At 43.7% G+C, this 72,089-nt stretch overlaps 2 protein-coding genes across 5 annotated transcripts in view; both read left to right on the top strand.

Moving 5' to 3' along the window:
• mamdc2a (MAM domain containing 2a) overlaps positions 1–7,292 on the top strand; it is a 58,954-nt gene extending 51,662 nt beyond the window's left edge. The window contains exons 11-14 of the mRNA XM_042331300.1: positions 1–27; positions 208–467; positions 1,361–1,448; positions 6,454–7,292. The exon at positions 1–27 is cut by the window's left edge and continues 129 nt beyond it. Coding sequence (XP_042187234.1) covers positions 1–27; positions 208–467; positions 1,361–1,448; positions 6,454–6,515 — 437 coding nt within the window. The 3' untranslated portion in view covers positions 6,516–7,292. The remainder of the gene's footprint in view (positions 28–207; positions 468–1,360; positions 1,449–6,453) is intronic.
• A 6,974-nt stretch (positions 7,293–14,266) lies between these two features.
• Positions 14,267–65,265, top strand: slc39a14 (solute carrier family 39 member 14). 4 transcript variants are annotated; one of them, XM_024438159.2, is made up of 10 exons: positions 14,267–14,490; positions 35,114–35,243; positions 35,860–36,184; positions 37,383–37,560; positions 43,902–44,071; positions 46,949–47,071; positions 53,619–53,768; positions 58,490–58,712; positions 60,472–60,656; positions 60,844–65,265. In XM_024438159.2, exons 3-10 carry the CDS (start codon positions 35,897–35,899, stop codon positions 60,994–60,996), a joined length of 1,470 nt encoding a protein of 489 aa, XP_024293927.1. In that variant the 5' UTR covers positions 14,267–14,490; positions 35,114–35,243; positions 35,860–35,896; the 3' UTR covers positions 60,997–65,265. The 4 variants fall into 4 exon arrangements, with proteins under 4 accessions (XP_024293927.1, XP_024293926.1, XP_024293928.1 ...); XM_024438158.2 differs by lacking the exon at positions 43,902–44,071 and adding an exon at positions 45,353–45,522 and having other exon boundaries at positions 14,268–14,490; XM_024438160.2 differs by lacking the exon at positions 43,902–44,071 and adding an exon at positions 45,353–45,522 and having other exon boundaries at positions 14,268–14,494.
• The last annotated feature ends 6,824 nt before the right edge of the window (positions 65,266–72,089 follow it).

The following is a 72,089-nucleotide window of genomic DNA, read 5'->3' as shown; positions in this document are numbered from 1 at the left end:
CCCGAGGAGACCACACTACAGGGGTGGGTGAGTCACCAGTTCATTCATTCATCCATTCACCCAGCATCAGTTATACACACACACACGTAATGCCGATGATATGCTGTACTGTATGTCAGCAACGTGTTTGTATGACCCCTGATATCTTCCTCCTCCTGACTGTTTACATTCCACCACTAACCTGTCATATCTCATATCTCTCTTCAGGGTACTTCATGTATGTCGAGGCTTCTCTGATGCGTCCTGGTCACACAGCCCGTCTGCTGTCTTCTGACCTGAGGGGCTCCGCGGGGCCACAGTGTCTGGTCTTCTACTACCACATGTACGGCTCTGGCACCGGCTTGCTGAGCGTACTCCTGCGCCGCGGCGATAGCGAGCAGGACACGTTGCTATGGAGACGTCGCGGCGAGCAGAGCATCTCCTGGATGAGGGCAACGGTGGACTACGAGTGTGACCGCAGACACCAGGTAGAGAGACACACAGTGACAGAGAGACACACAGAGTGACAGAGAGACACACAGAGACAGAGAGACACAGAGTGACGGAGAGACACACAGAGTGACGGAGAGACACACAGAGTGACGGAGAGACACACAGAGTGACGGAGAGACACACAGAGTGACGGAGAGACACACAGAGTGACGGAGAGACACACAGAGTGACGGAGAGACACACAGAGTGACGGAGAGACACACAGAGTGACGGAGAGACACAGAGAGTGACAGAGAGACGCACACAGTGACAGAGAGACACACACAGTGACAGAAAGACACACAGAGAGACACACACAGAGACAGAGAGACACACAGAAACAGAGAGACACACAGAGACAGAGAGACAGAGAGACACAGAGAGACAGAGAGACACAGAGAGACAGAGAGACACACAGAGACAGAGAGACACACAGAGACAGAGAGACAGAGAGACACACAGAGACAGAGAGACACACAGAGACAGAGAGACACACAGAGACAGAGAGACACACAGAGACAGAGAGACACACAGAGACAGAGACACACAGAGTGACTGAGAGACACACACAGAGACAGAGAGACGCACACAGAGACAGAGAGACACACAGAGAGACACACAGAGACACACAGAGACACAGAGACACACAGACAGAGAGACAGAGAGACACACAGAGAGAGAGAGACACACAGAGACAGAGAGACACACAGAGACAGAGAGACACAGAGAGACGGAGAGACAGACTGTGGATGGAAACGGGGTTTAAACTGGATGGAAACTGGGTTTAAACTGTGGATGGAAACTGGGTTTAAACTGTGGATGGAAACTGGGTTTAAACTGTGGACAAAACAGGGTTTGTGATGATGGTTTTCTTTGCCTTTCTTTCCAGATTATATTCGAAGCGATCCGAGGACCATCAATAAGAAGTGATATCGCTATTGATGACATTGTGTTTAAAAAAGGACCGTGCACAGCAGGTAGGTTCTCTGGCCAGGCCGTCATTGTAAATAAGAATTAGTTCTTAATTGACTCGCCTGAATAGATAAAGGTAAAAAAAAGAAAGGGGGGGGGGATCAGAACTTGAGAACACACATTACACAGTTTACACATTATACTCTATCTGGGGAAACTTCAACCAGTTTAGTATGACATCATAATGACAGGCTAAATCAGCAGCAAAGTTGTACTCTGATACTGTAATCACTGAGCTATTTCTGTTTTGTGATAGAATAGCTTAATGCTGTGTAGACAGGGGCTGGTGTGGTCTGTACAGCACGTGCTAGAATAGCTTAATGCTGTGTAGACAGGGGCTGGTGTGGTCTGTACAGTACAGCACGTGATAGAATAGCTTAATGCTGTGTAGACAGGGACTGGTGTGGTCTGTACAGTACGTGCTAGAATAGCTTAATGCTGTGTAGACAGGGGCTGGTGTGGTCTGTACAGCACGTGATAGAATAGCTTAATGCTGTGTAGACAGGGACTGGTGTGGTCTGTACAGCACGTGATAGAATAGCTTAATGCTGTGTAGACAGGGACTGGTGTGGTCTGTACAGCACGTGATAGAATAGCTTAATGCTGTGTAGACAGGGGCTGGTGTGGTCTGTACAGCACATGATAGAATAGCTTAATGCTGTGTAGACAGGGACTGGTGTGGTCTGTACAGCACGTGATAGAATAGCTTAATGCTGTGTAGACAGGGACTGGTGTGGTCTGTACAGCACATGATAGAATGGCTTAATGCTGTGTAGACAGGGACTGGTGTGGTCTGTACAGCACGTGATAGAATAGCTTAATGCTGTGTAGACAGGGGCTGGTGTGGTCTGTACAGCACATGATAGAATAGCTTAATGCTGTGTAGACGGGCTGGTGTGGTCTGTACAGCACGTGATAGAATAGCTTAATGCTGTGTAGACAGGGACTGGTGTGGTCTGTACAGCACGTGATAGAATAGCTTAATGCTGTGTAGACAGGGACTGGTGTGGTCTGTACAGCACGTGATAGAATAGCTTAATGCTGTGTAGACAGGGACTGGTGTGGTCTGTACAGCACGTGATAGAATAGCTTAATGCTGTGTAGACAGGGGCTGGTGTGGTCTGTACAGCACGTGATAGAATAGCTTAATGCTGTGTAGACAGGGACTGGTGTGGTCTGTACAGCACGTGATAGAATAGCTTAATGCTGTGTAGACAGGGACTGGTGTGGTCTGTACAGCACGTGATAGAATAGCTTAATGCTGTGTAGACAGGGACTGGTGTGGTCTGTACAGCACGTGATAGAATAGCTTAATGCTGTGTAGACAGGGACTGGTGTGGTCTGTACAGCACGTGATAGAATAGCTTAATGCTGTGTAGACAGGGACTGGTGTGGTCTGTACAGCACGTGATAGAATAGCTTAATGCTGTGTAGACAGGGACTGGTGTGGTCTGTACAGCACGTGATAGAATAGCTTAATGCTGTGTAGACAGGGACTGGTGTGGTCTGTACAGCACGTGATAGAATAGCTTAATGCTGTGTAGACAGGGACTGGTGTGGTCTGTACAGCACGTGATAGAATAGCTTAATGCTGTGTAGACAGGGACTGGTGTGGTCTGTACAGCACGTGATAGAATAGCTTAATGCTGTGTAGACAGGGGCTGGTGTGGTCTGTACAGCACGTGATAGAATAGCTTAATGCTGTGTAGACAGGGACTGGTGTGGTCTGTACAGCACGTGCTAGAATAGCTTAATGCTGTGTAGACAGGGACTGGTGTGGTCTGTACAGCACGTGATAGAATAGCTTAATGCTGTGTAGACAGGGACTGGTGTGGTCTGTACAGCACGTGATAGAATAGCTTAATGCTGTGTAGACAGGGACTGGTGTGGTCTGTACAGCACGTGATAGAATAGCTTAATGCTGTGTAGACAGGGACTGGTGTGGTCTGTACAGCACGTGATAGAATAGCTTAATGCTGTGTAGACAGGGACTGGTGTGGTCTGTACAGCACGTGATAGAATAGCTTAATGCTGTGTAGACAGGGACTGGTGTGGTCTGTACAGCACGTGATAGAATAGCTTAATGCTGTGTAGACAGGGACTGGTGTGGTCTGTACAGCACGTGCTAGAATAGCTTAATGCTGTGTAGACAGGGACTGGTGTGGTCTGTACAGCACGTGATAGAATAGCTTAATGCTGTGTAGACAGGGACTGGTGTGGTCTGTACAGCACGTGATAGAATAGCTTAATGCTGTGTAGACAGGGACTGGTGTGGTCTGTGATAGAATAGCTTAATGCTGTGTAGACAGGGACTGGTGTGGTCTGTACAGCACGTGATAGAATAGCTTAATGCTGTGTAGACAGGGACTGGTGTGGTCTGTACAGCACGTGATAGAATAGCTTAATGCTGTGTAGACAGGGACTGGTGTGGTCTGTACAGCACGTGATAGAATAGCTTAATGCTGTGTAGACAGGGACTGGTGTGGTCTGTACAGCACGTGATAGAATAGCTTAATGCTGTGTAGACAGGGACTGGTGTGGTCTGCTAGAATAGCTTAATGCTGTGTAGACAGGGACTGGTGTGGTCTGTACAGCACGTGATAGAATAGCTTAATGCTGTGTAGACAGGGACTGGTGTGGTCTGTACAGCACGTGCTAGAATAGCTTAATGCTGTGTAGACACTGGGGGCTGGTGTGGTCTGTACAGCACGTGATAGAATAGCTTAATGCTGTGTAGACAGGGACTGGTGTGGTCTGTACAGCACGTGATAGAATAGCTTAATGCTGTGTAGACAGGGACTGGTGTGGTCTGTACAGCACGTGATAGAATAGCTTAATGCTGTGTAGACAGGGACTGGTGTGGTCTGTACAGCACGTGATAGAATAGCTTAATGCTGTGTAGACAGGGACTGGTGTGGTCTGTACAGCACGTGATAGAATAGCTTAATGCTGTGTAGACAGGGACTGGTGTGGTCTGTACAGCACGTGATAGAATAGCTTAATGCTGTGTAGACAGGGACTGGTGTGGTCTGTACAGCACGTGATAGAATAGCTTAATGCTGTGTAGACAGGGACTGGTGTGGTCTGTACAGCACGTGCTAGAATAGCTTAATGCTGTGTAGACAGGGACTGGTGTGGTCTGTACAGCACGTGATAGAATAGCTTAATGCTGTGTAGACAGGGACTGGTGTGGTCTGTACAGCACGTGCTAGAATAGCTTAATGCTGTGTAGACAGGGGCTGGTGTGGTCTGTACAGCACGTGATAGAATAGCTTAATGCTGTGTAGACAGGGACTGGTGTGGTCTGTACAGCACGTGATAGAATAGCTTAATGCTGTGTAGACAGGGACTGGTGTGGTCTGTACAGCACGTGATAGAATAGCTTAATGCTGTGTAGACAGGGACTGGTGTGGTCTGTACAGCACGTGATAGAATAGCTTAATGCTGTGTAGACAGGGACTGGTGTGGTCTGTACAGCACGTGCTAGAATAGCTTAATGCTGTGTAGACAGGGGCTGGTGTGGTCTGTACAGCACGTGATAGAATAGCTTAATGCTGTGTAGACAGGGACTGGTGTGGTCTGTACAGCACGTGATAGAATAGCTTAATGCTGTGTAGACAGGGACTGGTGTGGTCTGTACAGTACGTGATAGAATAGCTTAATGCTGTGTAGACAGGGACTGGTGTGGTCTGTACAGTACGTGATAGAATAGCTTAATGCTGTGTAGACAGGGACTGGTGTGGTCTGTACAGCACGTGCTAGACGGTATCATGTCTAATCACGGTTCAGTAGCTCAGTATAATAACCTCTTTCACACAGTGCAGTACAGCATCCTACCACAGGACCTCAGTCAGAATAGAGACAGTTCTCTATACATAGAAATATGAAGTATAGAATACACAGTTCCCTGTACATAGACTTATCAGGTATAGAAAAGACAATTCTCTGTACATAGAAATATGATGTATAGAATACACAGTTCCCTGTACATAGACTTATCAGGTATAGAAAAGACAGTTCTCTATACATAGAAATATGATGTATAGAATACACAATTCCCTGTACATAGACTTATCAGGTATAGAAAAGACAGTTCTCTGTACATAGAAATATGATGTATAGAATACACAGTTCCCTGTACATAGACTTATCAGGTATAGAAAAGACAATTCTCTGTACATAGAAATATGATGTATAGAATACACAGTTCCCTGTACATAGACTTATCAGGTATAGAAAAGACCGTTCTTTATACATAGAAATATGAATAGAATCATCTGGTCCCCAGGTTACTCCATGAGAGGCGGCTGGGGACCAGATATACAATAGATAAGACACTAGGGATCAATTCCAATTTAATTTGAAATTCCCCTTTTTTTTCTTTCTCATGAAGTGGAGAATTGACATGGAATTAAATTAAATATTTTTACATTTCCCAGTTAATGGAATTAATGAACATAGTATAAAAAATGTACTATAAGATTGGTAAGATTGGTTTTGAATCATTGCAACGTGTATTGCTATATTTCCAGTACACTTAAGTTGTCTGAACAGTGGCATGATCCGCCTGAAAGCCTGAGGGAATTGAATTCAAATTGGAGTTCGCAGAATTGTTGGGGATAATATTGAATTGGGAATTGAATTCTTCGAATTGACCTAACATTGGAATTAAGAGGAATTTAATTATTTCTGAATTCAAAGACTGACCTAGAATTATTATTGAATTAAATTGAATACAGGGAGAGAGAATTGAATTCGAATATAATTTGTGGAATTGACCCCAATCATGATAGACACTGATACAGGAGGCTGCTGAGTGGAAACGGGCTCATAATAATGTCCGGAACGGAGCAAATGGAATGGCATCAAATTCATAGAAACCACTTGTTTGTTGCATTTGAAACCATTCCACAGATTCCGCTCCAGTCATTACCACGAGCCCGTCCTCCCCAATTAAGGTGCCACCAACCTCCTGTGGATGAATGTTAATGATTCTAATTTCTCTTCTAGATCCTGGAGACACAATTCCATATTCCGGCTTTTCAGAAAACTTCAACGAGATTGAGTACTGAGGGAAACACTGGATTGTCTGTGTGTCTGTGTGTGATAGAAGACTGGGTGGGGACAATGGTGAGAGATTGTGTGTACGGGAGTAACTCCTGCAAGACCATTTACCTAGAGTAGAGACATGCTAAGTGCCAGTCATTAGTTTTCCCACTGTTTCTTCTTCTTGTACAAGGTAGGACAAAATGTAGGCTTACAGACCTTTGTACAGTCAAAACTCTTTTTTTTTTTAGAAAATCATTCAATATGTTCAAACGTAATATTTTCTGGATTTATGTCAATTTATTCTTACTCCCCTCGATTTATGTATTGTCAGTGCAGAAATATGTTGTTGGATTGTTTTAAAAACGCAACATTTTTACTGCACAGTTCATGTCTGACCCCTAGTGGTGGAAGATCATAACTGCAGAGAATTCACACGTCTCTATTCTGTCAAAAATAATACATGAATAGTCTGTATACAAATGCAATAGTAAATATTCGACTAAACTTGTAAAGCACTGACCCACCTGTATATCGAATGTGTATCTAATATTTACACGATGCATTGCAAATGATATCTAACTCCTCACTGTGACAAAGGATTTGTGTCCAGCTTTAGGTCTGAAGTCAGAAGATAACCAGCGATTCATATATCAAAGTCTACTGGGATAGGCTACTCTTCTCTTTCTCAGGTTTCTTACTTTTCTTTTCTAAACATGTTTTCCTACGTAGGGCTATGTTATGCTGAAGTTTAGTATGTAAATGATGCTCTACAAATAAACAAATAAACATAAATGCAGACACATTATTTGTTTTAATAGAACCTAGAACATTTGTCAGGGAAATTGTGTGACCAGATCAGTATTACTGTCTGATTGACAGTCAAATCAAATAGAAGCGGTTGATACCCTCACCTGGGAAGAACTAAGGCAGGAGTGACCAACTCATTCCATGGAGGGCCTAGTGTCTGCTGGATTTTAGTTTTCTTTCAATTAAGTCCTAGACAACCAGGTGAGGGGAGTTCCTTACTAATCGGTGAATTGAATTCATCAAACAGGTACGAGAGAAGATTGACAAACCTGCAGACATTCAGCCCTCTGTGGAATGAGTTTGACACGTGAACTAAGAAAACGTGGCTGACGTGCAAATCAATATTTAATTTCAGTAAAGGTTCAGGTCAGGGTTCAGGTCAGGGTTAAGGTTAGGGTTCAGGTCAGGGTTAAGGTTAAGGTTAGGGTTCAGGTTAGGGTTAAGGATTTGGTTAAGGTTAGGGTTAAGGTTAGGGTTCAGGTCAGGGTTAAGGATTTGGTTAAGGTTAGGGTTCAGGTCAGGGTTAAGGTTAGGGTTCAGGTCAGGGTTAAGGATTTGGTTAAGGTTAGGGTTAAGGATTTGGTTAAGGTTAGGGTTCAGGTCAGGGTTAAGGTTAGGGTTCAGGTCAGGGTTAAGGATTTGGTTAAGGTTAGGGTTCAGGTCAGGGTTAAGGTTAGGGTTCAGGTCAGGGTTAAGGATTTGGTTAAGGTTAGGGTTAAGGATTTGGTTAAGGTTAGGGTTAAGGTTAGGGTTAAGGATTTGGTTCAGGTCAGGGTTAAGGTTAGGGTTAAGGATTTGGTTAAGGTCAGGGTTAAGGATTTGGTTAGGGTTAGGGTTAAGGATTTGGTTCAGGTCAGGGTTAAGGATTTGGTTAAGGTTAGGGTTAAGGTTAGGGTTAAGGATTTGGTTCAGGTCAGGGTTAAGGTTAGGGTTAAGGTTAGGGTTAAGGATTTGGTTAAGGTTAGGGTTAAGGATTTGGTTCAGGTCAGGGTTAAGGTTAGGGTTAAGGTTATAGTTAAGGTTAGGGTTAAGGATTTGGTTAAGGTTAGGGTTAAGGTATGGGTCAGTTGTAGGTTTTGTCTAGTCGGGCTGTCAATGGGATGCTGGTCAGAAAATCCCTTTTAACTCACCTACCTGCTGCTTTCAGTGTTGTGCCTTCTTATGATGTCACCAGTTTACAGTTTAAAAGTTAGTCTGGTAAACAAGCACAAGGAACATGATTAAACAATCCGTCTGTTTGTTTACAGATGTATGTAGCAAAATATAGAGTACTGTTTTAATACAAATAAAAATGACAAGATGTTTAATATATATTTTTTCAATTTTTGTTTTTGTAAAAGCATATTCCTAATGTAACAAATTACAATCACAGTTTCTAGGAGAATCTATAGGGGGGAAAAAAACAAGCCAAGTGTATTAAATATTTCAGCTTTAGATTTGTTTGTTTGAAATAGGATGACAGTAAAACGTATTGGCAGGAGTACAGGAGTAGGAGTACACAAAGATCTCAGTTCCTTTCACTTGACGGCTCTGTCAAACGCTACTGACTAGTTAAGGCTACAGACTAGTTAAGGCTACAGACTAGTTAAGGCTTCTGACTAGTTAAGGCTACAGACTAGTTAAGGCTACAGACTAGTTAAGGCTACAGACTAGTTAAGGCTTCTGACTAGTTAAGGCTACAGACTAGTTAAGGCTACAGACTAGTTAAGGCTACAGACTAGTTAAGGCTACTGACTAGTTAAGGCTACTGACTAGTTAAGGCTACTGACCAAGTTCACAACTGACCAGAAACATTGACAAATAAAACCAGGGAGCACACTCTAAGAACCAGGGAGCACACTCTAAAAACCAGGGAGCACACTCTAAAAACCAGGGAGCACACTCTAAGAACCAGGGAGCACACTCTAAAAACCTGGGAGCACACTCTAAAAACCTGGGAGCACACTCTAAAAAACAGGGAGCACACTCTAAAAACCAGGGAGCACTCTCTAAAAACCTGGGAGCACACTCTAAAAACCAGGGAGCACACTCTAAAAACCAGGGAGCACTCTCTAAAAACCAGGGAGCACACTCTAAAAAACAGGGAGCACACTCTAAAAAGAAAAGAACTCTGGAGTATCCTTTAGGCTTTAGGGGTTCTTCAAATTGAAACTGTGGGGGAACCCCGATCAGAACCCATTTTAATGGATCCTCGAAGAACCTTTTGAAGAAACTCTAAGGTTGAATTTTTGAACTATCCCCCTATTATTAATAATAATCAGCATAACAATAATAAAAATAAAACAATATTTTAGTTGTCGGTGTTTATTGTGATTTTAGTGACAAAGCAGAATTTAAAAAATCTAAATATGAGGTAAACTCCCAGCAGAGACCCAAGTCCAATGCGTTTATCCTCTGGTGTGGTAATGTTAATGTGTTGATGTTCTCCGTATCCACAGCCAGAATGATTTTGCAGTGCATGGTGATTAAACGGGTTTCCTGTTATAATGGTCTCATACACATACCTTGTCCATAATGTAGAGGCCTATGGGATATTCATTGAAGCAGAAGTGGGTTATTTCTAGCTTTATTGCTGGGGGAAAAATGTCCACCTCTCTATTACAGATTCTGTTAAATTTCTAAAGGTAAAAATACTTCTAACAACTCTGTTACAACATTAATACACAGTCTATGACATTCTTAAAATGACATATAGCCAATCATGACCAAATTGTAGATAAAAATACAACATGTTTTTTTCAGATATTAATTTCAGCTACAAAATGAAATCATGCAAAAGAAACACAAATAAACAAAAACTTCCAGGTATCCTTGGTCAACATGAATGTATGTAAAACAACCACAACGACGATGAAACATAATGTCTTCTACTCCAGAGGCTGCCCATTCATGACGGTGAACGCCAGGGAGCCAAGCGATTGTCTCAGTCAGAACAAAGGCACCAGGCAGAGATCTTCAGCCATATTGGTTCCAGCCTGGGGATTAAAGAATATGATTATAAAATCATGATCCAAATCTGAAACACCCAAGTCTGCTTATCAAGGTCCTTTTGAGCAGCTGATTGCTACAACGTGGTTAGAGCAGGGCAGGAACAAAAACCTGCACTCTCAGTCGCTATCCTGGAGGATGGTTTGGCCACCTTTGATATAAAATATCGCAACATTACAACCAAGTACTTTTGTCTTTGTGAAATTATTGTTGTTGTTGCCACCCTTGCACAAGCCTGCGCATCCACACACAAAATGTGGCCTTTCCTATTGCTCAGAACACGCTATTCTTCAATACAGTCTATTGCTGTGTGTGGGACGTTAACCAGCATTGAGTTGAGTCCAGGCACATTGTGCATGGTTTACAGCAGGGGTGGAAGCTGACAAGGTACAAATCTGTCGTTCTGCCCCTGAACAGCCAGTTAAACCCACTGTTCCTAGGCCGTCATTGAAAATAAGAATTTGTTCTTAACTGACTTTCCTAGTTAAATAAAGGAAAAAAAATAAATAAATTGTGCTCTCTCTCCTCATGCCCACTTGCTCTGACACAGCACAACCAGACACGCACTGAAGGGTCATTATCATAATGGCTAGTATGTACATTTTTAAGTGATTGATGATATCTCCTCACAGTCTCCTCACAGTCAAAATGTGCCAAAAATAGTCCTCTATCCATCCCTTTTCAAATGTTTTGATGCTCGCTGACTGTCTTAGTGTAACGGATGTGAAACAGCTAGCTTAGTTAGCGGTGGTGCGCGCTAAACAGCGTTTCAATCGGTGACGTCACTTGCTCTGAGACCTTGAAGTAGTGGTTCCCCTTTGCTCTGCAAGGGCAGCGGCTTTTGTGCAGCGATGGGTAACGATGCTTCGTGGGTGACTGTTGTTGATGTGTGCAGAGGGTCCCGGGTATGGGCGAGGGGACGGTCTAAAGTTATAGTGTTACATTAGCATTCATCTCAGTGATTATTAGCGAGCTGGACACAATCAATAAACTGTATGACTTTAGGTCCATGATCATTTATGCACAGTTTTGATTGTCTGCACTAGACAAATAAACGGAATAGAAATACAAATTAGTTCACTAAGACAATGAATCACCTTATAAGGGAGGGTGCTTTTAACTGCTTGGAACGTAAAGCCTCTCCAAACAGGGCATTACTGCAGTGGCATAACTCTACACAATCACAATATTATTAAACATAAAGAGGCATAACTCTACACAATCACAATATTATTAAACATAAAGAGGCATAACTCTACACAATCACAATATTATTAAACATAAAGAGGCATAACTCTACACAATCACAATATTATTAAACATAAAGAGGCATAACTCTACACAATCACAATATTATTAAACATAAAGAGGCATAACTCTACACAATCACAATATTATTAAACACAAAGAGGCATAACTCTACACAATCACAATATTATTAAACACAAAGAGGCATAACTCTACACAATCACAATATTATTAAACATAAAGAGGCATAACTCTACACAATCACAATATTATTAAACATAAAGAGGCATAACTCTACACAATCACAATATTATTAAACACAAAGAGGCATAACTCTACACAATCACAATATTATTAAACATAAAGAGGCATAACTCTACACAATCACAATATTATTAAACATAAAGAGGCATAACTCTACACAATCACAATATTATTAAACATAAAGAGGCATAACTCTACACAATCACAATATTATTAAACATAAAGAGGCATAACTCTACACAATCACAATATTATTAAACACAAAGAGGCATAATTCTACACAATCACAATATTATTAAACACAAAGAGGCATAACTCTACACAATCACAATATTATTAAACATAAAGAGGCATAACTCTACACAATCACAATATTATTAAACACAAAGAGGCATAACTCTACACAATCACAATATTATTAAACACAAAGAGGCATAACTCTACACAATCACAATATTATTAAACACAAAGAGGCATAACTCTACACAATCACAATATTATTAAACACAAAGAGGCATAACTCTACACAATCACAATATTATTAAACATAAAGAGGCATAACTCTACACAATCACAATATTATTAAACACAAAGAGGCATAACTCTACACAATCACAATATTATTAAACACAAAGAGGCATAACTCTACACAATCACAATATTATTAAACATAAAGAGGCATAACTCTACACAATCACAATATTATTAAACACAAAAGCATAACTCTACACAATCACAATATTATTAAACACAAAGGCATAACTCTACACAATCACAATATTATTAAACATAAAGAGGCATAACTCTACACAATCACAATATTATTAAACATAAAGAGGCATAACTCTACACAATCACAATATTATTAAACATAAAGAGGCATAACTCTACACAATCACAATATATTAAACATAAAGAGGCATAACTCTACACAATCACAATATTATTAAACACAAAGAGGCATAACTCTACACAATCACAATATTATTAAACACAAAGAGGCATAACTCTACACAATCACAATATTATTAAACACAAAGAGGCATAACTCTACACAATCACAATATTATTAAACATAAAGAGGCATAACTCTACACAATCACAATATTATTAAACATAAAGAGGCATAACTCTACACAATCACAATATTATTAAACATAAACAACTCTACACAATATTATTAAACACAAAGAGGCATAACTCTACACAATCACAATATTATTAAACATAAAGAGGCATAACTCTACACAATCACAATATTATTAAACACAAAGAGGCATAACTCTACACAATCACAATATTATTAAACACAAAGAGGCATAACTCTACACAATCACAATATTATTAAACATAAAGAGGCATAACTCTACACAATCACAATATTATTAAACATAAAGAGGCATAACTCTACACAATCACAATATTATTAAACATAAAGAGGCATAACTCTACACAATCACAATATTATTAAACACAAAGAGGCATAACTCTACACAATCACAATATTATTAAACATAAAGAGACAAAGAAACACTGATAAAACAAACATACCTTCTAGCACCCTAAACAATTAGGACAGCATGGTTTTCAAATGGCTCTCAAAAGCCTCAAACAAATGACTAGGAGAACAATGACACCGCCACACACTATACACACACACACCCTATACACACACACCCTATATATACACACACACACACACACACACACACACACACACACACACACACACACACACACACACACACACACACACACACACACACACACACACACACACACACACACACACACACACACACCTATACACACACACCCTATACACACACACCCTATACACAATTATTTTAATAATTTAATGGATGTTTTGTGCACAAAGGTGATGACTAAAGTGTCTTATTAGGAATTTTCTAATTTAATTTCTCTATGTGGCCGTGTATGCAAATTCTCTTTCTGTGCCGGACGTCAGTTAAACTGCAGTACCGAAGCAAAACTGTAGGAGCAGTCGAAACCGTGCTTCAAGACCGGAACCCTGGCCCAAGTCAGTGGTACCTAACTATTACACATTAATTAAAACTATTACACATTAATTCATGTCCCCTGGGAACCACTGACCAAATTGGGTCCTGTCCTGTGATAAGTATATGTAGTATATCTGTTATATCTGCTTGAAGGCGCTAAATCCTAAGAAAAGACTAGTTAACGACATTCATGAATGGGATGTCATCATCAACATGTCATTCCAGAAAAGTATTCAGTAGCTATATCAATGCAAAGCCTGCTAATAAGTCCTCATGTCTATTATGCCCTAATCAGAATAGTACCTGAAAATCATATTTTAACTGCAATATCAATTTTGACCATTTTAGAGGGGAGGAACGAGAGCTCAAACATAAACACATTGAGTACGATTTTAAACCGGGACAAAATGTAATGCGCCGTAAGGGGCGGTCTTTTAACGTCACTGCTTCTCATACAGCGAATGGGCCGAGAAACAAGATCATATCTGGTCCAGCGTTATCTTTGGCATGAGAGAGAGAGATTAGTAGCCTTTGTTGCATTTGTGATGCATTGAAAAGGGTGCCTTATTTATGGACGATTGATTGCAATATATATATATATATATATATGCAAAGTAAGGAAGACATCACACGTGCGGGAGTTAGTTAGCGAGCTGATCTTCCCCAGCGGGTAGGTGAGCATGCATCACATCATCCAATGATGCTTCTTGGTCTGTCGTCGTCGTAGCTTGCTAGCTAGTCCACGAATATACAATTTAGCTGACTATTATCAATGTTAACATGTCTCGTGTATGCATAGGCTTTGCTGAATGTGGGGTGTCATTGTGAATGGGCTAGCTGACAAGGCTAGCTAACAAAGCTAGTTAGCTAACGTTAGCTGCTAGCTCAATAATGGACTAAATGAGCCTAACGTTACTCCTTATGAATGATCTTACATGATCTGTTTAGACCCGAATTGGCTTTACCGGTTAAAAAAAACAAAAAAATAACTAAATTTAAACGTGAATTAATTCACAATTGCGGTACAGTTCAAGAAACATAAAGCCATCTAACTTACTTTTATATCACATCAACATATTTGCGCGTATTTATTTTATTTAACTAGGCAAGTCAGTTAAGAACAAATGCTTATTTTCAATGAAGGCCTAAGAAAAGAGGGTTAACTGCCTGTTCAGGGGCAGAACGACAGATTTGTACCTTGTCAGCTCGGGGGTTTGAACTCGCAACCTTTCGGTTACTAGTCCAACGCTCTAACCACTAGGCTACCCTAGAAATTTACACTTACTGTAGTGTTAATGGAGCTACTGTACATGTAATAATTATATAAATTGTATTTAATGTCTACAGTAATAGCGGAATGAGTGTTACAACAATACCCCCCCCAATTAAATCAATAAATAATGTGTATTGGGCCCCCCACACAATTGCATTTATTAGCGCATGCTTTTTATTGGTCAACAAAACAAGGACCTGCTCTTGTTGTTACATTGACTGGGTCTGAGCTGCATGCTAACAGATTGTTGTCACATTGACTGGGTCTGAGCTGCATGCTAACGGATTGTTGTTACATTGACTGGGTCTGAGCTGCATGCTAACAGATTGTTGTTACATTGACTGGGTCTGAGCTGCATGCTAACAGATTGTTGTTACATTGACTGGGTCTGAGCTGCATGCTAACAGATTGTTGTTACATTGACTGGGTCTGAGCTGCATGCTAACAGATTGTTGTTACATTGACTGGGTCTGAGCTGCATGCTAACAGATTGTTGTTACATTGACTGGGTCTGAGCTGCATGCTAACAGATTGTTGTTACATTGACTGGGTCTGAGCTGCATGCTAACAGATTGTTGTTACATTGACTGGGTCTGAGCTGCATGCTAACAGATTGTTGTTACATTGACTGTCTGAGCTGCATGCTAACAGATTGTTGTTACATTGACTGGGTCTGAGCTGCATGCTAACAGATTGTTGTTACATTGATGCTGCATGCTAACAGATTGTTGTTACATTGACTGGGTCTGAGCTGCATGCTAACAGATTGTTGTTACATTGACTGGGTCTGAGCTGCATGCTAACGGATTGTTGTTACATTGACTGGGTCTGAGCTGAATGCTAACAGATTGTTGTTACATTGACTGGGTCTGAGCTGCATGCTAACAGATTGTTGTTACATTGACTGGGTCTGAGCTGAATGCTAACATGTCACATTAACAGATTGTTGTTACATTGACTGGGTCTGAGCTGCATGCTAACAGATTGTTGTTACATTGACTGGGTCTGAGCTGAATGCTAACAGATTGTTGTTACATTGACTGGGTCTGAGCTGCATGCTAACAGATTGTTGTTACATTGACTGGGTCTGAGCTGCATGCTAACAGATTGTTGTTACATTGACTGGGTCTGAGCTGAATGCTAACAGATTGTTGTTACATTGACTGGGTCTGAGCTGCATGCTAACAGATTGTTGTTACAGGCAGTGAGTGGCACAATCAGTTATTGTTGACATATTGTGCAATGCGTTTAGAAATTAAAAATACAAGTGACAGAACCAAAGGTTGCTGCAAAAAGTCGGGCAAACCTCACCACCTACCATCAAAAGGACCAGCAGAATGTACGGTGCATTCGGAAAGTATTCAGACCCCTTTACTTTTTCCACATTTTGATACGTCACAGCCTTATTCAAAGGTGTATTACATCGTTTCCCCCCCCCTCATCAATCTACACACAATACCCCATAATGACACAGCAAAAAACAGTTTAAAAAAAAAGTTAGCCAATGTATATATAAAATGTCAAAAACTCATGACATTTACATAAGTATTCAGACCTGTTACTCAGTACTTTGTTGAAGAACCTTTGGCAGCGATTACAGGAGTGGCTTTGGGACAAATCTCTGAATGTCCTTGAGTGGCCCAGCTGGAGCCTGGACTTGAACCCGATCGAAGATCTTTGGAGAGACCTGAAAATACCTGTGCAGCGACGCTCCCCATCCAACCTGACAGAGCTTGAGAGGACCTGTTGAGAAGAATGGGAGAAACTCCCCACATAAAGATGTGCCAAGCTTGTAGCCTAGAAGACTCTAGGCTGTAATCGCTGCCAAAGGTGTGAAAACAAAGTGCTGAGTAAAGTGACTGAATACTTATGTAAATATGATAATTCATTTTTTTGCTTACATTTTTAAAAAACAACAACATTTTTTTGTATTTTTTTATTGGTGTTGTGTGTAGATTGAGGGGGGGACTACAATTTAATACAATTTAGAATACGGATGTAGCGTAGCAATGTGGAGAAAGTCAAGGGGACTGAATACTTTCCAAATGCACTGTGCAACTGTGTGTAAATATTTTATTTAACATTCTGGGTTGTAGACTCTTGTGGTATTTATTTTTAAGGCAGATTTATTTCCGACTGAATATCCATGGGGTAACCATGGTAACGGTCTGATGTTTAGGCAAAGGTACGCCGCTGTCTTTCATCTGTTTTCCATAAACGAGCACTGTAAAACATGGAAATATGACCATGTGGGGGGCCCTAACCCTTTAGGCAGGGCTTCCCAAAGCCACAGATTAGGGCCTAATTCATTTTTCAATTTACTGATATCCTTATATGAACTGTAACTCAGTAAAATTGTTCAAATTGCTGCTTGTTGCGTTTAAAAAATAGTTTTTTATAAAAAGGTTTTATCTTATTTTCATTCTAGAATCAAGTGTATTATGTTTGGAGAAAGCCAATCCTAAAAGTAGGGGTGTGTCCTGGCCAAATTCCCAATCTCACCCTCATACCATCATGGCCACCTAATCATCCCCAGCTTCCAGTTGGCTCATTCATCCCCTCTCCTCTCCTATGTAACTATTCAACAGGTAGTTGCTATAAGATGAGAATGTGTTCTCAGTCAAAGTTACCTGGTAAAATAAGGCTAAAATAAAGAATGTATGATACTGGGCATGTCTCTTGGTAGCTGTCACTCAAATGCAAGGGGCTGGAGCTCATTGGCTACAATCTGAGTTGCTAGGGGGCTGGCCCATGTGGGGTGAAATGTAGGGGAAAAGGCACGGAGCAGCGTCCATACAAGTTGCTTTCAAATGAGGAATTTCATGTGATTTAGCTAAAACAGTAATTATGCTCATAGATTATGCATGTACAGTACTTTCAGAAAGTATTCACACCCCTTGACTTTATCCACATTTTGTTGTGTTACAAGGTGGGATTAAAATGCATTAAATTTTAATATTTTTTTGTCAACGATCTACACAATACTGTAATGTCAAAGTTAAAAACATTTTTTATCTAACATTACTGTTATTAGCAAGTTATTTGCACGTTATTCTTTAAAAAAAATCTTCTAGCTCTGTCAAGTTAGTTGTTGATCATGGCTAGACAGCCATTTTCAATTCTTGCCATTATATTTTAAAGCAGATTTAAGTCAAAACTGTAACTAGGCCACTCAGGAACATTCAATGTCTTCTTGGTAAGCTCCAGTGTAGATTTGGCCTTGTGTTTTAGGTTATTGACCTGCTGAAAGGTGAATTTGTTTTCCTCTAGCATTTTACCTGTGCTTAGCTCTATTCTGTTTCTTTTTATCCTGAAAAACTCCCTAGTTCTTGCCGATGACAAGCATACCCATAATAGATGCAGCCACCATCATGCTTGAATATATGAAGTGGTACTCAGTGATGTGGTGTTGGATTTTTCTAGAACATAATGCTTTTTATTCAGGACATTAAGTGAATTTCTTTGCCACATTTTTTTGCAGTTTTACTTTAGTTCCTCATTGCGAACAGGAAGCATGTTTTGGAATATCTGTATTCTGTACAGGCTTCCTCCTTTTCACTCTGTCATTTAGGTTAGTATTGTGGACTAACTACAATGTTGTTGATCCATCCTCAGTTTTCTCCTATCACAGCCATTAAACTTGAACTGTTTTAAAGTCACCATTGGCTTCATGGTGAAATCCCTGAGCGGTTTACTTTCTCTTTGTCACCTGTGTTAGGAAGGACACCGGTGTCTTTGCAGTGACTGGGTGTATTGATTCGTCATGCAAAGTGTCATTAATAACTTCACCGTGCTCAAAGGTATATTCAATGACTTTGTGATTGAGTCTGTTTTGAAAGTCACTGCTCAACCGAGTGACCAAAGATAATTGTATGTGTGGTGTACAGAGATGATGTAGTCATTCAAAAACCATTTTAAACACTATTATTGAGTCCATGCAACATATGATGTGACTTGTCAACCGATAAGTCTAAGACCTGTCTAAGCCGGGGGAGGGAGGGGGGGGTTCTACTAAGCTACTTGGATTTTTTTTTTTTAAAGAAGTTCATACATTTTAAGACTCCTTGAAGTATCAAAAATATATAACAATTTTTTTTTAGTCACATTTATTTGGCCTTTCTGCTATTAGCCAATACAAACACATTGAATAACATATTTACTGCATGGCACAACAGTCCTAAAATAAACAATTAAATGAAGTTTATTCTGAACTGTCTATCCTATATCTGAGAGATCAGGAAACAAAAATAATACATATATATTTTTTTGTATTTATCCTTCTATTTTTTGCACTAAACAGTCATATACTGAACAAAAATATAAACGCAACAAGTGTTGAAGTGCTGGTCCCATGTTTCTTGCGCTGAAATAAAAGATCCCAGAAATGTTCCATATGAACAAAAACCTTATTTCTCTCAAATGTTGTCCACAAATGTGTTTACATCCCTGTTAGTGAGAAGTTCTGCGTTGCCAAGATATACCTGACAGGTGTGGCATATCAAGAAGCAGATTTTAAACAGCATGATCATTAAACAGGTGCACTTTTGTACGGGGGACAAACAGTTTCACAACACCATGCCACAGATTCCTCAAGTTTTGATAGAGCGTGCAATTGGTATGCTGACTGCAGGATGTTCACCAGAGCTGTTGCCAGAAAATGGAATGTTAATTTCTCTACCACAAACCGCCTCCAACGTCGTTTTAGAGAATTTGGCAGTACTTCCAACCGGCCTCACAACCGCAGACAATGTATAACCACGCCAGCCCAGGACCTCCAATACAGGTTTCTAAACCTGCAGGATCGTCTTGAGACCATCCACCCGGAAAGCTGGTGAAATTGAGGAGTATTTCTGTCTGTAATAAAGCCCTTGTGTGGGGAAAAACTCATTCTGATTGGCTGGGCCTGGCTCCCCAGTGGGACGGCCTGGCTCCCCAGTGGGACGGCCTGGCTCCCCAGTGGGACGGCCTGGCTCCCCAGTGGGACGGCCTGGCTCCCAAGGCCTATTCTCACCCATGGCTGTGCCACTGCCCAGTCATGTGAAATCCATAGAGTAGGGCCTAATGAATTGATTTAAATTGACACATTTCCTTAAATGAACTGTAACTCAGTAAAATCGTTACTGCAATTATTACATGTTGTTTTTATATATTTTTTCAGTATACTTCCATGAATTTTTTTTCGACTTGTACAAGGGGGACCTTCAATAAGTCTTGAAGCCTGTGGGCGTCCCAGAGAAAAACACTGACATCGTAAGAGTCTCAGCTTTCCATAGACGGGTCGTAATAGTTTTTAGGGCAAACCGTTCGGACGCTACAGACGACTTTGTGAGAAGACAGATTTTCATGGTGTCTTATGGTCTGACAAACATCTCTCTATGTCACCTTTCACTGCAGATGCTGAAGTGTAACATCGGTGAATGGAGACAATTCAACACATCTCTAACTTAAACTGACAGGTTTAAATTTGACAAGTTTATATTTATATCGACTTTTAAGGTTTTAACCACATTTTTGCTCCTGAAGTTATTTATGCTTGACATAACAAAAGGGTTGAATAATTATTGACTAAAGACATTTCAACTTTTCATTTGTTAAAATGTATATAAACACAATTCCACTTTGTCATTTTAGGGTACTGTGTGTAGGCCATTGACAAAATCTCAATTAAATCCTTTTTAAATTCGGGCACAACAAAATGTAGAGAAAGTATCCGGGGGGTGAATACTTTTAAGGTACTGTATGTACTACACATGGACACTTCCAGCCCAAAGTGGGATGTTTTAAAGAATACGTTCTTAGTCACCAAAGTACCGCAGTCTAACAAAACCTCCCCGGCCAGAAGATACTAGCATAATCCTCAACTAACCCTAACCTACCCTGCACATTTACTTGTTACCGGTACCCTCTGTATGTATCCTCGTTATTGTTATTTTTTTAAACTTTATTTAGTAAATATTTTCTTAACGAACAATGCAGTTCAAGAAATAGAGTTAAGGGCTTGTAAGTTAACATTTCACTGTGAGGTCTACTACACCTGTTGTATTCAGCATTTCACTGTGAGGTCTACTACACCTGTTGTATTCGGTGCATGTGACGAATAAAATTGGATTGGATTTGATCTGACCTGTTTGATTAAGGATGAGGGAGAGGGAATGCAGTAGACGTCTATCTAGAACTAAAGAGGGTTGATTGTCGCTATCTCTGTCATTCATCAAACAACTTTTATTCTCTTCAATAGCTATTGTTTCAACGTGATGAAATCAAATCAAACTTTATTTGTCACATGCGCCGAATACAACAAGTGTAGACTTTACCGTGAAATGTTGACTTACAAGCCCTTAACCAACAGTGCAGTTCAAGAAGAGTTAAGAAAATATTTATCAAGTAACTAAAATAAAAAGTAATAATAAAAAGTAACACAATAAGAATAACAATAACGAGGCTATATACAGGGGGCACCGGTACAGAGTCACTGAGCGGGGGTACAGGTTAGTTGAGGTCATTTCTATATGTAGGTGGGGGTGAAATGTCTATGCACAGATAATAAATAGCGAGTAGCATCAGTGTACAAAGGGGGGGGGTGGTTCATTGTCGGTGGCAATTTTATTAATTGTTCAGCGGTCTTATGGCTTGGGGGTAGAAGCTGTTGAGGAGCCTTTTGGTCCTAGACTTGGTGCTCCGGTACCGCTTGCCGTGCGGTTGCAGAGAAAAAAATATAACTTGGGTGACTAGAGTCTGAAAAATTTATGGGCTTTCATCTGATGCCACCCACCTATTATATAGGTCCTGGATAGCAGGACGCTTGGCCCCAGTGATGTACTGGGCCGTATGCACTACCCTCTGTAGCGCCTTTTGGTCAGATGCCGAGCAGTTGCCATACCAGGTGGTAATGCATCCGGTCAGGATGCTCTCGATGGTGCAGCTGTAGAACCTTTTTGAGGATCTGGGGACCAATAGCAAATATTTTCAGTCTCCTGAGGGGGGAAAAAGGTTTTGTCGTGCCCTCTTCACGACTGTCTTGGTATGTTTGGACCATGATAGTCCGTTGGTGATGTGGACACCAAGGAACTTGAAACTCTCGACCCGCTCCACTACAGCCCTGTCGATGTTAATGGGGGCCTGTTCGGCCCGCCTTTTCCTGTAGTCCACGATCAGTTCCTTTGTCTTGCTCACATTGAGGGAGAGGTTTTTGTCCTGGCACCACACTGCCAGTTTTCAACCCCCTCCCTATAGGCTGTCTCATCGTTGTCAGTGATTAGGCCTATCACTGTTGTGTCGTCAGCAAACTTAATGATGGTGTTGGAGTTGTGTTTGGCCTCGCAGTCGTTGGTGAACAAGGAATACGGGAGAGGACTAAGTACACACCCCTGAGGGGCCCCAGTATTAAGGATCAGCGTGGCAGACGTGTTGTTGCCTACCCTTACCACCTGGGGGCGACCCGTCAGGAAGTCCAGGATCCAGTTGCAGAGGGAGGCGTTTAGTCCTAGAGTCCTTAGCTTAGTGTTGAGCTTCGTGGGCACTATGGTGTTGGATGCTGAGCTGTTGTCAATGAACAGCATTCTCACATAGGTGTTCCTTTTGTCAAGGTGAGAAAGGGCAGTGTGGAGTGCGATTGAGATTGCGTCATCTGTGGATCTGTTGGGGCGGTATGCGAATTGCAGTGGGTCTAGGGTGTCCGGGAGGGTGTTGTTGTGAGCCATGACCAGCCTTTCAAAGCACTTTATGGCTACTGACGTGAGTGCCACAGGGCGGTAATCATTTAGTCAGGTTACCTTCACTTCCTTGGGCACAGGGACTATGGTGGTCTGCTTGAAACGTAGGTATTATAGATTCGGTCAGGGAGAGGTTGAAAATGTCAGCGAAAGACACTTGACAGTTGTTCCGCACATGCTTTGTATACACGTCCTGGTAAACCGTCTAGCCTTGCGGCTTTGTGAATGTTGACCTGTTTTAAAGGTTTTGTTCACATCGGCTACAGAGAGCGTGATCACACAGTCATCCAGAACAGCTGGTGATCTTGTGCATGCTTCAGTGTTGCATGCTTCGACGCGAGCATAAAAGGCATTTAGCTTGTCTGGTAGGCATGCGTCAATGGGCAGCTCGTGTCTGAGTTTCCCTTTTTGTAGTCCGTAATAGTTTTCAAGCCCTGCCACATCTGACGAGCGTTAGAGCCGGTGTAGTAGGATTCAATCTTAATCCTGTGTTGATGCTTTGATTGTTTGTCTGAGGGCATAGCGCAATTTCTTATAAGCGTCTGGATTAGTCTCCCGCTCCTTGAAAGCGGCAGCTCTAGCCTTTAGCTCAACGCGAATGTTGCCTGTAATCCATGGCTTCTGGTTGGGATATGTACGTACAGTCACTGTGGTGACGATGTCGTTGATGCACTTATTGATGAAGCCGGTGACTAAGGTGGTATACTCCTCAATGCCATTGGATGAATCCCGGAACATAGTCCAGTTTGTTCTAGCAAAACAGTCATGTAGTTTAGCATCCGCGTCATCTGACCACTTCCGTATTGAGCGAGTCACGGGTGCTTCCTGCTTTAGTTTTTACTTGTAAGCAGGAATCAGGAGGATAGAATTATGGTCAGATTTGCCAAATGGAGGGCGGGGGGAGAGTTTTGCATGCATAAAGGTGGTCTAGGATTTATTAAATTTTTTCCTGGTTGCACATGTGACATGCTGGTAAAGATTTGTTCAAACTGATTTAAGTTTTCCTGCATTAATGTTCCCGGGCCGCTAGGAGTGTCTCTTCAGGGTGAGTATTTTCTTTGCTTATGGCCTTATAGAGTTGATTGAGAGCGGTCTTAGTGCCAGCTTCGTTCTGGGGTGGTAAATAGACGGCTACGAATAATACAGATGAGAACTCTCTTGGTAGATAGTGTTGTCTACAGCTTATCATAAGGTACTCTACCTCAGGCGAGCAATACCTCAAGACTTTAATATTAGACATTGTGCACAAGCTGTTATTGACAAATAGACACACACCCCCACCCCTCGTTTTACCAGAGGTACATGGAAAATCCCGCTCACTCTATATTGTCCGGTTCGTCGTTCAGACACGTCTCGGTGAAACATAAAATGTTAGTTTTTGATGTCCCGTTGGTAGGATAATCTTAATTGTAGGTTATCAATTTTATTTTCCAATAATAAAAACAAATTAGTCACATATGCCGAATACAACCTTACAGTGAAATGCTTACTTCAAATCAAATTTATTTGTCACATACACATGGTTAGCAGATGTTAATGCAAGTGTAGCGAAATGCTTGTGCTTCTAGTCCCGACAATGCAGTAATAACCAACGAGTAATCTAACCTAACAATTCCAAAACTACTACCTTATACACACAAGTGTAAAGGGATAAAGAATATGCACATAAAGATATATGAATGAGTGATGGTACAGAACGGCATAGGCAAGATGCAGTAGATGGTATCGGTTACATTATATACATCAAATCAAATTTTATTTGTCACATACACATGGTTAGCAGATGTTAATGCGAGTGTAGCGAAATGCTTGTGCTTCTAGTTCCGACAATGCAGTAATAACCGACAAGTAATCTAACTAACAATTCCAAAACTACTGTCTTATACACAGTGTAAGGGGATAAAGAATATGTACATAAGGATATATGAATGAGTGATGGTACAGAGCAGCATAGGCAAGATACAGTAGCTGATATCGAGTACAGTATATACATATGAGATGAGTATGTAAACAAAGTGGCATAGTTAAAGTGGCTAGTGATACATGTATTACATAAGGATGCAGTCGATGATATAGAGTACAGTATATACGTATGCATATGAGATGAATAATGTAGGGTAAGTAACATTATATAAGGTAGCATTGTTTATATATTTACATCATTTCCCATCAATTCCCATTATTAAAGTGGCTGGAGTTGAGTCAGTGTCATTGTCAGTGTGTTGGCAGCAGCCACTCAATGTTAGTGGTGGCTGTTTAACAGTCTGATGGCCTTGAGATAGAAGCTGTTTTTCAGTCTCTCGGTCCCAGCTTTGATGCACCTGTACTGACCTCGCCTTCTGGATGATAGCGGGGTGAACAGGCAGTGGCTCGGGTGGTTGCTGTCCTTGATGATCTTTATGGCCTTCCTGTAACATCGGGTGGTGTAGGTGTCCTAGAGGGCAGGTAGTTTGCCCCCGGTGATGCGTTGTGCAGACCTCACTACCCTCTGGAGAGCCTTACGGTTGAGGGCGGAGCAGTTGCCGTACCAGGCGGTGATACAGCCCGCCAGGATGCTCTCGATTGTGCATCTGTAGAAGTTTGTGAGTGCTTTTGGTGACAAGCCGAATTTCTTCAGCCTCCTGTGGTTGAAGAGGCGCTGCTGCGCCTTCTTCATGATGCTGTCTGTGTGGGTGGACCAATTCATTTTGTCTGTGATGTGTACGCCGAGGAACTTAAAACTTACTACCCTCTCCACTACTGTTCCATCGATGTGGATAGGGGGGTGTTCCCTCTGCTGTTTCCTGAAGTCCACAATCATCTCCTTAGTTTTGTTGACGTTGAGTGTGAGGTTATTTTCCTGACACCACACTCCGAGGGCCCTCACCTCCTCCCTGTAGGCCGTCTCGTCGTTGTTGGTAATCAAGCCTACCACTGTAGTGTCGTCCGCAATCTTGATGATTGAGTTGGAGGCGTGCATGGCCACGCAGTCGTGGGTGAACAGGGAGTACAGGAGAGGGCTCAGAATGCACCCTTGTGGGGCCCCAGTGTTGAGGATCAGCGGGGAGGAGATGTTGTTACCTACCCTCACCACCCGGGGGAGCGGCCCGTCAGGAAGTCCAGTACCCAGTTGCACAGGGCGGGGTCGAGATCCAGGGTCTCGAGCTTGATGACGAGTTTGGAGGGTACTATGGTGTTAAATGCTGAGCTGTAGTCGATGAACAGCTTTCTCACATAGGTATTCCTCTTGTCCAGATGGGTTAGGGCAGTGTGGTTGAGATTGCATCGTCTGTGGACCTATTGGGGCGGTAAGCAAATTGGAGTGGGTCTAGGGTGTCAGGTAGGGTGGAGGTGATATGGTCCTTGACTAGTCTCTCAAAGCACTTCATGATGACGGAAGTGAGTGCTACGGGGCGGTAGTCGTTTAGCTCAGTTACCTTAGCTTTCTTGGGAACAGGAACAATGGTGGCCCTCTTGAAGCGTGTGGGAACAACAGACTGGGATAGGGATTGATTGAATATGTCCGTAAACACACCAGCCAGCTGGTCTGCGCTTGCTCTGAGGGCGCTGCTGGGGATGCTGTCTGGGCCTGCAGCCTTGCGAGGGTTAACATGTTTAAATGTTTTACTCATGTCGGCTGCAGTGAAGGAGAATCCGCATGTTTTGGTTGCGGGCCGTGTCAGTGGCACTGTATTGTCCTCAAAGCGGGCAAAAAAGTTATTTAGTCTGCCTGGGAGCAAGACATCCTGGTCCGTGACAGAGCTGGTTTTCTTTTTGTAATCCGTGAATGACTATAGACCCTGCCACATGCCTCTCGTGTCTGAGCCGTTGAATTGCAACTCTACTTTGTCTCTATACTGACGCTTAGCTTGTTTGATTGCCTTGCGGAGGGAATAGTTACACTGTTTGTATTCGGTCATGTTTCCGGTCACCTTGCCCTGATTAAAAGCAGTGGTTCGCGCTTTCAGTTTTACGTGAATGCTGCCATCAATCCACGGTTTCTGGTTTGGGAATGTTTTAATCGTTGCTATGGGAACGACATATTCAATGCACTTTCTAATGAACTCGCTCACTGAATCAGCTTATTCGTCAATGCTGTTGTTGGACGCAGCGCGGAACATATCCCAGTCCACGAGCCCCTAACCGAGAGTGCAATTAAAAAAAGACAAAAGTAATAAGTAATTAAAGAGCAGCAGTAAAGAAGAATAACAATATATACAGGGATGTTTGCACTTTAGCATGAAGAGCGGATGGCAGTAGGAGTTTACTCGCTCGCCTACGGATTCTCACAAGGCTGCCCTCGGTGATGAAGCACACCGTATTTAAAAAAAAAAAAGACATCTTGCCAGAAGCTGTTTTAGAAGGTTGCGTAATTTATTATTTCACTACTGTGAGGAATTCTATTAATGGAAGTGTGTGTGTGTGTGTGTGTGTGTGTGTGTGTGTGTGTGTGTGTGTGTGTGTGTGTGTGTGTGCTTTCTGAGTGTCCCTGATCTATTAAATGCTTTGTCATCTAATGACAATGTCAGTGTTGGTTAATAACATCACCTGTCCTGAGATTTTACTGAACTCTGTAATTAAGTTCTCACAGAATGTTAGGGTTGTGTTGTGGGCTATCTCCCCCATCTCCCCTCTACATAGTTTACACCCCCTCCCACCTCTCCCCCATCTCCCCTCTACATAGTTTACACCCCCTCCCACCCCTCCCCCATCTCCCCATACACTATAAGATACTCTTGTCAGTCAAAACCTCTTGAAGAAGACTCAAAGTGCAACCTGTTTCTGAGGAGAAAGTTTCAGCTTTTATCAACGTTTTTTTTGTCTGGAGAGAAAGATCTTCTGAAGCTGGCAAGTTACTTTTTGATTTTCAACCTGTACATCGTTTGTTCCTTATTAGGCTATGTGGAGTTGGGGGGAATTGTGGTTTGTCGGGAGACAGAATATTACAAAGGTTTCTAAAGTAGGCTGAGAACTCTTAAGTGTGCTGGTGCTGCTGTATCATGTGTCTAGCCATCGTCTTCAGGATAGTGCTGTTTTCAGCAAGATTTTGTGACAACTTTATGAACAAACTTTAAAATGTTCCGTCACTGTTCTTTTTAACTTTATTCATTTTTTTAAATATTTTTTTTTTTTACATTCGTCAAATTGCTTTGATCAACTTTTATAACTTTTGTTATCGAGGCCAGGCGGCAACTTGTCACGGTAGCTGAATGTGGGTTGTCTGTGCCAGGCTGACTTCACAGTTGAGAGAAGATTTTGTTCAGTCAAAAGTAGCGCCTACATTTAATGATTGACTTTCTCTCATAAATATATGGTTTATGTCATGGCGTTTATAGCCTTTATAGCACAACTTATTGCTGATTTTTAGAGAAAGTCATCTGTGTGTGTATTGCATGCATAAACGCCAAACTCATTTAAGTTACTGTAGTGTCTAACTGTAACGCCGTCTCACTTCCTTCCATTGATCCCCCTCCCTCCTAGATGTCCTGTCTGTGTGTTGTGATAGCCTACATTGAATAACCTCTAGCAGACCTGGGGCAGTGTGGTGTCAGGCAGACGGTGAAAGAGAACACCCATCCTTTATTTGAGGTTGTTATAGTAATACTGCACAGTTTCCTGCTGATTGTCTTCCATTTTCCCTGAGTTCTAACATGAGTTTCCTGCTGACTCTGCAGATAAAGGTCATTAAACCTGATCCCAGAGCTGTTTGTGCTGTCGCAGGCTAGTTAAAGGTACAATGCAGCATTTATTTTTTTATTTTTTTAATCTCAATATCAAATTATTACTGGCTAACAAGAACCTTACTGTGATTCGTTTTAAATTAAAATGGTAAAAAAAATAAACATCTTCTTAGCTCTTTTACCATCTCAAAAATCATTTTTAGGATGATAGAAAGTTTTCCGTTTTTAAACTTTAAATGACTACAACCAGATATAAAGTATGTTGAAAATAGAGCTGTATATTTTTTAAATAATATCATCTTTGAGAACTAACAACCACAAGATAAAAAAAATAAAAAAAATACAAATCTAAAATTCAAAAATGTCCTTTCATGGCCCCCACATTGATTTTGTTCTAGTGTTTAAGTCACTCAGAGGGCTTATGATATGGGGAAAAATAAATGATAAAACAGCAACCTGTTTTCTGTGCAGCCAAGAGGAAGGACCTCTAAAATGTTAGGTCAGAGACTGTGCCACGCTAACTTAGCCACCGCTGCTGGGGAAAACAAATCATTGGGGCAACACTGTTTTGATAGCACTGCTGATTGCACTGTTATGTATTCGATGACGAGCTCACTCGCTCTTTCACTCTTTGACAGATCAGGACTCGTATCCGCAAGGAGTAGGAGTGCTGATCTAGGATCTGTCCATAAATCCATATCATCTGATTCCTTATGATTTAAAAGGCAAAACTGATCATAGATCAGTACTCCTGAGAGACTTTGTGGATTAGGGTCCTGGTTGCGATGTGGGAACAGTAATGGGGCACTGGTGACCTCGTCTCCATGTAGCCTATTGGTTACCTGTCTCTTAAGTATCCATCCATGTAGCCTATTGGTTCCCTGTCTCTTCTCTCTCCATCCATGTAGCCTATTGGTTCCCTGTCTCTTCTCTCCATCCATGTAGTCTATTGGTTCCCTGTCTCTTCTCTCTCCATCCATGTAGCCTATTGGTTCCCTGTCTCTTCTCTCTCCATCCATGTAGTCTATTGGTTCCCTGTCTCTTCTGTCTCCATCCATGTAGCCTATTGGTTCCCTGTCTCTTCTGTCTCCATCCATGTAGCCTCCATTGCCTATTGGTTACCTGTCTCTTCTGTCTCCATCCATGTAGTCTATTGGTTCCCTGTCTCTTCTCTCTCCATCCATGTAGCCTATTGGTTCCCTGTCTCTTCTGTCTCCATCCATGTAGCCTATTGGTTCCCTGTCTCTTCTCTCTCCATCCATGTAGCCTATTGGTTCCCTGTCTCTTCTCTCTCCATCCATGTAGCCTATTGGTTCCCTGTCTCTTCTGTCTCCATCCATGTCAAGTACTGTATGTTCCTTTTAATAACCTAAAATATGTGTGATCTTTTACGTCATAGTCCCAAACCCTAGGTTTGTTATGCAGCAGTGTAGCCTACACACAGGTCAGAGACCAGGGTCCTGGCAGGTTGGCTGGTATTGACCGATCCTACCACCTTATCTATATGTGGTCTAAATATAACCTCTGGAGACATGCCTGGACATTGTAAACCTCTTCACTCCTATTGCTTTACCTTGTAATCCCGAGAACTCTTGAGTCAGCCCTGCACAGTATTATGGGTATTTTTATCCATTCAGGACCACAGTATTTTAAAGGTCCAGTGTAACTGGTTTTTATCTCAATATCAAATAATTTCTGGGTAACAATTGAAGTACCTTACTGTGATTTTTGTTTTCAATAAAATGGTCAAAAAGGAAGAGAAATATCTTCTTAGCAGAGAGGAATTTCTCAAGCAAGAATTTAGCTCGGACTGTCTGAGTGGTCTGGCTTGGGAAGGGGAAAACAGAAAACTTCTCTGCCAATAACAGATGGTTTTCTTCTTGGTCTCACTAATTTACTGGCTGGTGATGTCAGGCCTAAACTCCATCTCACAAAAACAGGCTGATATTTCAGGCGATCTTACACTAAAAGTGCATGATTTTTTTTTTTACAATTTCACAGTATAATTCCCAATCTCATAGTTTAGAAATATACACTGAGTGTACAAAACATTAGGACCACTCTTTCCATGACAGTCTGACCAGGTGAATCCAGGTGAAAGCCATGATCCCTTGTTGATGTCACTTGTTAAATCCACTTCCATCAGTGTAATCAGTCAGAGGAAGGCCCTAGAAATTGTCAAAGACTCCAGCCACCCTAGTAATAGACTGTTTTCTCTGCTACCGCACAACAAGCGGTGCCGGGGCGCCAAGGCTAGATCCAAACAGCTTCTAAACAGCTTCTATCCCCAAGCCAGACTCCTGAACAGCTAATAAAATGGCCACCCAGACTATTTGCATTGTCCCCCCCCCCGTCCCCCCGTCCCCCCTTTACACTGCTGCTACTCTGTTTGTTATCTATGCATAGTCACTTTAATAACCTATCTACCTACATGTACATATTACCTCAATTACCTTGACTAACCAGTGCCCCAGCACATTGACTCTGTACTGGTACCCCCCTGTATATAGCCTCCACATTGACTCTGTATATAGGCTCCACATTGACTCTGTACTGGTACCCCCCTGTATATAGGCTCCACATTGACTCTGTACTGGTACCCCCTGTATATAGGCTCCCCCTGTATATAGGCTCCACATTGACTCTGTACTGGTACCCCCTGTATATAGCCCCCTGGTACCCCCTGTATATAGCCTCCACATTGACTCTGTACTGGTACCCCCTGTATATAGCCTCCACATTGACTCTGTACTGGTACCCCCTGTATATAGCCTCCACATTGACTCTGTACTGGTACCCCCTATATATAGCCTCACTAATTGTTATTTTACTGCTGCTTTAATGATTTGTTTACGTATCTATTTTTTTAAACTCATTTTCCTTAACTGCATTGTTGGTTAAGGGCTTGTAAGCATTTCACTGTAAGGTTGTATGTGACAAATATTATTTTATTTTAAAGAAGGGTTTTTAAGCCTTGCTGCAATTGAGACATGTGTTGTGTCTATGTGCCATTCAGGGGGTGCTTTTGAACAGGGTATGGCACTAGGTGCCAGGCACACCGGTTTTAGTGTATCAGGAACAGCCACACTGCTGGGTTTTTCACCCTCAACAGTTTCCTGTGTGTGTCAAGAATGGTCCACCACCCAAAGGACATCTCACAAACTTGACACGACTGGGAATCATTGGAGTCAACATGGGCCAGTATCCCTGTGGAATGTTTTCAACACCTTGTAGAGTCCATGCGCCAACCAATTGAGGCGGTAGCCTACAAAACGGACTGCCATGCGCGGCCTCCCATTCGCTATTCGAGTACGTATTTCTTTCCCCCTGCCCCTCTTCCCGCCCCTTTTGATAATGGGCCATTCTAAATCAACACTGATCTTACATATTTGTAAAGACAAGATTACGGTGAGAATAGTCTGATGGGGTAAAATGTGATCACTTGATGAGAGAACAGCTGTGCAGCCAACCTTCTAAAATCATCAATATCCTGTAGTCGCCATCATGCAGCCCATATATGCGTAGATTTCTTAGACATTCTAATGTTTGTATCATTCACAACTGAAGTTGCCAAATAAATAACTCTAAATATAGTATATAGGACCTGTTTCAAATGATCACTTTTATAACATACAGTACAGCCACTTCATATGTGCACTCGCTCCGGATGGGAAAAATATCCTTTCTATTTTATTCAGTTCAGTTATATTCTTCTTACTGTAAAATACTATAAAAGAATGGCCTGGGACTTATAAGCATATCTCGTCAGGTAAATGAACAAGCCTACAGCCAAGGGCACGGAGCATAGCCAGATAACATGCAGTAGGCCAACTCATATTCTGTTCTTCTCAAGTGCATTTTGTGTTTCTTTAGACCTGACTAAAATAAATCATGGATTCATTTATTTTATTTTATAATGTAGATGTTCCAAAGGCGTCATCAGAGGCTTGAATACAGCTGGAGACCTGGAAGTGCTAAACAGGTTTATGTTAACAAACAGTCAAATACAGTGAGACCAGCAGTCTCTTACATGACAATAACCGTCTGACAAAATGTCATGACCACCACAGCCCTAACCACACTGTAACACTGTACTACACCACAGCCCTAACCACACTGTAACACTGTACTACACCACAGCCCTAACCACACTGTAACACTGTACTACACCACAGCCCTAAACCACACTGTAACACTGTACTACACCACAGCCCTAACCACACTGTAACACTGCACTACACCACAGCCCTAACCACACTGTAACACTGTACTACACCACAGCCCTAACCACACTGTAACACTGTACTACACCACAGCCATAACCACACTGTAACACTGTACTACACCACAGCCCTAGGTGCTGCTCAATATTGGGAAGGTGTTTCCTAATGTTTTGTCCACTCAGTGTATATAAAACCCAGGAGAATCACATTGTCGACTGCACTAGGCCTCTTTTTTTTAAATGTGTATACTCAGCAGTTGTGTTTTAAACTTGTACATCTCGTTCTAACCGGATGATTTAGTAGTCTGGGTTGTGTTCCATATGGTTACCACACCCACCCAGCTCCACACCTAGCTAGACTCTGGAGGTATTGCCATGAAACATGAGCCCCAGTAGCTTGATTTTACACTGGCAGACTTCACCTTTCTTCACCGTGGAGTGCAGTTCATTATACACATCAATTGACACATTTGCCGTGAGTTGCCATTGACAAACAAAGACAGACATGCTACAGAGGACAAATGTAGCTACAAGGTGGGCCTTTCATGATTTACATTGTAGTCGGAGCTGGAGTCCACAAAGCCTGGTCTCTGCTGGCTCTTTACCTCTCTCTGCCCCTCCGTGGCTCTTTACCTCTCTCTGCCCCTCCGTGGCTCTTTACCCCTCTCTGCCCCTCATTGGCTCTTTACCTCTCTCTGCCCCTCCTTGGCTCTTTACCCCTCTCTGCCCCTCATTGGCTCTTTACCCTCTCTGCCCCTCATTGGCTCTTTACCTCTCTCTGCCCCTCCGTGGCTCTTTACCCTCTCTGCCCCTCATTGGCTCTTTACCTCTCTCTGCCCCTCATTGGCTCTTTACCCTCTCTCTGCCCCTCATTGGCTCTTTACCTCTCTCTGCCCCTCTCGTGGCTCTTTACCTCTCTCTGCCCCTCATTTGCTCTTTACCTCTCTCTGCCCCTCCGTGGCTCTTTACCTCTCTCTGCCCCTCATTGGTTCTTTACCTCTCTCTGCCCCTCATTGGCTCTTTACCTCTCTCTGCCCCTCCGTGGCTCTGTACCTCTCTCTGCCCCTCATTGGCTCTTTACCTCTCTCTGCCCCTCATTGGCTCTTTACCTCTCTCTGCCCCTCCGTGGCTCTGTACCTCTCTCTGCCCCTCCGTGGCTCTGTACCTCTCTCTGCCCCTCCGTGGCTCTTTACCTCTCTCTGCCCCTCATTGGCTCTTTACCTCTCTCTGCCCCTCATTGGCTCTTTACCTCTCTCTGCCCCTCATTGGCTCTTTACCTCTCTCTGCCCCTCCGTGGTCTTTACCTCTCTCTGCCCCTCCGTGGCTCTTTACCTCTCTCTGCCCCTCATTGGCTCTTTACCTCTCTCTGCCCCTCATTGGCTCTTTACCTCTCTCTGCCCCTCCGTGGCTCTTTACCTCTCTCTGCCCCTCCGTGGCTCTTTACCTCTCTCTGCCCCTCATTGGCTCTTTACCTCTCTCTGCCCCTCATTGGCTCTTTACCTCTCTCTGCCCCTCATTGGCTCTTTACCTCTCTCTGCCCCTCCGTGGCTCTTTACCTCTCTCTGCCCCTCCGTGGCTCTTTACCTCTCTCTGCCCCTCATTGGCTCTTTACCTCTCTCTGCCCCTCATTGGCTCTTTACCTCTCTCTGCCCCTCCGTGGCTCTTTACCTCTCTCTGCCCCTCCGTGGCTCTTTACCTCTCTCTGCCCCTCATTGGCTCTTTACCTCTCTCTGCCCCTCATTGGCTCTTTACCTCTCTCTGCCCCTCCAATTCCATGGGGTCATACAAGGACAGGTCACACTGAGCCTCTTCCCAGCAGACACACAGAGAAACAAACCGAGAGAACAAGGGCAAGAGAGAGACTGTACACTCCCAAGTCCTGCTATGGGACAGTATACTGTTGGCCCCTGAACCAGACTGTCCATCCAAAACTACCTGTATAGCACAGGCCACATAAACATTCTAAACTGGTTTTTATCTTCAAACTAAACCAGAATCGACAAGGAATGTCAGTTGAAGTGACTAGAGTTCTTAGATTGTTGTGGGTTTGTGGCATCTGCTTGGTTTCCCAATGTCTAAACTGGCTGCTCTAGTGTGAGGCAAGTGGGTATACAAGTTGTGTTTCCATTGTGGCTGGCTGCTCTAGTGTGAGGCTAGTGGGTATACAAGTTGTGTCTACATTGTGGCTGGCTGCTCTAGTGTGAGGCTAGTGGGTATACAAGTTGTGTTTCCATTGTGGCTGGCTGCTCTAGTGTGAGGCTAGTGGGTATACAAGTTGTGTTTCCATTGTGGCTGGCTGCTCTAGTGTGAGGCTAGTGGGTATACAAGTTGTGTTTCCATTGTGGCTGGCTGCTACACTGTTCTATGAGGTTTTGTTTGTACTTTTCCCAGCTCATATTTTCTCTCTCTCTCTCTCTCTCCCACAGTTGACTGCCCTGCTCTTTCCATCTCTTCACTCTACTACCCAAGCCCGACTGAAGACCTAAGAGCTCTACTCTGTGCCGAGGGCTCTACATAAGAGCTCTAAGCCCCGTCACACTACTCAGGTTGGAAGAGGTAAGTCTTTCATACCTTAAGGCAATGAATGGAAACGTTGTTCTGAACCGTTTATTTAGCCTCCCCTCCCTCACCTCAGTTAGTCAACTGCCATGATGTAATATGGATTATTGATGTCAGGGTTGTTGACTGAATTGGACCTCTGTGTGTGGGCTTGACTCTGGACTGTTGACTGAATTGGACCTCTGTGTGTGGGTTTGACTCTGGACTGTTGCATCATTGTAGTTGCCCCATCTTCCTGTCGTGGAAGGGCTACTGTTATTATGTGAGATCAGGGTGTAATTGTGTTTTGGCTCGGGTTGCTGGGGATCGGGTTTTCCCTGCTCTCTCCTCTGTTCATTGTACCAGGTGTAAGACAATGAAACTTGGTGTGTGTGGCTGGCTGGCTGCACAAAAAGGTTTGAGAACCAGTCGCTGTGTTGGCCTACTGACCCCCTATGTGACCTTTATGACCTCTCCTCTCCCCAGGCAGAATCCACGGTGTCCCCCTACTAACTAAGCCACCTTGGCTCTCCCATCTCCTCAGCCAGACCTACCTACCAATCCACCTCAGTGACCTCTCCTCAGCCAGCCAGAACAACTAACTAACCCATTTTGCTCTCTTCCTGTTCCCCAGCCGTAACCCAGCCAGTGGAGGGGTCATCATAATCATCATGACTCAGAGTCCCGTCCATGGCTGCTCGGTCTGTGTGGCCCAGCTGACAGTCTTCCTCTCCCTTGCCCTGCTGTTGTGTCCCCTGGGGAGAGCACTTGGCGAAGACCAGGCTTCTCCGGCCCAGGTGCTGCAGGGCCTGTTGGAGCGATATGGGGACAATGCCACCATCTCTGTCCCCCAGCTCCGCTCTTTGTTGGCACGACTCGGTGCACCCGGCCTGGGGGACAACGGCACCACAGCAGAGGCGACAGCTCCACCGGCGCCGCCCAGAGTCAACCTGTCCAAAGTAAATCGATTTATATTGACTTTATACTAAGCATTAGGAGCAGCTCTCTCCCTACATTTCCTTCCTTTCAGACCCTCTCCCTGAGATCTGTCCCACACAAACCTTAATGACAGTTTGTGTTATCAAAACATTTGTGACGGAGCATATTGATTTATTGCTGTTCATGTCAAAACAAAGGAAGTGACATCCCTATATCCAGTCTGTGTCCGGGGTTGTGGGGAGGGGGGTTGAATGGGGCATCCTCCCCCATTGTTTTGGAGGTTTGAGTCCCCCCCCCGGGTCATTTTATGTAGAAGGACTGAGAATCTCAGGTGACTTTCTAAATGGACTTTCTACTCCAAAATTATTTAAAATAAATTATGCTGACACTGTCTAAAATATAATTTCCAACTCCAGAAATGAGCCCAATAACATGTTGGTACAATTATTTGTTAATTATTTGAACATATTGGACCATATTGGAGCGGCAGGGTAGCCTAGTGGTTAGAGCGTTGGACTAGTAACCGGAAGGTTGCAAGTTCAAACCCCCGAGCTGACAAGGTACAAATCTGTCATTCTGCCCCTGAACAGGCAGTTAACCCACTGTTTCTAGGCCGTCATTGAAAATAAGAATTTGTTCTTAACTGACTTGCCTAGTTAAATAAATGTTTTTAAATAATAATAATAATGTTGGAGCATATTGAACATATTGGACCATGCATAGAGCCTGTATGCAGTGGAGGGGTCATCATAAGGTATTTATTGTGATGGTGTATATTAAATTAATTTATTATACTTTTTAAAATGTAGATGTCCAGCGGCTTGTATACAGTGTAAATGGCTACAACAGAAACACTGAGATGGGGGTGCATTCTTACTCAGCTTAATGCCATGAAGGCTTGACTCACTAGCCGCTACCATGTTGATTTGAGAGCAGAGGGATAAGTTAACACAAAGTTGTCTTCTCTTCATGTTAGAGGTGTGTTTCATGTGTCCGTGAACTAAGGGAATGAGTGTTGACTTTTGGTCCAGGGTTTGTGTGCTCAGGCATGGAACCTTCCAGTTCCATCATATCTACATGGATAAGTTAATCTCACTTTAGTTTTCCATGAAGGGAAAACAGCATGTCCTTTATCAGATAGGATATGATTGGGGTTTCTTTTTGTGGTCAGTGTGTGTGTGTGTGTGTGTGTGACGGCTTGCCTGTTTCCCTCCACAGTGCTTACCTGGAGACACCCTGGCAGTTTACAGTATGAACGAGCAGTCTCGTCTGGATGGGCGTGGCCTACAGGAGCTCTGCCCCACCATGCTTCAGCAATTGGACTCTGGCGCCTGTGGGGTGGAGAAAAAGGAGGAGCTTATCATAGACCCGCCTTCCAAACCCACTGCTGCTGAAGGTGAGCCTCTCAACTCCTATAGTCTTTCATTATACATTTGCAGTGTTTCCCCTACGTAAAAGGCAGGCGGGCATTGTAGTGTACGTAGCCAATGGTTGAGACTGTCCTGTACATTTTTATTTTATTTTAAATAAACATTTATGCAATTCTACACATGTTGCCATGGTTTATGCCATGTTGTGATGCTGTCTGACTCAAGCATCACCAAATCAATGGGGGACCCATGTAATGACATTTTGGGAATTTTAGATTCTCCCCAACTAGTTTTTATTTATTTATTTATTTAGCTTATCTTTTCTACATACTTTATATACGTGTTTTATACATATTTTTGTTGTTGTTGACAACTTTGGTTTGGCATACCAGTACTGCAGATACAGTATACTGCTGACTGTTCACGTTCTGTTTATCAAGGCAGTTTAGTCTTATGTCTTATTTTAAACTTTCTCCCAAGAAGTTTTCATTAGAACAACACAATTCCCTCTTCTCTAGAAGTCTACTGTGGGTTAGAATTGGTCTGCAGTATGAAGTTCAGAGGAAGGTTAAAAATCGAAGGCCGTTGGTGATGTTTCTCCTCTAGCTTTCAGCATCTTGTACTTCCTGGTCCACTTTAGCACAGAACAGCCATTATTAGAATGCCACTGTCAGCAGATACTAGGTACAGAATCCTCTTAGCAGGTACAGATGATACGTAAAGGCACCTCCATCTTGGATCGATCTGGCTCACACTGCCCACAGCTTCTCAGCCTGCTGACATCAGAGGTTGGCAGGCCATATAACTGGATGTCCTTGTTATTACTCTGGAAGCCATTTTAGTATCTGTTTCTAATCTAGGTAATTGTGTTGTAGATGTATGTAGGCTGCAGCCTAGGCTTTTGTACAGGCGCCTTTAGGGTATAGTTTAGTTTTATTATGTATAAATTGGCAGTATTTAACATGCAAACAAGAACAGTAGCTACTAGCTAGCTCTCATCAGAGCCCAGTCTAAGTTGACCCAGTCTAAATTGACCCAGTCTAAATTGACCCAGTCTAAATTGACCCAGTCTAAATTGACCCAGTCTAAGTTGACCCAGTCTAAATTGACCCAGTCTAAATTGACCCAGTCTAAATTGACCCAGTCTAAATTGACCCAGTCTAAGTTGACCCAGTCTAAATTGACCCAGTCTAAATTGACCCAGTCTAAATTGACCCAGTCTAAATTGACCCAGTCTAAGTTGACCCAGTCTAAGTTGACCCAGTCTAAGTTGACCCAGTCTAAGTTGACCCAGTCTAAGTTGACCCAGTCTAAATTGGTGTAGCTGGTGGATATAAAAAGACTGTTAATGACAGGCTTTGAGAATGTAGTAAACTAGTGTGATCCTCCCACTGGGGCCCTGCACCTAGAATTACACTACATAGAAAGGACATTGTAACTCTCTGTAGAAAGTCATGATGATTTTACAACTGTGTCAGGTACTACCTCTTCTGTTTTCTGTTTTCTGTGGTCTAACAGCACTTGTGGTGTGTTTTTAGAAACCAAACTCAAGAATGTTGATATGCCTTGCCCTGCCATCTCTATACCAGCTAACAGTTCAAGTTGCAATTTGCAAAGATTCTAACCCATGAACTGACACTGCTGGAAAAGAGCTCTGTACTGTGATTGTGTCAGTGATTTGATCTGGATGTTCTTCAAGAAGATGTTAAAAAAATTCTCACTCTTTATGGTATATGTCCATTTCTGTGTCCTAATTTCTGTCAAGAGAAGCATTGATACAGGATGTGTTTTGGCCAAAGACATTTTCACTCATCTTCCGCTAATGTCTAGAGCGCTCTCTCCAGTGCAGTCCTGGGTTCAAATAGTATTTGAAATCTATTGTGTTTGCTTAAGCCAAAACTGGAGTGGTAGATGGCATGGTTTATACTTTTGCAACTATTTCATTGGCCCTATTGCGCCAGTCAAGCTCAATCACAGCTTAAGTACATTTTAAAGAATTTGAATACTATTTGAACCCAAGTCTGGGACAGGGTATTTGGCCAGCTGTGACTCGGGCTGAGGTGCTACTAGCTGCTGCAGCGGGGGCAGAGTGACGTCGGTTCAATGCGTCCTATTGCCCTCCTTTTAAAAGTCTGTTCATGAAATGGCCGTCTCTGTTTTGCTCCAAGATTTGTGTTCGTCCCATTTTGTTTAGGATTTCAAGCACTGTATTTGAAGATGACTGCCTCCTATTGAGACAATGTTTGTTCATTATGCAGAGGGAAGGAGGGTTTGGTCCGTCCTTTAAATGTTTCCCTCTTTGCAGGTTACACTATAATTTTCCTAGTTAACTTAAAGGTTACGTTGATGCTAGGGAGGACGGGTTGAAGTTGCTTTGTGGTTATGTGGTTTTTTGACCTACTTTGAGTGCACTAATTCTAAGTCACTGGTACGTTTGCTCACATTGTATATAGACTTGTTTATACTGTATTATCGACTGTATGTTTGTTTTACTCCATGTGTAACTCTGTGTCGTTGTATCTGTCGAACTGCTTTGCTTTATCTTGGCCAGGTCGCAATTGTAAATGAGAACTTGTTCTCAACTTGCCTACCTGGTTAAATAAAGGTAAAATAAAAATAAAATAAAACGTTGCTGTCGATAACATCTACTAAATTACTCAAATGTAAAATGTCATGTTCAAACCACACAACTTAGGATGTAACTGTCAGCGACGCTTCTTTCAGACAAGGATGTGGGATGGATCAATTCCTTTCAAGTGTTTACACTAGAGGTCGACCGATTAATCGGAATGGCCGATTTAATTAGGGCCGTTTTCAATCGGAACAACAATCGGAAATCAGTATTTTTGGGCGCTGATTTAAAAAATATATATTATTATTAATAAAAAATAAAATAAAAAATAAAAATGTTTTATTTTAAATTTGTTTTATATATATTTTTTATACCTTTTATTTAACTAGGCAAGTCCGTTAAGAACACATTCTTATTTTCAATGACGGCCTAGGAACAGTGGGTTAACTGCCTTGTTCAGGGGCAGAATGACAGATTTTCACCTTGTCAGCCCGGGGGATCCAATCTTGCAACCTTACAGTTAACTTGTCCAACCCAATAACGACCTGCCCATCTCTCGTTGCACTCCACAAGGAAGACTGCCTGTTACGCAAATGCAGTAAGCCAAGGTAAGTTGCAAGCTAGATTTAAACTTATCTTTATAAAAAACAATCAATCATAATCACTAGTTAACTACACATGGTTGATGATATTACTAGATATTATCTAGCGTGTCCTGCGTTGCATATAATCTGACTGAGCATACAAGTATCTGACTGAGCGGTGGTAGGCAGAAGCAGGCGCGTAAACATTCATTCAAACAGCACTTTTGTGCGTTTTGCCAGCAGCTCTTCCTTGTGCGTCAAGCATTGCGCTGTTTATGACTTCAAGCCTATCAACTCCCGAGATGAGGCTGGTGTAACCGAAGTGAAATGGCTAGCTAGTTAGCGCGCGCTAATAGCGTTTCAAACGTCACTCGCTCTGAGCCTTGTAGTAGTTGTTTCCCTTGCTCTGCATGGGTAACGCTGCTTCGAGGGTGGCTGTTGTCGTTGTGTTCCTGGTTCGAGCCCAGGGAGGAGCGAGGAGAGGGAAGGAAGCTATACTGTTACACTGGCAATACTAAAGTGCCTATAAGAACATCCAATAGTCAAAGGTTGATGAAATACACATGGTATAGAGGGAAATAGTCCTATAATTCCTATAATAACTACAACCTAAAACTTCTTACCTGGGAATATTGAAGACTCATGTTAAAAGGAACCACCAGCTTTCATATGTTCTCATGTTCTGAGCAAAGAACTTAAACGTTTGCTTTCTTACATGGCCCATATTGCACTTTTACTTTCTTCTCCAACACTTTGTTTTTGCATTATTTAAACCAAATTGAACATGTTTCATTATTTACTTGAGGCTAAATTGATTTTATTTATGTATAATATTAAGTTAAAATAAGTGTTCTTTCAAGTATTGTTGTAATTGTCATCATTACAAATACATTAGAATTTTTTGGGGGGCCGATTAATCGGTATCCACTTTTTTGGTCCTCCAATATTCGGTGTCGGCGTTGAAAAATCCTAATCGGTCGACCTCTAGTTTACACCGTAGTATGTTTTATTATCTCTCTGTCATACTGTGTTCAACTGTGTTGGATCTTATTTTTCTTTGTTTTTAATGTTTTATTATCTCTCTGTCATACTGTGTTTAACAGTGTTGGATCTTGCCAAGTCATCTGGTTTTAAGAGGACCACAATGGAAATAAGTCCCAGACTTTGTTATCCTCCATGATTTTACTGATGTGCAATGTATATGGCTTTGTCAAGTTTTATGTGTGCTTGTTTTTTGAAATGGTCGAATTAATAAACTAAATTCTTCTTACAGACCTTGTCACTTCTGCAATCCACACCACAACCAAAGTTAACCAATCTTCCTCTCCCACAGGATACGGGTGTTTTATGTGTGCTGAAAGGAAACTCGTAACTCTTAACTCTTCATTTACATTACAGGAGTTTTATGCTCAAAACCACCGCAATGTGGTCTACATGTCGACCGCGCCTTTCCACAGTGTGACTCCTCCCCTCCTCCTTCCCTTTCCACAGTGTGACTCCTCCCCTCCTCCCTCCCTTTCCACAGTGTGACTCCTCCCCTCCTCCTTCCCTTTCCACAGTGTGACTCCTCCCCCCTCCTTCCCTTTCCACAGTGTGACTCCTCCCCTCCTCCTTCCCTTTCCACAGTGTGACTCCTCCCCTCCTCCTTCCCTTTCCACAGTGTGACTCCTCCCCTCCTCCTTCCCTTTCCACAGTTTTACTCCTCTCCTTCCCTTTCCACAGTGTGACCCCTCCTCCCCTCCTCCTTCCCTTTCCACAGTGTGACTTCCTACAGTGTGACTCCTCCCCTCTTCCTTCCCTTTCCACAGTGTGACTTCTCCCCTCCTCCTTCCCTTTCCACAGTGACTCCCCTCCTCCTCCCTCCCTTTCCACAGTGTGACTCCTCCCCCCTCCTTCCCTTTCCACAGTGTGACTCCTCCCCGTCCTTCCCTTTCTACAGTGTGACTCCTCCCCTCCTCCTTCCCTTTCCACAGTGTGACTCCTCCCCTCCTTCCCTTTCCACAGTTTGACTCCTCCCCTCCTCCTTCCCTTTCCACAGTGTGACTTCTCCCCTCCTCCTTCCCTTTCCACAGTGTGACTTCTCCCCTCCTCCTTCCCTTTCCACAGTGACTCCTCCCCTCCTCCTTCCCTTTCCACAGTGTGACTCCTCCCCTCCTCCTTCCCTTTCTACAGTGTGACTCCTCCCCTCTTCCTTCCCTTTCCACAGTGTGACTTCTCCCCTCCTCCTTCCCTTTCCACAGTGACTCCTCCCCTCCTCCCTCCCTTTCCACAGTGTGACTCCTCCCCCTCCTTCCCTTTCCACAGTGTGACTCCTCCCCTCCTCCTTCCCTTTCTACAGTGTGACTCCTCCCCTCCTCCTTCCCTTTCCACAGTGTGACTCCTCCCCTCCTTCCCTTTCCACAGTTTGACTCCTCCCCTCCTCCTTCCCTTTCCACAGTGTGACTTCTCCCCTCCTCCTTCCCTTTCCACAGTGTGACTTCTCCCCTCCTCCTTCCCTTTCCACAGTGACTCCTCCCCTCCTCCTTCCCTTTCTACAGTGTGACTCCTCCCCTCCTCCTTCCCTTTCTACAGTGTGACTCCTCCCCTCCTCCTTCCCTTTCTACAGTGTGACTCCTCCCCTCCTCCTTCCCTTTCCACAGTGTGACTCCTCCCCTCCTCCTTCCCTTTCTACAGTGTGACTCCTCCCCTCCTCCTTCCCTTTCCACAGTTTGACTCCTCCCCTCCTCCTTCCCTTTCCACAGTGTGACTCCTCCCCTCCTCCTTCCCTTTCCACAGTGTGACTCCTCCCCTCCTCCTTCCCTTTCCACAGTGTGACTCCTCCCCTCCTCCTTCCCTTTCCACAGTGTGACTCCTCCCCTCCTCCCTCCCTTTCCACAGTGTGACTCCTCCCCTCCTCCTTCCCTTTCCACAGTGTGATACCTCCCCCTCAGACATCACACACATGATCTGTGACCATTACTGCTCCTGTAGTCACAGTCCTCTGTGATCATTACTGCTCCTGTAGTCACAGTCCTCTGTGATCATTACTGCTCCTGTAGTCACAGTCCTCTGTGATCATTACTGCTCCTGTAGTCACAGTCCTCTGTGATCATTGTCACAGCACACAGAGTAATTCTCATATTAAACAAATGGCATGTGTGCTTCAGTGTTCACTTCAAACCCTCTCTTTGGTGTGTCGTGTGCCTCCTCTTCTCCCTCCTTCTCCCATCAGTGTGGGGTTTCTCTATTCTGAGTGTAACCCTGGTCAGTGCCTTCTCTCTCACCGGTGTGTTCCTGGTTCCCCTCATGAGGACGAGTCACATGCGCCGGGCGCTCGTCTTTTTCATCGCCCTGTCCATCGGGACGCTCTACTCCACCGCTGTGTTCCAGCTCTTGCCAGAGGTGCGGTATCCATCAATCCCCTGTTGGGGGAAAAAGTCACCCCAAAAAAAAGATTTCTCCCCCATCCCCTCTCTCTATATACTCCCTTAACAACAATGCCCCACCGACCACAGCACTCTTCTCTATTCTTCACCTCCTCCTGGGCATTTCCTTCTCTTTCTTCCTGGGGGTGTAATTAGCAGCTTGGGAATTGTCTTGTTCAACCAACCAGTGGTCATCAAAGAGCTACTGTGATTCTACATTTGCTTCAGTGATTTTTTTTCGTTCCACTGGAATTGTGGACTGATTGTTCTCTCTCTCTCTTATCTGTGTGAGTCTACACGGGCTGGTCTGGCTACTCTGCACTCTTCGCTGGCTGTGGAATATATATGCCATCTGTGAGACTGCTTCTCCTTTGAGAGAGGCTGGCTGGCTGACCTGCTGGTTGGCTGGCTGCACAGTGCATCGTACCCCTCTAAGCTCACCTCAGGGGAAACCAGGCCAAGTGGGTATTTGCTGCTCCCAGTGTTCCACAACTTTACCCCCTTTCTCAAAATACGATTGGTGAATTAGGTGTAAAGAATAAAATGCCGCTCTCAGGCAGTGGGACTGTTTAGTCTGTCTGCAGTGAGACAGCAGGAGCTCAGACCATGCCCTGGGGCAGCTGGCAGCTAGCTAGTGGAGTGGTGCAGAGCAGACACGCACCTGGCCTGAAAGACAATGGCGTGTGTGTGTGTGTTCCTAGCTACCCTATCCTTCTCTGGTTTTATCTGATCGGTCTTGCGTTGCGTACTCCCTAATACCCACCTGTATCGTGTGACCAGTCCAGTGTAAGCACCAGTGGTTCCAGGTTGCATCATGAAGGCCTGACGATTCTGCTTCCTCTGATCTGCGATGACATAATTACTCCCTCGTCTCTTAATCACAGGCTGTTTGGGGTTGGAACACTGGTCTGATGGGAAACAAATCATGGTGTCTCCTCTTCATACAGTGATCTCACACACACACACACACACAGGTCTGTGAATGGACATCAATTGTGAATAGACAGTCAGTGTCCATTGATTGGGCATTTCCTGTTCTCTGGGAACAGAACTGTTGGGGGTGATGTGATTTATTTTCTTCAGGGCTGACATTAACTGGTATTCTCAGGTTAATCCTTCTTCTGCAAAAAATAATATCTTTAATGATTTCATGATGTTAATTTAACTAATTTTCCCCTTTCCTTTTTTCCTCTCCTCTTTGGTCCCCCTTTTCTCCCCTCTCTCTTTCCCTCCCTCTCCCCCCCCTGGTCGTGGTCAGTTTGGGGTTATGGCTTCCTGTGTGTGACCTTCATTTCTCTGTGTTCGCTGGTTGGGGCCAGTGTGGTCCCCTTCATGAGGAAAACCTTTTACAAGCGTCTGCTGCTCTACTTCATAGCCCTGGCCATTGGCACCCTCTACTCCAACGCCCTGTTTCAGCTCATCCCAGAGGTAGTGTGAAGGGCACTCTATTCCCTACGTAGTGCACTCCTTTAGGCACCCTATACCCTACGTAGTGCACTCCCTTATTTATTGAACAACTTCAGAAACCTATTCCCTATGTAGTGAAATACTTTAGTGCCCTATTCCCTACGTAGTGCACTCCCTTATTTATTGAACAACTTCAGAAACCTATTCCCTATGTAGTGAAATACTTTAGTGCCCTATTCCCTACGTAGTGCACTCCCTTATTTAGTAAACAACTTCAGAAACCTATTCCCTATGTAGTGCACTACTTCTGGCACCCTATTTCCTTTTATAGTGCCCTACGTTTGGCTGAGGCTATGGCCAAAAGTAGTGCACTATATAGGAAATAGGATGTGCTCCTCTACCTCAGATGTTCCCTCCCTTCAAGCAGCCCCCAGCCCAAATGAAACCAGACTTAACTACGGTCATGCCCGGCCCATAGATTAATTAGGAGAACCACACACTTACTTACCAGTGTCACTTTATTGCCCCCATATGATTTTGAAAAGCAGATCTGTTGAGCTGCTGGTGGGCCTTCCTGGGAAGGGGGGGAAACACTGGGGAAAAATAGTATCTGTAGCTTTAGTCTGTTCTTAGATGAAATACAAAATTCACCTCCTCCACCTGGGTCCATTTTGCACCAGAAAACCCATCACATATCAGTTGTCACATGATCCCAAACCAACATGGCAGAGAAGAGTCATATTTGGAACCAGACAGCAGACGACCTTAGCAGACAAACAACCCAAGGTGTTAGCGAATGTGCTGATTACAGTGAAATACAGATACAACGTCTGCCTTTTTTAAACGCTTGAAGCAGTATTTTGCCATTTGATAGCGCTCTAAACAGTATTTTTATTGGTGATGTTTATAACAGTAGGCTATCTCTTAGCCTGGTACTGTGTCCTTGAGGAGAGAAACTGGCTAGCGTTTGTAATATCCTGTCCCTGCAGCCAGCCAGCCAGGGGCTGTTGTGTCTTTCTCCCATAGTCTCAATAAGATATCAGGGAGAATTTACTTAACATTTGACTTCCTGAGATTAGTTGTCACCTAGTATTGTCCACATACCATTTTATAAAAGAACACTGACAAGTGTGAAGTTAGGGATTGGTATTACCAATCTTAAAAAAAAAAAAAAATGTATGTACTGAAAATCCTTCTCAATGCCACATATAAACACATACAGTAGGTCAGAGACCTCGATTTAGAGTGAGAAAATGGCCGTAACTGACATGTTCAGCTTCAATTGTGCTGAATCATGACGCAGCCACAATTTGGTTCTCTTCCCATGTCAGAGTCCCTAGCTAGTTCAATCAAGCCAATTATATTTTTATACAAATCTTTGCACAGTGTGATGTAATACCAATTTGACTGATGCATTCTAGTTCACTATGTATATTATCCTCCCTAGGCATTTGGTTTTAACCCTATGGTGGACAACTATGTGTCTAAGTCCACGGTGGTGTTCGGAGGGTTCTACCTCTTCTTCTTCACTGAGAAGGTCCTCAAGATGCTGCTCAAACCCAAGGATAAGGTGAGTCTGCGTTCAACAACTTTTGCTTTGGGTAACGGTGAGGTAAATGACTGAAAAATGCACACGGATGATAAACATGAGATATGTCATTGCTTTCACCCTGTCTGTTTTTGTTTAAAGGTTCAAGAGGTTTAAATGGCACATTTTTAAAAACATTACATTTGTTTGCCTGGTGCAAATGTGTGACTGTGTGAACCTATTGGGATTGGTCAGAAACCAGAGAAGTGTTATGTACTGCACATGCATTATAAACTCAGCAAAAAAAGAAGCGTCCTCTCACTGTCAACTGCGTTTATTTTCAGGAAACTTAACATGTGCAAATATTTGTATGAACATAACAAGATTCAACAACTGAGACGTAAACTGAACAAGTTCCACAGACATGTGACTAACAGAAATGGATTGTGTCCCTGAACAAAGGGGGGGGGGGTCAAAAGTAACAGTCAGTATCTGGTGTGGCCACCAGCTGCATTAAGTACTGCAGTGCATATCCTCCTCATTGACTGCCAGATTTGCCAGTTCTTGCTGTGTGATGTTACCCCACTCTTCCACCAAAGCACCTGCAAGTTCCCAGACATTTCTGGGGGGAATGGCCCTAGCCCTCACCCTCCGATCCAATATGTCCCAGACGTGCTCAATGGGATTGAGATCCAGGCTCTTTCCTGGCCATGGCAGAACACTGACATTCCTGTCTTGCAGGAAATCACGCACAGAACGAGCAGTATGTCTGGTGGCATTGTCATGCTGGAGGGTCATGTTAGGATGAGCCTGTAGGAAGGGTACCACATGAGGGAGGAGGATGTCTTCCCTGTAACGCACAGCGTTGAGATTGCCTGCAATGACAACAAGCTCAGTTCCGATGATGCTGTGACACACCGGCCCAGACCATAACGGACCCTCCACCTCCAAATCGATCCCGCTCCAGAGTACATGCCGGTGTAACGCTCATTCCTTTGACGATAAACGCGAATCCCACCATCACCCCTGGTGAGACAAAACCACGACTCGTCAGTGAAGAGCACTTTTTGCCAGTACTGTCTGGTCCAGCGACGGTGGGTCTGTGCCCATAGGCGACGTTGTTGCCGGTGATGTCTGGTGAGGACCTGCCTTACAACAGGCCTACAAGCCCTCAGTCCAGCCTCTCAGCCTATTGCGGACAGTCTGAGCACTGACGGAGGGATTGTGCTTGCTGGTGTAACTCGGGCAGTTGTTGTTGCCATCCTGTACCTGTCCCGCAGGTGTGATGTTTGGATGTACCGATCCTGTGCAGGTGTTGTTACACGTGGTCTGCCACTGCAAGGACGATCAGCTGTCCGTCCTGTCTCCCTGTAGTGCTGTCTTAGGCGTCTCACATTACAGACATTGTAGTTTATTGCCCTGGCCACATCTGCAGTCCTCATGCCTCCTTTCAGCATGCCTAAGGCACGTTCACGCAGATGAGCAGAGACCTTGGGGCATCTTTCTTTTGGTGTTTTTCAGAGTCAGTAGAAAGGCCTCTTTAGTGTCCTACATTTTCATAACTGTGACCGTAATTGCCTACCGTCTGTAAGCTGTTAGTGTCTTAACGACCTTTCCACAGGTGCATGTTCGTTAATTGTTTATGGTTCATTGAACAAGCATGTGAAACAGTATTTAAATCCTTTCCAATGAAGATCTGAAAAGTTGTTTGGACTTATACGAATTATCTTTTGAAAGAGGCATGTTTCTTTTTTTGGTGAGTTCATAACCTTATAGACGTGACCCAATACACCTGACCATATTGTAGCGTTTCTCAGCCCAATGAACCCAGGCTTCAGGACCAACAGTCACCTAGTATGTTTGTGCCAACACGAGATCACCTGATTTCAACTCGTCAACTAATTTATCGTAACACCTTTTGGCTAGTTCAATCAGGTGTGCTGGTGTTGGAATTGAACAAATGTGAAAAGACTGGTATTCCAACTTCCAAGAAGACTAGGTTGAGAAATCTTGTTCTGTAGCGGGGCTCTGTAGTGCTCATAAACATAGTCTCGACCAGGGCTTTTCACACACACCGATAAGCATCCGCTCTGTAGATGGATTGGAGAGATATTACGGTTTGCATTGTGACCATGTGGATAAAATCATATGAGTCAAGGCTGGTTTAGCTTGTGTATCAGGGCGTTGGTTTTATGAACAGTAACCGTTGCCCTTCATCTGAAACGGGTGTGGAATGTTGCCTCTGCTTAATGCATCTGGGATGATGACGTCAGACGGTTGTTGTTGGGTCTGTTTGCTTTGTGTGGTGGAGACCTTACTTGGACGTGAGTCAATGACACATTCATAATTACAGTGTACTTAAGACAGACTGAAGTGAAGTAGACACCTGCAACACAAGTTCACATGCAGAGTCTTCAGAAAATGATTCACATCCCTGGACTTTTAACCCGTTTTGTTACAGCCTGAATTTAAAATGGATTAAATAGAGATGTATTTTTCACAGACCTACCTACAATACCCTATAATGTCATTTTATTTTAACAAATTAATAAAAAATAAGTATTCAACCCCTTTGCTATGGGAAGACTCAGAAGTTCAGGAGTACAATAAGTTGCATGGGCTCTCTCTGTGCTATAATAGTGTTTTAATGTGATTTTTGAATGACTACCTCATCTCTGTACCTCACACATCTGTAAGGTCCCTCAATCGAGCTGTGAATTTCAAACACAGGTTCAACCACAAAGACGAGAGAGGTTTTACCAATGCCTCGCAAAGAAGGGCACCTATTGGTAGATGGGTAAAACATTTAAAAAGCAGACATTGAATTAGGCTGGGTCGGTATTCTGGGGAATTTGGAAAAAGCCATGGGATGGTTAATACAGTCTATAGCGTCACAACTATTTATTTTAATATTTGTATTGACTTTTTTAAGTTAATACCTGCAGTCAACTTGTGCAAAACATTAGATTAAGCAGATTATGTTCTTCATTTCACCTGCCACGTTATGAAGCACTTCGTAGTTCCCCAGAATAGCCGAGCCAGTCACGTGTTCATTGTAAAGAGCACAAGAAGAGAAAGCAGTGAGTCTGAAGCGTTCTGTCGGTGAGTCTGTAGCGTTCTGTCGGTGAGTCTGTAGCGTTCTGTCGGTGAGTCTGTAGCGTTCTGTCGGTGAGTCTGTAGCGTTCTGTCGGTGAGTCAGTAGCGTTCTGTCGGTGAGTCTGAAGCGTTCTGTCGGTGAGTCTGAAGTGTTCTGTCGGTGAGTCTGTAGCGTTCTGTCGGTGAGTCTGAAGCGTTCTGTCGGTGAGTCTGAAGCGTTCTGTCGGTGAGTCTGTAGCGTTCTGTCGGTGAGTCTGTAGCGTTCTGTCGGGGAGTCTGAAGCGTTCTGTCTGAAGCGTTCTGGGGAGTCTGAAGCGTTCTGTCGGGGAGTCTGAAGCGTTCTGTCGGGTGAGTCTGTAGCGTTCTGTCGGGGAGTCTGAAGCGTTCTGTCGGGGAGTCTGAAGCGTTCTGTCGGGGAGTCTGAAGCGTTCTGTCGGGGAGTCTGTAGCGTTGTGTCGGGGAGTCTGTAATGTAGTTAGTCCCGAAATACTAATCTAAATGAAAAGAAAGAAGCCTGTACAGAATATAAATATTCCAAAACAAGCATCCTGTTTTGCATCAAGGCTCTAAAGTAATACTGAGAAAAATACAGAAGGATGCTAAATCAAATCAAATTTCAAATCAAATTTATTTATATAGCCCTTCGTACATCAGCTGATATCTCAAAGTGCTGTACAGAAACCCAGCCTAAAACCCCAAACAGCAAGCAATGCAGGTGTAGAAGCACGTGTAAATGAAGCTAAGCACAGGCAAAATCCTAGAGGAAAACCTGGTGGAAAGTAGACAACCAAACACTGAATTCACCTTTCAGCAGGACAATAACCTAAAACAGCAGGACAATAACCTAAAACACAAGGCCAAATCTACAGAAGTTGTTTAATAGACAGGGAATTTACCTGAATGGCCGAGCTACAGTTTTGACCTAATATTTTTTTTTACCCCTTATTTCTCCCCAATTTCGTGGTATCCAATTTGTAGTAGTTACAGTCTTGTCTCATCGCTGAAACTCCCGTACGGACTCTGGAGACGCGAAGTTCGAGAGCCATGCGTCCTCCGAAACACAACCCAACCAAGCTTCTTGACACAATGCACATCCAACCTGGAAGCCAGCCGCACCAATGTGTCGGAGGAAACACCGTACACCTGGCGACCTGGTCAGCGTGTTTTTTAGGAGCATATACCCACTTGGGTGATTGAAAGATGAACTGAGGTCCACACTCCTGTCCAGTTGGTGGTGGTAATGCACCTTAAAGTTGGTTGTCAACCGCCATATAAAGTCCACAGAAGAAGAAGCCTGAAGGAGGAGAGATTACTAGAAACTAACTTTTACCCTTTTATCAGTGGATTAATTGTCGGAGTAAAGGACCTTGTGCATTTCAGGTAAAATAACAACCCAATGTTTATATCCCATGACAGATTAGCTAGCAACAGCAAGCTAGCTAGCTAAATTGCCATAAATGTTTAATGCTTTTCAACCTATCCACAAGTGAATATAGTTGGTTCAGAGTTCGTTTTGATATTTCAATCTGCGTGTCCCGATTTAGCATCTGGTGTGGATGATCAAAACCAGCGTGCTGTGCTGTGTGGTCAGCATGTTAGACTTACCCAGAAAGACTTGCAGCTCTACTCACTGCTACAGGTGCTTCTCCAAAGTATTGACCCAGAGGTGTGTGCACTTAACGTAAATTGGCTATTTAAAATAAATAAATTAATAGCTTTTTCACTTTGTCACGATGGGGTATTTTGTGTAGATGGGTGAGAGAATGTTTAATCCATTTTTGAATTCAGGCTGTAACACAACAAAATGTGGAATAAGTCAAGGGGTATGAATACGTTCTGAAGGCACAGTAAGTGTGTAATGAAAGGAAAAGGGGAATACCAAGTCAGTTGTACAACTGAAATGTGTCTCCTGCATGTAACCCAACCCCTCTGAATCAGAGAGGTGTCTCTCGGGGGGCTGCTTTACTGGACATCCTTCCACATTTAACCCAACCCCTCTGAATCAGAGAGGTGTCTGTCGGGGGGGCTGCTTTACTGGATATCCTTCCACATGTAACCCAACCCCTCTGAATCAGAGAGGTGTCTGTCGGGGGCTGCTTTACTGGACATCCTTCCACATTTAACCCAACCCCTCTGAATCAGAGAGGTGTCTGTCGGGGGCTGCTTTACTGGACATCCTTCCACATTTAACCCAACCCCTCTGAATCAGAGAGGTGTCTGTCGGGGGGGCTGCTTTACTGGACATCCTTCCACATGTAACCCAACCCCTCTGAATCAGAGAGGTGCCGGGGGGGGGCTGCCATAATCGATATCCACGTCTTCGGTGCCCGGGGAACAGTGGGTAAACTGTCGTAACTATACTTTCCTCTGAATATATTATAATTTATCAGTGACTACTGTACGTGTCAGACCAACCAGCTAGACGCCTAGAGAGATGCGTCACATCGTTTAGTGTGAGATGACGATGATAAATCCACTGATGATAAATGAGAATTACCTTCCTGGAAAGAAACCAGTTTGATTTGGAGCGACGATGTGAACGGTCTTAAAAAGATGCTTCACATTGGTGCCATTTTTCCACAGTAAACAATCAAGCCATGAGAATGTAGAATAGAGACATGAAAGAACACTGTACTACCATCACTGAACCCGTCTCTGTAGCCCAGGGAAAGAACTACCATCACTGAACCCGTCTCTGTAGCCCAGGGAAAGAACTACCATCACTGAACCCGTCTCTGTAGCCCAGGGAAAGAACTACCATCACTGAACCCGTCTCTGTAGCCCAGGGAAAGAACTACCATCACTGAACCCGTCTCTGTAGCCCAGGGAAAGAACTACCATCACTGAACCCGTCTCTGTAGCCCAGGGAAAGAACTACCATCACTGAACCCGTCTCTGTAGCCCAGGGAAAGTCCCGGGAAGGTTGCTTAGCAACGCTAGTATCAATGGATAGTTTTAATCTGGTCAGTAGTGGTTGATGAGATGTTTATTTGATGCGTTGCTATGACCCAGAGTAACCCCTGTATGTAGTAGTGTAGTAGAGACACACACACACACTCATGCCATCTGCCTTACGGGTCTGTTGTTGACATTGTTTGAGGTGATGCTTCCTCCTATTGGACCTTCAGCATAGTGCAGCTTTGAGCCATATGATTTAAGACCTGAACTGCCAAGCCAATGTAATAACTTAACAAACACGGGTCAGGTGTGGCCTCTTAAACCAATTATATGGTCTACTTGACCCATATACTGTACAGGGGCCGACTGAAAGCTGTGCTTTAACGTGGTGTCGTTAAAAGACTTTTCATGTGACTGGTATGGACTTCTGATTCCCTTGCTAATGGTCCTCTCGCTCTCTCTCGCGCTCTCTCTCTCGCGCTCTGTCTCTCTCACGCTCTCTCGCTCTCTCTCGCTCTCTCTCTCGCTCTCTCTCTCGCTCCCTCTCGCTCTTGCTCTCTCGCTCTCGCGCTCTCTCTCTTGCTCCCCCCTCCAGGGCCATGACCACAGCCATTTCCCAGCCAACGGAGACATGGAAGAGGGCGTGACAGAGAAGCTGCAGCAGAGTGGAGAGGCGGGGCTTAACCTGCCCAAAGTGGACGGAGGAGAGGGGGACCGCATGCTCACCCCTGCACTGACCCCACCGGTGAGAGTGACAAACACACTCACCTCCACACTGACCCCACCGGTGAGAGTGACAGACACACTCACCTCCACACTGACCCCACCGGTGAGAGTGACAGACACACTCACCTCCACACTGACACCACCGGTGAGAGAGACAGAGACACTCACCTCCACACTGACATCACCGGTGAGACAATTTACATTGAACTTTTTTGTAATGTAGTTTAGTGTTCATCTTAAGATACTTTTGGTCGTGTAGTGTATGTGGACACCTGCTCGTCGAAGAGAATTAGTGAGGTCTGGCTCGCAGTTGGCTTTCCAATTCATCCCAAAGGTGTTCAATGGGGTTGAGGTCAGGGCTCTGTGCAGGCCAGTCAAGGTGTTCCACAGCGGTCTCAACAAACCATTTCTTTATGGACATCGCTTTGTGCACGAGGGCACTCCACAAAGTTGGAAGCACAGAATCGTCTAGAATGTCATAGTATACCGTAGCATTCAGATTTCCCTTCACTGGAACTATGAGGCCTAACCTGAATCATGAAAAACAGCCCCAGACCATTATTTCCTCCTCCACCAAACTTTACAGTTGGCTCTATGTGTTGGGGCAGGTAGCTTTCTCCTGGCACCCGCCAAACCCGGATTCGTCTGTCAGACTGCCAGATGGTGAAACATGATTCATCACTCCAGAGAATGTGTTTCCACTGCTCCAGAGTCCAATGGTGGCAAGCTTTACGCCACTCCAGCCGATGCTTGGCATTGCGCATGGTGATCTTAGGCTTGTGTGCGGCTGCTCGGCCATGGAAACCCGACGAACAGTTATTGTGCTGACGTTGCTTCCAGAGGCAGTTTGGAACTCCGTAGTGAGGGTTGCAACCGAGGACAGACGATTTTTACATGCTACACTCTTCAGCACCCGGCGGTCCTGTTCTGTGAGCTTGTGTGGCCTACCACTTCGTGGCTGAGCCGTTGTTGCTCCTAGACGTTTCTACTTCACAATAACATAACTTACAGTTGACCGGGGCAGCTCTAGCAGGGCAGAAATTTGACGAACTGACTTGTTGGAAAGGTGGCATCCTATGACAGTGCCATGTTGAAAGTCACTGAGCTCTTCAGTAAGGCCATTCAACTGCTAATGTTTGTCTATGGAGATTGCATGTCTGTGTGATCGATTTAATTAATCTGTCAGCAGCGGGTGTGGCTGAAATAGCCAAATCCACTAAATTGAAGTGGTGTCCACATAGTGTTGTGTGTGTACAGTACCAGTCAAAAGTTTGGACACCTTCTCATTCAAGGGTTTTTTGTTATTTTTACTATTTTCTACATTGTCGAATAATAGTGAAGACTCCAAAGCTATGAAATAATAATAGAGAATAATGTAGTTACCAAAAAATTGATAAAAAAATAAACATTTTATGTTTTAGATTCTTCAAAGTAGCCACCCTTTGCCTTGATGACAGCTTTGCACTCTCTTGGCATTCTCTCAACCAGCTTCATGAGGAATGCTTTTCCAACAGTCTTGAAGGAGTTCCCACATGCTGAGCAGTTGTTGGCTGCTTTTCCTTCACTCTGCGGTCCAACTCATCCCAAATGATCTCAATTGGGTTGAGGTCGGGTGATTGTGGGGCCAGGTCATCTGATGCTGCACTCCATCACTCTCATTCTTGGTCAAATAGCTCTTACACAGCCTGGAGGTGTGTTTTGGGTCATTGTCCTGTGAAAAACACATGATAGTCCCACTAAGCACAAACCAGATGGGATGGCGTATCGCTGCCGAATGCTGTGGTAGCCATGCTGGTTAAGTGTGCCTTGAATTCTAAATAAATCAGTGTCACCAGCAAAGCACCATCACACCACCTCCTCCATGCTTCACGGTGGGAACTACACATGCAGAGATCATCCGTTCATCCTACTTTGCGTCTCACAAAGACATGGGAGTTGGAACCAAAAATCTCACATTTGGACTCCTCAGACCAAAGGACAGATTTCCACCGGTCTAATGTTCGTTGCTCGTGTTTCTTGGCCCAATCAAGTCTCCTTTTTGCCGTCCTTTGAGTAATTGTTTCTTCCAGTGGACTCAGTAGGGTAGTTCTATGTGAGTGGGACCAGTGGACTCAGTAGGGTCGTTTTATGTGAGTGGGACCAGTGGACTCAGTAGGGTCGTTCTATGTGAGTGGGACCAGTGGACTCAGTAGGGTCGTTTTATGTGAGTGGGACCAGTGGACTCAGTAGGGTCGTTCTATGTGAGTGGGACCTGTGGACTCAGTAGGGTCGTTCTATGTGAGTGGGACCAGTGGACTCAGTAGGGTCGTTCTATGTGAGTGGGACCTGTGGACTCAGTAGGGTCGTTCTATGTGAGTGGGACCTGTGGACTCAGTAGGGTCGTTCTATGTGAGTGGGACCAGTGGACTCCGTATGGTCGTTCTATGTGAGTGGGACCAGTGGACTCAGTAGGGTTGTTCTATGTGAGTGGGACCAGTGGACTCAGTAGGGTCGTTCTATGTGAGTGGGACCTGTGGACTCAGTAGGGTCGTTCTATGTGAGTGGGACCAGTGGACTCCGTATGGTCGTTCTATGTGAGTGGGACCAGTGGACTCCGTATGGTCGTTCTATGTGAGTGGGACCTGTGGACTCAGTAGGGTCGTTCTATGTGAGTGGGACCAGTGGACTCCGTATGGTCGTTCTATGTGAGTGGGACCAGTGGACTCAGTAGGGTCGTTCTATGTGAGTGGGACCTGTGGACTCAGTAGGGTCGTTCTATGTGAGTGGGACCAGTGGACTCAGTAGGGTCGTTCTATGTGAGTGGGACCAGTGGACTCAGTAGGGTCGTTCTATGTGAGTGGGACCAGTGGACTCCGTATGGTCGTTCTATGTGAGTGGGACCTGTGGACTCAGTAGGGTCGTTCTATGTGAGTGGGACCAGTGGACTCCGTATGGTCGTTCTATGTGAGTGGGACCAGTGGACTCAGTAGGGTCGTTCTATGTGAGTGGGACCAGTGGACTCCGTATGGTCGTTCTATGTGAGTGGGACCAGTGGACTCAGTAGGGTCGTTCTATGTGAGTGGGACCAGTGGACTCAGTAGGGTCGTTCTATGTGAGTGGGACCAGTGGACTCCGTATGGTCGTTCTATGTGAGTGGGACCTGTGGACTCAGTAGGGTAGGGAAACACACACACACACACATTCACTCCTGCACTGTCACCACTGGTGAGAGGACAAACACACTAGAGCTGGTCGATATGGACAAAAAGTCATATCGCAATAAATGTGTAACTTTTACTTTGATAATGATAAATACAATGATTACAGTTAGACCTGCTTTCCATTAGCAGCAGGGATTTGTCTCCAGTGCAAAGGAAGACAACAGAGAGAGTTAACTTTTTTTTTCATCATAGGATAAACTATTTCATGTAACGTATCCAGGGAATCCATATGTTGATGTGCATCCTGTTGAAATAGGATCCAGAATGATTGGATTTATTTTTGAGTGCTTCCATGATGAATTTGCTGACATCGTTGGGCGTTGGCCTATTGGCCTATAGGCTATATAATTCACCACCTGAGGAAGAGTGAACTCAAAACACTAGATTGATAACTCTGAATATGATATTGTTGCTCGATAGCCATATAGGTTAATTGATGAATGTATCAGTAAATGTAACATCCTACTAAACGTTCCAGTACCAGGCCTCGGCTACTTGATGTAGCTCTGTTCACTGCAGTTGGTGCCCTGAGCTCAGCTAGTGGTGCCCTGAGCTCAATGTTGATAGGTGAGAGAGAAGTTGTTATATACTCCTAGAAAGCTGTGACTCTCCCTTCTGTAACTAGAACAACAGTAGTTGGTGCCCTCCACTCGGCTAGTGGTGCCCTGAGCTCAATTTTGAGAGGTGAGAGAGAAGTTATATACTCCTAGAAAGCTGTGACTCTGTAACTAGAACAACAGTAGTTGGTGCCCTCCTCTCGGCTAGTGGTGCCCTGAGCTCAATGTTGAGAGGTGAGAGAGAAGTTATATAGTCCTAGAAAGCTGTGACTCTCCTCTCTGTAACTAGAACAACAGTAGTTGCTTTGAAATGACGTTTTTCAGCAACAGTTATATGCTTTGCTTATCAAAATGCACCTCTTTCTCCTAGGTGTGCACAGTGGCGAGAGTGAGTGAAAGTGGCTCGCTCATTGAGCATCCGACAGAGAAACAGGGACAGGCTGATACTTTCATAGCAGGAATCAACATAATGGATAGGAGATTACTGTTGGCCAAATTATGGTTTTAGAACAAAACAATCTGCAGGAACGTTGTGTCGCAAAATCGGAGGAAATTACTGACCAAAGCAAAATGCTTCGGTAAGATCAGGGCAGTGTCGGTAAGATCAGGGCAGTGTCGGTAAGATCAGGGCAGTGTCGGTAAGATCAGGGCAGTGTCGGTAAGATCAGGGCAGTGTCGGTAAGATCAGGGCAGTGTCGGTAAGATCAGGGCAGTGTCTGTAAGATCAGGGCAGTGTCGGTAAGATCAGGGCAGTGTCTGTAAGATAACAGCAGTGTCGGTAAGAGCAGGGGATTGTCGGTAAGAGCGGGGGAACTTCGGTAATTGTCCCAGCTCTAAAACACACATACTCACCCAGCACGTACCCCACCGGTGTGAGATCGCGAGCGCACACACACGCCGTCACACATACTCACTCACACGCCCGCACCGAACCAACCGGTGAGTCATACACTCTCCCTCACACCTTTCCTCCTCTCCAACAGGACTCTCAGAGCCTGGGTGGAGGGAACAGCAGAGGAGGCTGCTATTGGCTGAAGGGTACAGCATACTCTGACATCGGCACTCTGGCCTGGATGATCACGTTGAGCGACGGGCTCCATAACTTCATCGACGGCCTGGCCATCGGAGCCTCCTTCACTGCCTCGACCTTCCAGGGCATCAGCACCTCCGTGGCTATACTCTGTGAGGAGTTTCCCCATGAACTGGGTGAGTGTTACAGTCTAATGAATGGGCCCAGCACCCCAAAAACAAAAGACCTCTAGAAAGTAAATGTAATGATTTATAATGTTTGGGCTTACAGTGCATTCGGAAAGTATTCAGGCCCCTTGACTTTTACCACATTTTGTAACGTTACGGTCTTATTCTAAAATGGAATAAAGACATTTTTTTTACTCCTCAATCTACGCACAGTACCCCATAATGACATCACAGTACCCCATAATGACATCACAATACCCCATAATGACAAAGCGAAAACTGTTTTTTAGACCCTTTGCTATGAGAGTTGAAATTGAGTTTAGGTCCATCCTGTTTCCTTTGATCATACTTGAGATGTTTCTACAACTTGATTGGAGTCCACCTGTGGTAAATTCAATTGATTGGACATGATTTGGAAAGGCGCACACCTGTCTATATAAGGTCCCACAGTTGACAGTGCATGTCAGAGCAAAAACCAAGCCATGAGGTCGAAGGAATTGTCTGTAGAGCTCCGAGAAAGGATTGTGTTGAGGCACAGATCTGGGGAAGGGTACAAAAAAAAAATTCTGCAGCATTGAAGGTCCCCAAGAAGACAGTGGCCTCCATCATTGTTAAATAGAAGAAGTTTGGAACCAGCAAGCCTCTGGCCGCCCGGCCAAACTGAGCATTCGGGGGAGAAGGGCCTTGGTCAGGGAGGTGACCAAGACCCCAATGGTCACTCTGACAGAGCTCCAGAGTTCCTCTGTGGAGATGGAAGAACCTTCCAGAAGGACAATCATCTCTGCAGTACTCCACCAATCAGGCCTTTATGGTAGAGTGGCCAGACAAAAGCCACTCCTCAGTAAAAGGCACATGACCGCTTGCTTAGAGTTTGCCAAAAGGCACCTAAAGGACTCTGACAGTGAGAAACAAGCTTCTCTGGTCTGATGAAACCAAGGTTTAACTCTTTTGCCTGAATGCCAAGTGTCATATCTGGAGAAAGCGTGGTGGTGGCGGCATGCTGTGGAGATGCTTTTCAGCTGCAGGGACTGGGAGACTAGTCAGAATCAAGGGAAAGATGAACGGAGCAAAGTACAAAGAGGTCCTTGATGAAAACCTGCTCCAGAGCACTCAGAACCTCAGACTGGGGCAAAGGTTCGTCTTCCAACAGGACAACGACCCTAACCACACAGCCAAGACAACACAGGAGTGGCTTCGGGACAAGTCTCTGCAGAGACCTGAAAATAGTTGTGCAGCAACGCTCCCCATCCAACCTGACAGAGCTTGAGAGGATCTGTAGAGAAGATTTGGAGAAACTCCCCAAATACAGGTGTGCCAAGCTTGTAGCGTCAAACCCAAGAAGACTCGAGGCTGTAATCGCTGCCAAAGGCACTTCAACAAAGTGCTGAGTAAAGGGTCTGAATACTAATGTAAATGTGATATTTCAGTTTTTAATACATTAGCAAAAATGTCTACACCTGTTTTTGCTTTGTTATTATAGGGTATTGTGATGTCATTATAGGGTAATGTGATGTCATTATAGGGTATTGTGATGTCATAGGGTATTGTGTGTAGATTGATGAAGGGGAAAAAAACATTTAATACATTTTAGAATAAGGCTGTAACGTAACAAAATGTGGAATAAGTCAAGGGGTCTGAATACTTTCCCAAGTGCACTGTATAAGTAGGCTTATGTGAATCCAACACTCTTCCACCTATCCAAGCAATATATGTCTGGCTGTGCTGATATTGTCCTCTTCTCTCTCACCATCTCCTTCTCTCCCTCCAGGAGACTTTGTGATCTTGTTGAATGCTGGGATGAGTATCCAGCAGGCTCTGTTCTTTAACTTCCTGTCTGCCTGCTGCTGCTACCTGGGCATGGGTTTTGGCATCCTGGCAGGAAACAGCTTCTCACCTCAATGGATCTTTGCCCTGGCAGGGGGCATGTTCCTCTACATCGCCCTGGCAGACATGGTGAGAGAGGGAATGGGCGTAGGGGGGTGGACACGGTCGGTGATGGTCCGGTGGAGTGAGGGGGGTCTGTTTGTGTGTCCACTGATAATAGATATGGAGCACAACATACCGTTTGCCCATCCAGTGTTATGTCAAAGGATAACTCTGTGTGTGGGCAATAAGTAACTGACCCCCCTTCTATCCGTAGTTCCCGGAGATGAACGAGGTGAGTCGTGAGGAGGAGGAGGCAGGGGGAAGCAGCTTCCTTGTGACCTTCATCATCCAGAACGCGGGCCTCCTAACCGGCTTTGCCATCATGCTGCTACTGACCACCTACTCTGGAGCCATCTCTATAGACTAGCATTAGTATTCACACAACTACACCCTGTCGGTTTTAACCAGATCCAACCGCTTTCAACTGTAATGATTCCTTTTGGAGCTGAATGGAAATGCCCGCCCCTCCCTCCCCAGGCTCCCTCTCAGGCCCCATTTTGCCCCCGATTCTCCCTCAGGACTTTAGAGACCCGGGGCTTCAGTACTAGTGCGGCAGGAACGCACCCTATAAGACTTAAGCAGTTCCCAAATGCAGTAGCTACTAGTACACTGGCAGGGGAACCGCCCTCCCTCATCTCTCTTGGGCCTTCTCTGACCCCCCTAGTATACTGGCAGGGGAACAGGCCTCCCTCATCTCTCTTGGGCCTTCTCTGACCCCCCTAGTATACTGGCAGGGGAACCGCCCTCCCTCATCTCTCTTGGGCCTTCTCTGACCCCCTAGTAAACTGGCAGGGGAACCGCCCTCCCTCATCTCTCTTGGGCCTTCTCTGACCCCCTAGTACACTGACAGGGGTACCACCCTCCATCTATCTCTCTTGGGCCTTCTCTGACCCCCTAGTACACTGACAGGGGTACCACCATCTATCTCTCTTGGGCCTTTTCTGACCCCCTTAGTACACTGACAGGGGTACCACCCTCCATCTATCTCTCTTGGGCCTTCTCTGACCCCCCTTGTACACTGACAGGGGTACCACCCTCCATCTATCTCTCTTGGGCCTTCTCTGACCAGCCCCCCCTTGCCAGCTAGGTGACTAGCCTAGAGATCCCTTTCCCCTCTGTTCTATGCCACCTGCAGGGACAGGAACAGGTCATAGGCAGGAGGTAGGACCACCATATTATCTCCTATGCTGATGATCAACAGACATGCAATATCTACAAACCATTTATTCAAACACAGTTCATATAGAAACTATAACTAGGTATAAATAAAGTTATTTAATCAAACACTTCCTTGTTCCCCAGACTACTGAGAGACCATTTCGGCTCTACAAAGACTCTTGCTGTTGTCATGGAGATCATTCTGTCATTGGTTAGTTTGGACATGCATGATGAGCGTCGAGTTGGACATTTTGAGCAACCTGGGGTGTATTCATTACGGAAACCGTTTGAGAACGGTAGCAAACAGAGCAAATGGAACGATACAATAGTAAGGAACCTACCAGAATTTGTCCAATAGAAACGGTTGTTTTGGTTTTGCAACAGAATCAGCGTAATGATTACACCCCATGGTCCAACGACATGGAAATAGTGTATTTATGTTACCCATATGCCTCTGAGTGCCCATGGGCCAAACGACGGTGGCCTGCGCAGCACAATCAGGTAATAGCAGTTGTATTGTAGACATCCTTGGACCTTTTTTCATTGTCAGAGTGCAAACCCTTTTTTCAATACATACCAAAAAGAAAGTGTTCCATATATTTATATATGACGCACCGGTCAACTGGAAAGTTGAGCAAGCCGACGTGAAGATGAACAAATCCTTTCCCCAACATAGGACTGATGTGTCTGTGTTGTGTTTTACTTCAGGAGGAACCAGACAAATGCAACACGTGTGAATTTGAACCACAACATGTGGACAGACAGACCGTTTATGATGGACTCCATTGGGACTTGTTTTTCCTCCAAAGTGTGAAGAACAAGAACCACCTCTGATTTGTAGCTTTCTGTCCTGGTTTCCTCGGTTGACATTGTTCTCTACTAAGATCTCAGCAAATAGCTCCCTATTATAGTACACTTCCTAAAATAAGGTTTTCTGTAGGGAATAGAGTGCCATTTTGGACAAAGCCTATGTTTGATGGATGGACGGACTATGGTGGCACCTGAAGCCACGGTCTATTTCTCCCAATCAGTTCCCCCATCTAGCTAACCATCTGTGCCCTTCATATGTCGTTGACCTGATTTTTCTAAGACTCTAATCTCTATGAATGCAATCCTCCATTCCTTATCCATACCGTTGTCATTTTGAGATAACGTCTATTGTTGTATTATTTGTATGTAATGAATGAATGTTTAGAATCAAAGACCGTACACCCAGAATCATAGTCACACTTAAAGGAGGAGTTCACTATTTTACAAGATAATGTTGAGATGGTTCCTCACCCTGAACATAGTCAATGGGCCAGGAGAAACTGTAATCCATGGTTCAGTTTTCTTTAAACAGCCACAACAAACTTCAGCTTTTGCCCCATCGCTGGCTAAAAATCTATGGAAGTGATGGGCAGCTTTTAAAAAGTAAAATGTCCAAATCGCCCAAAATCAATTCTATATTTTGTTTACTGATACTTTAAAGTGATTTCGCCTTTAAAAAGAAGAAACATGCTCACAGCCCCAATCACTTCCATAGATGTTTAGCTAGCGGTGGCCAGAGTTGGTAATGGCTGTTTAATGAAAACTGAATTTTTTAAGAACAAATTATTGGGCCTCCCGAGTGGCGCAAGGCACTGCATAGCAGTGCTAGCTGTGCCACTAGAGATTCTGGGTTCGAGGCCAGGCTCTGTCGCAGCCGGCCGTGACCGGGAGACCCATGGTGCTGTGCACAATTGCCCCAGCGCTGTTAGGGTGAAGGTTTGGCCAGCAGGGATGTTCTTGTCCCATTGCGCACTAGCGACCCCTGTGGCGGGCCAGGCACAGTGCACCCTGACACATTAATGCGGCTGGCTTCCTTGTTAAATGGGCATTGTGTCAAGAAGCAGTGCAGGTTGTGTTGGGAGAGGCGGTCAAGAGCTGTGCATTCTCCGAAACACAACCAAGCCGCACTGCTTCTTGACAACAATGCCCATTTAACGAGGAAGCCAGCCGCATCAATGTGTCGGAGAAAACACCGTGTCCGGGGGCACTCCTGCGCCCTAGACTACTTTCAGGGTGAGGAACCATCTAACATAAAGTTGTAAAATACTGAACTACTCAATTTTCAAGATGTTTTTGTCCTTATCCAACACCCTAAAGAAACCATCTCACTCCTTCAGTGATGTGAGGGTGTCATTCATGTAGCAATGCCCAAACCACATGGTTGAATCTGTAAGGCTTGCCATGTTTTAGCCTGTAATGATTATTCAGCTTCTACAATGTCAATGGTTGATTAGATCAGTGAGTTATGAAGTACGTATTACAATATAATACGTATTATATTAGTGCTGTGGTCATGACAGTGCTATAGGGTTATATAACAGTTGATACGAAGAGAAGTTATAAGTAACAGTTGTTATAGCTTTGCCACCAGGGACCGGTGTGGTAGTAACAAAAATGTGCTTGTGACATGAGGTCAACAAAACTGTAAGACCATGATGATGCAGGACGAGTGGGCTTCCTCAGTCTCGACAGAATTTATTTGGAGAGAATGAATTGTACCATTTTAGCAGATGCAATTGTGTGTAATATTATAAGTGACCCCTAGAGGGAGACACTGCCTCTGAAATAAATCAGCATAAAGCAGTGGAGAATATTTCCCCTCCATTGAGTATTTGCTCAGAGCTGTACTATAGTTGCTATGCATTGACTGAATTTATCTTGTTTTTATTGGCATAGAATAGATTAAAATCCTAAAGATTAGGTGAATAATTGCTTTTTCCCTTTTCTGGGTTAATCTGTATGAAATAAACCATCTCATGAATTGTACAATGGCAACCATAATGTATTGGAACGCTTTGAAACGGTTAGTTGTATGGATAATCAGCGTTATTGTTTAAGCCATAATGTTTTGGAATGCATTTGACATTTTAAGTTTATGCACATTACACACTTCTTTTGTTTTAGAAATACAAGCCATGTGAAACTAGACAATGCTGCACTATTTTTTTGTTGTATTTATTCATTTTCTTTAGCGATCATTTTACATTTTTGCACATGTAAAACAGATTTGTTAGTCATATGGATACATCAATACAACACGTATGAAATCAGAGTACATACACAGTCAACACACATTTCCACCTCGACGTCTTCAGTCTCCATTTCGACAAGTCCATACCTCCATGCAGGATTTTGCTGTCTGAAACACTTAATTGTGTGTGACTAACCAGAGTTAGTGTCAATTCAGAACGTAAACCAAATTCCAATTCCGAATGTTGTTAATTGAGAATTTGATTTGGAATTTCGGTGTACTTCCTGAATTCAAATGGAATTGACCCCAACTCTGATTCAAACTGACTTTAGACTTTTTAAAGAAGTTATTTATTGGTGATGTAAAGATGTCAGACTCCTGTGAATAGTGGTGTCAAGGAAGTGTTGTACTTTTTGCAGTGTGTTGTGGGAGCAGGGAACATGTATTTTTTTTTTATAAACAATTTTCCTAAATTAACTCGTGTCTCATTACTTTGTTACACAATATACAAGGTATAACGTTAAAAGTACTTCATCAAGTCATTTTTTTTTAGAACTAATACATATATTCTAAACAGATAACTTATAAATTAACGTTTTAAAGCTTGTGCTTTTCCAAATGTGGCTTTTTTTTGCCACCTTTTCATAATACATGATATTTGCTTATGAATGATTTCTGAAGTACTATAGGCACTAAGAGGTTTTGTAATAATGGGTGTTTATAAACGCTTTAACGTAATTCACCCCGAACATGGAGCTGCGTACGTGTGATGTAAACATGCTTTGGGCACTTCCGGGCTAGCACCGAACAGTGGCACAGTTCATAATGGCCATAGATTACAAAAGAGGTGAGTTTATCATTGTGCTTATGGACAATGACATGATTTAATGGGGTTAACCAATGCTTTGTAGCTAAGCTTGCTAGTACGTACAAACCAACTCGTTTTGAGCTGAATGATTAGCCAGCTCACTATGTGTAGCTTCACTGAACAAAAATATGAATGTAACAATTTCAAAGAGTTAAAGTTCAAAAGGAAATCAGTCAATTTGAAATACATTCATAAGGCTCTAATATGGATTTCACATGACTGGGAATACAGATATGCATCTGTTGGTCACAGATACCTTTTAAAGAAAAGAAATAGGGTTGTGGATCAGAAAACCAGTCAGTATCTGGTGTGACCACCATTTGTCTCATGCAGCGCGACACATCTCCTTCACATAGAGTTAATCAGCCTGTTGATTGTGGCCTGTGGAATGTTGTCCCACTCCTCTTCAATGGCTGTTCAAAGTTGCTGGATATTGGCGGGAACTGGAACACTCTGTTGTACACGTCGATGCAGAGCATCCCAAACATGCTCAGCGGGTGTTGACATGTCTGGTGAGTATGCAGGCCATGGAAGAACTGGCACATTTTAAGCTTCCAGGAATTGTGTACAGATCCTTGTGACATGGGGCATTGCATGCATTATCATGATGAAACATGAGGTGATGGCGGCAGATGAATGGCACGACAATGGGCCTCAGGATCTCGTCACGGTATCTCTGTGCGTTCTAATTGCTGTTGATAAAATGCAATTGTCTTTGTTATCCGTGGCTTATGCCTGCTCATACCATAACCCCACTGCCACCATGGGGCACTCTGTTCACAACGTGGACATGAGAAAACCGCTCGCCCACATCTGCCGGTACAGTTGAAACCGGGATTCATCTATGAAGAGCACACTTCTCCAGCGTGCCAAGAAGGAAGTCGGTTACGACTCCGAACTGCAGTCAGGTCAAGACCCTGGTGAGAACGACGAACATGCAGATGAGCTTCCCTGAGATGGTTCCTGACAGTTTGTGCAGAAATTCTTCAGTTGTGCAAACCCACAGTTTCATCAGCTGTCTGGGTGTCTGGTCTCAGATGATCCTGCAGGGGAAGAAGCCGGATGAGGATGGTCCTGGGCTGGCGTGGTTACACACGGTATGCTGTTGTGAGGACAGTTGCAAGTACTGCCAAATTCTCTAAAATGACGTTAGAGGTGGCTTATGGTAGAAAAATGAACATTCAATTCTCGGGCAACAGCTTTGGGGGACATTCCTGCAGCCAGCATGCCAATTACACACTCAATTAAAAATGTAGACATCTATGGCATTGTGTTGAGACAAAACTGCAATTTTTTGAGTGGCCTTTTATTGTCCCCAGCACCTAGCCACTTTAAACTATGCCACTTTATATAATGTTTACATACCCTACACTACTCATCTCATATGTATATACTGTACTCGATACCATCTACTGCATTTTGCCTATGCCATCCGGCCATCGCTCATCCATATACACTGCTCAAAAAAAATTAAGGGAACACTAAAATAACACATCCTAGATCTGAATGAATGAAATATTCTTATTAAATACTTTTTTCTTGACATAGTTGAATGTGCTGGCAAATGCCAAACGTCCTGCACGGTGTTGGGCTGTAAGCACAACCCCCACCTATGGACGTCGGGCCCTCATACCACCCTCATGGAGTCTGTTTCTGACCGTTTGAGCAGACACATACACATTTGTGGCCTGCTGGAGGTCATTTTGCAGGGCTCTGGCAGTGCTTCTCCTTGCACAAAGGTGAAGGTAGCGGTCCTGCTGCTGGGTTGTTGCCCTCCTACGGCCTCCTCCACGTCTCCTGATGTACTGGCCTGTCTCCTGGTAGCGCCTCCATGATCTGGACACTACGCTGACAGACACAGCAAACCTTTTTGCCACAGCTCGCATTGATGTGCCATCCTGGATGAGCTGCACTTCCTGAGCCACTTGTGTGGGTTGTAGACTCCGTCTCATGTTACCACTAGAGTGAAAGTACCGCCAGCATTCAAAGGTGACCAAAACATCAGCCAGGAAGCATAGGAACTGAGAAGTGGTCTGTGGTCACCACCTGCAGAACCACTCCTTTATTGGGGGTGTCTTGCTAAATGCCTATAAATTCCACCTGTTGTCTATTCCATTTGCACAACAGCATGTGAAATTTATTGTCAATCAGTGTTGCTTCCTAAGTGGACAGTTTGATTTCACAGAAGTGTGATTGACTTGGAGTTACATTGTGTTGTTTAAGTGTTGTTTAAGTGTTATTTTTTGGAGCAGTGTATATTTGTATGTACATACTCTTACTCATACTCATTCCTTTACACTTGTGTGTATAAGGTAGTTGTTGTGAAATTGTTAGATTACTTGTTATTACTGCATGGTCGGAACTAGAAGCACAAGCATTTTGCTATATTCGCATTAACATCTGCTAACCATGTGTATGTGACCAATACAATTTGATTTGATTTGAAGGTGCACCTGTTTAATGATCATGCTGTTTAAATCAGCTTCTTGATATGCCACACCTGTCAGGTGGATGGATTATTTTGGCAAATGAGAACTACTCACTAACATGCATGTAAACAAATTTGTGGACAAAATCTGAGAGAAATGTTTTTTGTTTGTATGGAACATTTCTGGGATCTTTTATTTCAGCTCATGAAACATGGGACCAACACTTTACATATTTTTGTTCTGTATAGTTAACTAGCTAACTATCTGTAGCTAACTAGATTGCTAACTAGCTAGGTCTTCCTTTGCCAGTGCCACATTGATTTGGTGTATCCACTTCCTAGATTAAGCACAACCTGTCATGTAAACGACAGTATTTATGCCAGCTACAGAAACGGTTGCCGATCTTACAAGCTAGTTAGTTAGCTACTACTACTCTAACCCCTAATGATTGTAGCTAGCTAGCTTCATCATCCACATTTTTTATTTACTCAGCTGTTAGCCAAACTGGGAATCGGCTAACTTAATCTGCAGGCTAACTAACTAGTTCGATGTGTGTCTCATCCATTTAGCTAATACAGCTAGCTATCCATCACTATATTAGAATAATCAACTTGAACTTGAGAGAAGCAATGGCGTGTGCCATGATACTGCTTGATGAGCAAAAGGTGACAGAGGTTAGCTAACGTTATTTGCCTCCTGGGAAAGGAGCGCAACCAGTCCTTCCTGGTAAGACTATTCCCTCAGGTACATTATGTTATGTCCATAGCTGTGGTTGTCACATCACAAACCAACTGCCTGGTGTCTGATTGGCTTCTCGTTAGTGAGAGGCTGCTACTCTGAGGTATTGGTTTCTCATTAGTGAGAGGCTGCTACTCTGAGGTATTGCTTTCTCATTAGTGAGAGGCTGCTACTCAGAGGTATTGGTTTCTCATTAGTGAGAGGCTGCTACTCTGAGGTATTGGTTTCTCATTAGTGAGAGGCTGCTACTCTGAGGTATTGGTTTCTCATTAGTGAGAGGCTGCTACTCTGAGGTATTGGTTTCTCATTAGTGAGAGGCTGCTACTCTGAGGTATTGGTTTCTCATTAGTGAGAGGCTGCTACTCTGAGGTATTGGTTTCTCATTAGTGAGAGGCTGACTCTGAGGTATTGGCTGCTGCTCTCAGAGGTATTGGTTTCTCATTAGTGAGAGGCTGCTACTCTGAGGTATTGGTTTCTCATTAGTGAGAGGCTGCTACTCTGAGGTATTGGTTTCTCATTAGTGAGAGGCTGCTACTCAGAGGTATTCAGTATTTCCTCTAGGATCTTTGTTTGTTAGTGGTGGCAGAATGATGACATGCTAGGTGTTCCCATAGACTTCCAGTCATAGAGCTAACTACTATCCAGCAGCACAACACCCTGCGTCCCACTGCTGGCTCAGAACCGGCTCAATTCGTCGGGGCTCTGCAAGATGTCAAAAAGTGTTCCACAGGCATGCTGACCCATGTTGACCCCAATGCTTCCCACAGTTGTGTAAAGAAGGCTGGATGTGCTTTGGTTGGTGGACGATTCTTTATACACACAGGAAACTGTTGAGCATGAAAAACCCAGCAGCGTTGCAGTTCTGGACACAAACCGGTGCACCCACCCAGTCATACACCCACCCCCCCCCCTCCACACACACACACACACGTAAGCAAAGAAATACACTACAGACACTCCTCTCATCACCATACTGAGCAGCACCTAACCCAAACCTTTACCCTGAACTGGGTTCGTATCCCAACCCTCCCCATATACTGATACATCAGTGTTTCTTCTCTCGTTTGAACCCACCCGTCTTTTATTCATGTTGTTTCTTCTCTCGTTTGAACCCACCCGTCTTTTATTCATGTTGTTTCTTCTCTCGTTTGAACCCACCCGTCTTTTATTCATGTTGTTTCTTCTCTCGTTTGAACCCACCCATCTTTTATTCATGTTGTTTCTTCTCTTACATTGAACCCATTTTTATTCATGGTTGTTTGTTTCTTCTCTCGTTTGAACCCATTATGTAATGTTTTATTCATGTAATGTTTTCTTCTCATTACATAAAGTCCCATTTATTATGTAATGGTTATTATGTAATGGTTATTACGTAATGGTTATTACGTAATGGTTATTATGTAATGTAATGGTTATTATGTAATGGTTATTATGTAATGGTTATGTAATGTAATGGTTATTATGTAATGGTTATGTAATGTAATGGTTATTATGTAATGGAAAGAGCAGCAGCAAACTATTGTTATACTGTACGTGGTGTACCCTGGGCCCTTCCCCATAAACTATTGTTGTACTATACTTAATGTTATTTCACCACGTGGTGTACCCTGGCCCCTCCCCATATATTACAGTTATACTATACTTAATATGTTATTTCACCACGTGGTGTACCCTGGCCCCTCCCCATAAACTATTGTTGTACTATACTTAATGTTATTTCACCACATGGTGTACCCTGGGCCCCTCCCCATAAACTATTGTTGTACTATACTTAATGTTATTTCACCACGTGGTGTACCCTGGGCCCTTCCCATAAACTATTGTTGTACTATACTTAATATGTTATTTCACCACATGGTGTACCCTGGCCCCTCCCCATAAACTATTGTTGTACTATACTTAATGTTATTTCACCACGTGGTGTACCCTGGGCCCTTCCCATAAACTATTGTTATACTATACTTAATATGTTATTTCACCACGTGGTGTACCCTGGGCCCTTCCCCATATATTACAGTTATACTATACTTAATATGTTATTTCACCACGTGGTGTACCCTGGGCCCTTCCCCATATATTACAGTTATACTATACTTAATATGTTATTTCACCACGTGGTGTACCCTGGGCCCTTCCCCATATATTACAGTTATACTGTACTTAATATGTTATTTCACCACGTGGTGTACCCTGGGCCCTTCCCCATATATTACAGTTATACTGTACTTAATATGTTATTTCACCACGTGGTGTACCCTGGGCCCTTCCCCATATATTACAGTTATACTGTACTTAATATGTTATTTCACCACGTGGTGTACCCTGGGCCCTTCAAGAAGGACAAACAAATGCATTCAAATGTCTTTGACTTAACATTTCTCTGTAAAGAAACGCATGGAATTTCAGGACAGATTCAAAGAACATTAGAATGCCCTTCTAGAATGTTCTCTCTTCCTCAGGTCTTGACATGTACACAGACACTCCCTATCACACATACACATAACATACCAGCCAGTGAGAGGGGGGATGGAGGGCGGCAGAGAACACAGTAACATCATTGTACAACAATACTACTTTCACACAGGATTTACGGTATTTTACCACACCATTTTTTTTAATATGTGCAATGTTTATATGACCCATTTAGAAAACAGGAACATTTTCACCACACATGCCTGTATAGCCTTTTGTACCTTCCGCGTGCATGCCGATGAGGACTGGTGGTAGTGGTGTGCAGATGTGGGTGAGGTTTATTTGAATAAATCCATTGAATATACACCATGAAAAATAAATCCATTATTAATTTGTTTAGGCATGTCCCAAGAAACATAAGATTAATAAAATATATTTATAAAACAATAGAATGTCAAATGAATGAAATCAATAGTTCACTATGTTGTTAATTAAAGCAGATAAAACACACCTACCCTGTTCACAGTCAACGCATATTTTACATTAAGAATATAACGGCATAAAAGAGAAAAAAAAACATATTTTCCTACACAACTTGTCATGGGAACTTAACACTGTCATGTAAAAAATATTTGGGTAGGTTCTTCATCTCTTTCCTAGCCTCTGCTTTGTTAGGGAGCAGGGGGTAGGTTCTTCATCTCTTTCCTAGCCTCTGCTTTGTTAGGGAGCAGGGGTTAGGTTCTTCATCTCTTTCCTAGCCTCTGCTTTGTTAGGGAGCAGGGGTTAGGTTCTTCATCTCTTTCCTAGCCTCTGCTTTGTTAGGGAGCAGGGGTTAGGTTCTTCATCTCTTTCCT

This window comes from Oncorhynchus tshawytscha, linkage group LG12, assembly GCF_018296145.1.
Source record: "Oncorhynchus tshawytscha isolate Ot180627B linkage group LG12, Otsh_v2.0, whole genome shotgun sequence".
NCBI classification, from domain to species: Eukaryota; Metazoa; Chordata; class Actinopteri; order Salmoniformes; family Salmonidae; genus Oncorhynchus; species Oncorhynchus tshawytscha.
Note: the sequence above shows the minus strand (reverse complement) of the source record. Positions and strands in the feature narration are given on the sequence as shown.

Bases quoted from the DNA above. Each gene is read 5' to 3' on its own strand.
- slc39a14 (XM_024438159.2), top strand. From the start codon at position 35,897: ATGACTCAGAGTCCCGTCCATGGCTGCTCGGTCTGTGTGGCCCAGCTG. The intron at 36,185-37,382 runs GTAAATCGATTT...TTCCCTCCACAG, and splicing joins CCAGAGTCAACCTGTCCAAA to TGCTTACCTGGAGACACCCT. The intron at 60,657-60,843 runs GTGAGAGAGGGA...TTCTATCCGTAG, and splicing joins ACATCGCCCTGGCAGACATG to TTCCCGGAGATGAACGAGGT.